This window comes from Triticum aestivum, chromosome 7D (genome assembly GCF_018294505.1).
Source record: "Triticum aestivum cultivar Chinese Spring chromosome 7D, IWGSC CS RefSeq v2.1, whole genome shotgun sequence".
NCBI lineage: Eukaryota > Viridiplantae > Streptophyta > Magnoliopsida > Poales > Poaceae > Triticum > Triticum aestivum.
In genome coordinates this window covers 596,158,055-596,230,143 of record NC_057814.1, presented here as the reverse complement: position 1 = coordinate 596,230,143, position 72,089 = coordinate 596,158,055, and the positions used below count along the sequence as shown (strand labels likewise).

Below are 72,089 nucleotides of genomic sequence, written 5' to 3'. Positions count from 1 at the left end.
AGTAATGATCCCACTATTTTGGAGGATTTTGAATCTTATAATATTTATGAAAGTGGATTTGGAGAGGTCATGACTTTATTTAGTGATGAATCCACTATTTCGGAAGAGGTTTCAATTGATTATGATGAGAACAAAGTTGCTACTTATGATGATTATTGTGATGACACTTATGCTATAAAAAGTAGTGATGATTATATTTATAAAACTTGTCATGATTATGATTACCCTTTTTTGAACAATACTCTTTTAATGTGGAAACAATTTATAGTATTCAAGTCTCTTATGATACTCCCACTATTCCGAATGAGAATAAATTTGCTTATGTGGAGAGTAGTAAAATTTCTATGCAAGTAGATCATGAAAAGAATGCTTTATGTGATAGTTATATTATTGAATTCATTCATGATGCTACTAAAAATTATTATGAGGGAGGAATATATGCTTGTAGGAATTGCAATAATACCAAGTTTCCTCTCTATGTGCTTAAAGTTTCGAAGTTATGCTTGTTTTGCCTTCCTATGCTAGTTGATTATTGTTCCCATAAGTTGTTTGCTCACAAAATCCCTATGCATAGGAAGTGGGTTAGACTTAAATGTGCTTGCCATGTGTTTCATGATGCTCTCTTTATGTTTCAATTCTTATCTCTTATGTGAGCATCATTGAAATCATCATGCCTAGCTAGGGGCGTTAAACGTTAGTGCTTGTTGGGAGGCAACCGAAATTTATTTTTGTTTCTTGCTTTTTGGTTATGTTTAGTAATAAATTTTTTATCTAGCCTCTGGTTAGATGTAGTTTTATGTTTTAATTAGTGTTTGTGCCAAGTAAGACCTATAGGATCTTCTTGGATGATAGTTATTTGATCTTGCTGAAAGACAGAAACTTTCTGCTCATGAAAACAATTGTTAAAAATCACCAGAAAGTGATAAAATACTGATTCCAATTGCAGTAGATCAATAATCAAATTATCTAGGTATTCCTATTTTGGCAGATTTTTCTGAGCTCCAAAAGTTTTCGTTTGATGCAGATTACTACAGACTATTCTGTTTTTAACAGATTCTGTTTTCTATGTGTTGTTTGCTTATTTTGATGAATCTATGAGTAGTATCGGAGGGTATGAATCATAGATAAGTTGGAATACAGTAGATATTACACCAATATGAATTTAGAATGAGTTCACAACAGTACCTAAGTGGTGATTTGTTTTCTTATGCTAACGGAGCTTACGAGTTTTCTGTTGAGTTTTGTGTTGTGAAGTTTTCAAGTTTTGGGTAAAGATTCGATGGACTATGGAATAAGGAGTGGCAAGAGCCTAAGCTTGGGGATGCCCAAGGCACCCCAAGGTAATATTCAAGGACAACCAAGAGCCTAAGCTTGGGGATGCCCCGGATGGCATCCCCCTCTTTCGTCTTCGTTCATCGGTAACTTTACTTGGAGCTATATTTTTATTCACCACATGATATGTGTTTTGCTTGGAGTGTCATTTTATTTTGTTTTGCTTGCTGTTTGAATAAAATACCAAGATCTGAAATTCTTAAATGTTAGAGAGTCTTCACATAGCTACATAATTATTTAACTACTCATTAATCTTCACTTATATCTTTTTGGAGTAGTTTGTCATTTACTCGTGTGCTCCACTTATATCCTATGAGTAAATGGTTGAATGATTTGAATTTCATAAATCTAAAATTATATATGTTTCATATGCTTATCCCGTGGGGAGTAATGACTTCACATATAAGAAGTAGAGGTGGTAAATTTATTAAAGGTTAGCAAACATTGTATTGGTCACTTGAACAATTCATGAAAGAATATTGAGGGAAGAGATATTTCAAATATAAATATACTATCTTGGACATCTTTTGTGATTGTGAGCACTCATTAAAATATGACATGTTAAAAGGTTGATGTTGGACAAGGAAGACAACGTAACGGGTTATGTTTTCTTATATTCGAAATAAAGTATATTGTCATGGATCGCCAACACGTTGAGCTTGTCTTTCCCCCTCATGCTAGCCAAAATCTTTGCACCAAGTAGAGATACTACTTGTGCTTCCGAACATCCCTTAAACCAGTATTGCCATGAGAGTCCACCATACCTACCTATGGATTGAGTAAGATCCTTCAAGTAAGTTGTCATCGGGGCATGCAATAAAAATTGCTCTCTAAATATGTATGATCTTTTAGTGTGGAGAAAATAAGCTTTATACGATCTTGTGATATGGAAGCAATAAAAGCGACGGACTGCATAATAAAGGTCCCTATCACAAGCGGCAATATCAAGTGACGTTCCCTCGCATTAAGATTTTGTGCATCCAACTATAAAAGCGCATGGCAACCTCTGCTTCCCTCTGCGAAGGGCCTATCTTTTACTTTTATGCAAGAGTCATGGTGATCTTCACCTTTCCTTTTTACATTTTATCCTTTGGCAAGCACATTGTGTTGGAAAGATTCTGATATATATATATATATATATATATATATATATATATATATATATATATATATATATCCAATTGGATGTAAGGCATCATGAGCTATTATTGTTGACATTACCCTTGAGGTAAAAGGTTGGGAGGCGAATCTATAAGCCCCTATCTTTCTCTGTGTCTGATTAAAACTTTGAACCCATAAATATCGCGTGAGTGTTAGCAATTGTGAAAGAATAAATGATAGTTGAGTATGTGGAGTTTGCTAAATCAAAGCTCTGACATAGACTCTTCCTGAAAATAAGATGAATTGTAATTGTTTGATGACTAATAACACGGTTTGTTAGTTTTCAAGAAAGTCTATGATCTATACTTTAACATGTGAATAGCTTGTTACTTGATCATGAGAAGCTTTATGAGATGAGCTACTATTATGATATATAATGATGCTAGAAAAGGTGATTGAAATTATCATTGATCAAACTTGCGCACCTGCTAGCATTCACACTTCATAAATTATCTCTTTAATCATTTACCTACTCGAGGACGAGCAGGAATTAAGCTTGGGGATGCTGATACGTCTCCAACGTATCTATAATTTATGAAGTATTCATGCTATTATATTATCCATCTTGGATGATTAATAGGCTTTACTATGCACTTTTATACTATTTTGGGACTAACCTATTAACCCAGAGCCCAGTGCCAGTTTCTGTTTTTTCCCTTGTTTCAGTGTTTCGCAGAAAAGGAATATCAAACGGAGTCCAAACGGAATGAAACCTTCGGGAGCGTGATTCTTTGAACGAACGTGATCCAAGAGACTTGGAGTTGAAGTCAGGGAAGCTTCGAGGTGGCCACGAGGCAGGGAGGCGCGCCTACCCCCCGGGCGCGCCCCCACCCTCGTGGGCCCCTCGTGGCTCCCCTGACCGACTTCTTTCGCCTATATATATCCATATACCCTAAAAACATCGGGGAGCAGAATAGATCGGCAGTTCCGCCGCCGCAAGCCTCTGTAGCCACCGAAAACCAATCGGGACCCTGTTCCGGCACCCTACCGGAGGGGGGATCCCTCACCGGTGACCATCTTCATCATCCCGGCGCTCTCCATGACGAGGAGGGAGTAGTTCACCCTCGGGGCTGAGGGTATGTACCAGTAGCTATGTGTTTGATCTCTCTCTCTCTCTCGTGTTCTTGATTTGGCACGATCTTGATGTATCGCGAGCTTTGCTATTATAGTTGGATCTTATGATGTTTCTCCCCCTCTACTCTCTTGTAATGGATTGAGTTTACCATTTGAAGTTATATTATCGGATTGAGTCTTTAAGGATTTGAGAACACTTGATGTATGTCTTGCATGTGCTTATCTGTGGTGATAATGGGATATCACGTGATTCACTTGATGTATGTTTTGGTGATAAACTTGCGGGTTCCGTGACCTCGTGAACTTATGCACAGGGGTTGGCACACGCTTTCGTCTTGACTCTCCGATAGAAACTTTGGGGCACTCTTTGAAGTACTTTGTGTTGGTTTGAATAGATGAATCTGAGATTGTGTGATGCATATCATATAATCATACCCATGGATACTTGAGCTGACATTGGAGTATCTACTTGACATTAGGGTTTTGGTTGATTTGTGTCTTAAGGTGTTATTCTAGTACGAACTCTATGATAGATCGAACGGAAAGAATAGCTTCATGTTATCTTACTACGGACTCTTGAATAGATCGATCAGAAAGGATAACTTTGAGGTGGTTTCGTACCCTACCATAATCTCTTTGTTTGTTCTCCGCTATTAGTGACTTTGGAGTGACTCTTTGTTGCATGTTGAGGGATAGTTATATGATCCAATTATGTTATTATTGTTGAGAGAACTTGCACTAGTGAAAGTATGAACCCTAGGCCTTGTTTCCTAGCATTGCAATACCGTTTACGCTCACTTTTATCATTAGTTACCTTGTTGTTTTTATATTTTCAGATTACAAAAACCTATATCTACCATCCATATTGCACTTGTATCACCATCTCCTCACCGAACTAGTGCACCTATACAATTTACCATTGTATTGGGTGTGTTGGGAACACAATAGACTCTTCGTTATTTGGTTGCAGGGTTGCTTGAGAGAGACCATCTTCATCCCAGGCCTCCCACGGATTGATAAACCTTAGGTCATCCACTTGAGGGAAATTTGCTACTGTCCTACAAACCTCTGCACTTGGAGGCCCAACAACGTCTACAAGGAGAAGGTTGCGTAGTAGACATCAATGGTGTCTAGATTGGATCTGGTGGTTCTGGACTCTGCGGCGGCTGGAATTGATTTCGTTGACTCCCCTAGGGTTTCTGGAATATTGGGGTATTTATAGAGCAAAGAGGCGGTCCGGGGGGCACCCGAGGTGGGCACAACCGACCAGGGTGCGCCTGGGCCTCCTGGCGCGCCCTGGTGGGTTGTGCTCTCCTCGGAGTACCCCCCCCCCCCGGCGCAGCCTTGGCCCATTAGGTGTCTTCTGGTCCATAAAAAATCTCCGTAAATTTTCCTTGCATTTGGACTCCGTTTGGTATTGATTTTTTGCGATGTAAAAAACATGCAGAAAACAGCAACTGGCACTTGCCACTATGTCAATAGGTTAGTACCAAAAAATGATATAAAATAACTATAAAATGATTATAAAACATCCAAGATTGATAATATAACAGCATGGAACAATTCAAAATTATAGATACGTTGGAGACGTATCAGCATCCCCAAGCTTAACTCATACTCGTTCTCGAGTAGGTAAGTGATAAAAACAGAATTTTTGATGCGGAAAATTGCCTAACATGTCATATCATATTCTTTTATTTATAGCATGGACATTTCGACTTTTATATTGTTCAAAGCAATAGTCTAGTTTTGACATGATAATTTAAGTACTCAAGCATATCAACAAGCAACCATGTCTTTCAAGATATCAATGCTAAAATAAGATAACCCTAGCCCATCATGCTCAATCATTGATCCATTCATGAAACACACTCGCATATTAACTACACCCAATACTCAAGTACGATCATATTGCCTTCTAGTTGGTGCTTTTATAAGAGAAGATAGAGACTCAAATTCAAAATAAAAATTGCATAAAGTAAAGAAAGACCCTTCGCAGAGGGAAGTAGGGATTTGTAGAGGTGCCAGAGCTCAAAGCGAAAAATTTAGAGATAAAAACATTTTGGGAGGTGTATCCTTCCCACCAACGAAAACGACTTAGAGTTCCCAACACTTTCCATGCTAGATATATCATAGGCGGTTCCCAAATAGAAAGTAAAGTTCATTTCTTTTCAATCATACTTTCACTTTCCATGGCTAGCCGTATCCACGGTTGCCCTCCATACCAACACTTTTCAAGGAATTTATTATTTGACAACATAAAGTAAATTTATTTTTTATTTCGGGACTGGGCATCCCTAATACCTTTGCCTTACTCTCGTGCAATGACAAGTGAATAAACACTCATCGTGAGAATAACACATCTAGCATGGAAAATATTAGTCACCCCTCACCGCTTCGCAAGCGGAACGAACACACAAAGGAGAAGTTTATTTTGAAAATTAGAGATGACACATACAAATTTGCTTAGAACGGCAAAAGAATACCGCATATAGGTAGATATAGTTGACTCATGTGGCAAACCTGGTTTAAAGGTTTTTGGATGCATAAATAGAGATCATACTTAGTGCAAAAATGAAGGCTAGCAAAAGATTGAGAAGCGACCAACCAAGAAACGAATAATCTCATAAGCGAGCATTAAGCATAATTAACACCGAATAATGCACCACAAGTAGGATATAATTTCATTGCATAATTATTGACTTTCGTGCTTGCATAGGGAATCACAAACCTTAACACCAATATTTTTACTAAAGCATAATTACGCATCAACATAACTCACATATCACATCATCATATCTCAAAACCATTACTAAGAATCAAGTTTATTTTGTCCAATGATCTTCATCAAAGTTTTTATTATATCCTTCTTGGATATCTATCACTTTGAAACTAATTTTCATATGTTGCTTTTGATAAGCGCAAACAAATATAAGTGAAGATTATGAGCATAATTTTTTTCTTTCTCTCAAATTAATTTAAGTGAAGCAAGAGAGAATTTCTTTAAAAAAACTAACTCTCAAACAAATGTAAGTGAAGCAAGAGAGCATTTCTTCAAAAATACTAAAGCACACCGTGCTCAAAAAGATATAAGTGAAGCACTAGTCTAAAGTTTGGTCTAGGGTAGGGTATATGTGGGGTGGGACTGGACCGGTGTGACATGGCGACCGCATTCAGACCAACCCATATCCACCGACATATGGTCTGTATTTGGGATGTGTTGGACAGCCCAAATGTTCATACCGAGAGTGAGAATATGATTCTAGTCAGGCTGGCTAAGCTAGCCACCTCAAACATTATACATGCAGTGCCAAACTTAAAGTAGAAAGTACAGCGAAAAATCCTTCTTTTTAATTAATGTTCAACATTTTTATAATATACGTTGAACAAATTTTAAAATATAGTGAAATTTTTGTAAAAAAAGTACTGAACAAATTTAAAATACTAAAATGGACATTTCATAGTATATGTTGAACAATTTCTTAATGTATGATGAGCAAAATTTAAATACACAATGAACATTTCCTAATATACGTTGAACAATTTATAATATATGATGAATGTTTTTGTAATACACGATGAACATTTTTATAGTGCAAGGTGAACTATTTCATAATATATGATGAACATTTTTTTAATACGATGAAGATTTTTGTAACACACGGGTGAAAAAACACCCACATGAATCTTCGTGTAAGATCAGTGATATAGGACTTAAATATGCAATACTTATGGCATATCTAGATGTGTTTTAGCAAAACTGTTTTACATAATGCTCAATAATAAGAAGAAGAACAGAAACATAAAATGAAAAAGGAAACATAAAAGAAAGGGACCAAAATAGAAAAATAAGAAAACCAAAACAAAATAATTGAAAACCGACAAAACAATGAAAAACTGGAAGCAAAAAACCATAGAAAAAAACCAAAAAAAAAGGCCGCAATAAACCAGCAAACAGTAGCGAACCAAATCTATACATGGGCCGGCCCAAGTGGCGACTTGCTTCAGCGAAGGCTCGTCCTTTTGACGCTTCTGGGCGTCAAATAGGATCTGCCTGGTTGGAGGGGTCTCGCTGTAGGTGCCCCAAGCCTCCAAGACTAAGCTGGCCAAACGGGCCGGGCCTGGCATGTCGGCCCGCAAGCATACTCTCAAATTGTGCTCCTCTCAAATTCTCAATCCCCAAACCAGATCGAGAACGGAGATGGAAGGGAAGAGAGCGCCGGCGGCCGCCGCAGCAGCCATCTCGGCCGTGCTCGACGACGACGACCTCCTCGGTGAGATCCTCCTCCGCCTCGCCTTCCCCACCAGCCTCGTCCGCGCCGCGCTCGTCTGCAAGCGCTGGCTCCTCCACGCCGCCGCGCCCGCCTTCCTCCGCCGCTTCCGCGGCCTCCACCAGCCCAGCCTTCTCGGCTTCTACGTCGTCAGCACAGCCATCCACCCCCCTCGGTTCGTGGCGCTCCCCCAGCCCCCTGAGCTCGCCGACGTCGTCCGCCGCGGTAGCTTCGATCTGGATTCCTTGGGCCCCGACAGGTTCGACCTGGATTGCTGGAACGGCCTCCTCCTCCTCTCAACCTTCGAGATGTACCCGGACCGCACCATGAACCCAACAAGGGTGCGTTGTCCCCTCTACCCTGCGAGGGACACGGCCATCCTCCCAACAGTCCCCATTACCAGCATCCATCACGACGGCTTCACATACCACGATCGTGAGATCCTCGTCAGTGGGAGCGGCGGCCAGTGTCTGTCCTACTTCTGTTTGGCAATAATGGATAAAGAGCAGCAGACGGTTGTGGATGTGTACGCACTACAACAAGGTACCTGGACCATCTACTCTTCCTCTGTAACTGAAATCCCTAGAATTGGACTGCTCTTGCCTTCTACTTTGATTGGTGACACTAATAAAATCTACAATGTGGCCTTTGTGAACAACAGTTATAAGTTGATCCTGCTAGACCTTGTGTCCGCATCTTTGTCATTAGTGAACTTTCCGGAAGAGGTTAAGGGCTTGAGCTTCGAGCTGTCACTCACGGATGATTCTCAGCTTCATCTGATCCATGTAAAAGGGTCTCAGCTTCGCATCTGGCTCCACAGAATGGATAGCAATGGCGTCTCCAACTGGTTGCTTGAGCGTACCATTTGTTTGCGTGAGATATGTGCTAACTATAGGATACCAACTTGCATGTTCAAGGATGGGAGTGATTCAGCATTTACCAGGATGCATGCGGTTGGGGTGAATGCCGAGTTTGTTTTCTTGGAGATGGAAGATGTCCTCTACCTGTTTGATATTAAGAGCAAGGCGGCAAAGCAGGTTTACAAGATGACGCCAGAGGATAACATTTTGAATAGTGTCATTCCTTTCATGATGGTTTGGCCTCCTAAATTCCCTGCGATGAAGGAGATGCAAGATCCAACAGAATTACCCTGTACGGTTTGCCTCCTATCAATCTTCCTAGTACCGTCATCTATTTTCCAATGTCCATTATGCTGATATTTTATCTCCTTTGCGATTTTTATCTTGTGCATATGCCTAATTCTGGTTCAAGTTTCTAATGCAAATCAACATACAAGTACAATCCCTTAGTGGCGAAATGCACTTGCTTTTTTACGCTCCCTTGTGTGGTAATAATGGTTGCAATGTTAACTAAGATATAAGGATAATAATTCATGTTCATTTCATATTTGGATATTATATTTTTGTTAGCTGCTATTGTGCAGATTTACATTTTCAAAAAATTCTATCTTTTATGTTCTAATAACTCTATATAAACACTTGGCTACAACCCCATAACTTGAGCTTTAGATCTATTCTTTTTTTGAGTTGGATTCTTGATTCTTCAGCACAAGGTGGTTTATCCTCCTCAAGTTTCAGGGTTGTTAATTATTATTATGTACATCAGGATTGCCAGCTGTTGTCTTTGATTTGAAAATTTGAATGCTTGTGTAACTTTATTGTCTAGAAAGGACAGAGTTCATAGCACAATCTAATTATTTTTTCTACTTGGTGGGAATAGGAACCGATTGTTAGAAGTGGATATACAAATCTGATAAAGGAAGACAACACAACTGCAGACTTTTCTTGTATTCTTTTTGAAATTCTGGCACTCCCAAGTTCTGCAGAAATATCACTGAAAGTTGTTTGCTGAACCAAGATAATTGCTTCAATTTCATCTATATTTTATCAGGTAACTGAAATCAATGGTATCAAACGCCATAACCAGTGGAGGGCTGGAGGCAGCAGATAATGCAGACATGGGTCTGTCCACTGATTACGAGTCGAGGGACTAGTCGACAGACTAGTCTACGAGTCGCAACTTGAGTGTCGACTACAAATCTCGTGTAGACTACTTGGTCTAGTCGAGCAGTCGACAGACTAGTCGTAGACTAGTCTGGACTAGTCGAGCTATTTGAGTCGAGCGACTCAAAATTTTGAGGGGATAAGTCCCCCAGCCTGGCCGGAGCTCGTGCTCGGGCGGCAGCCATGGCCGTGACATTTAGGCGTGCGCGGCCCTGAGACGAGAGAGAAGGAAGAGAGATAGAGGAGAGGAGAGGAGAGGAGGAGGCATGGAGGTGGTCGGCGGCAGCGGCCGGGGCCGGCTGGAGGCGCGGGTCGTGCACGCGTGCTCCCGTGTGTGATGGTGCTGGCGGCGGCAATGGGATTGATCGGGAGCTAGGGTTCCAGTGACGGGAGCTAAGTAGGCTGGCCACTTGGGCCCAAATGGGCCAGCTGGGGGGTGTTGTGTGGTGCTGGGCTGGGCCTGGCGAGGGTTGCCTAACACTTCTGGTTTTATTGCATATTGTACTGTTTATATATACTATATACTACTACTAGTTATTAACAATAGTTGAGTACTACAGTACCATGTCGACTAGTCCAGCACTAGTCTAGACTAGTCACGATTAGTCTATGAGTCTCAACCTCGGAACGACTCGTCGACACGTAAACCTTGGGTCTGTCATAGTACCAGCAGATCCGCAGCGTTCCATACTACCAGTTTTGCACATTGTTGTAAAGGTGCTACCAACTTACCATGTCGACTTATGCAACTGTTAGGCATTACATGCCTGATTTTGCATGTACGGATGATGCTTCTGCTAGACCAGTGCAACTCTTCTATATGTATGGTACTTTCTACTGCCTACTAGATGTGGGTATGTGACCAGTGCTCCCAAGGTCTAGCGTGAGGTTTTTAGGTGACGTGTTTATTGCAGTTTAGCTCAAACTTGAGTTGAATACCAGGGAGCACACTAATTTTACACTCGATCCGAGCGGGCCCTAGTGTGCTGGTCTAAATTATCAGTTCCGGATTGATATTTGCCATTCCAGATTTCATGGTTTCTGTGTTTCTGTATTGTGTGCAAATTTGATTGTTTGGGATGCTGCCATGTTGTTGATGCTTATTATGTTTGCTCTCTAGTAATGTGTACACTCAGATGGCCTGGAGGTGTGTTTCTCTGCAAATGATGAGGTAGCTATGTATGACATGGTTTTGTTTCTGTAAAGTGATGAGTATCTGAAGTGCTTAAGTATGGATGAATATCTGGTGTGCTCCAGTTTGATCCATGAATTGTTCTGCACCTTCTACTTACATTTATGGTGTAACGTTTGAGCAAAACACAATCTTATGTGACGGCCGTAACAACTGGTACATGAACCATCTGCCTACTTTATCAGCAAATTTCAACCAATCTTGTTGCCGTCGAATCAGGTAATCCCTCCATACTCCCTTCTCCAATTCTTCGTGCCCGGGCTCTGAAGCCCAAGCGTGTCTCGGCCTCTGCAACTCCAATACTTAGAAGAAAGACACGATAAATAGATTGGTGTGAAAATTTCACTTTTGACGAATTTGAAACCAATCCTGGAGTAGTTAGAAAGATTGAACGGACTATGTACGGATCAGAAGCCAGGCCTGAACCGTTCCTCAAATAAAAGAAAAACAAATAGCCCTGAACCAAGTAAACGTAAAACGCTAAACCCTTGCGTTTCTTACCCAAAATCCGTGAATCAATTGCCAATCTCCCAATAATCATCAAGCTAGATTCGAGATGGGAGGAGAGGGGGTACCGGCGCCGGCCATCTCGGCCGTGCTTCATGACGACGATCTCCTCGGCGAGATCCTCATACATGCCGCCTTCCCCACCAGCCTCGTCCGCACCGCGCTGCCTCTGTCTGACCTCCGCGCCTGGTTTCTACATCAAAACTACCGTCAACACCCCACCTCCGTGCCTGGTTTCTACATCAAAACTACCGTCAACACCCCGCGGTTTGTATCGTTTCCAACCCCCGCGCGCTGAGCTCGCCGATGTCGTTCGCCATGCTAGCTTTGATTTGGAAAGTTTGGGGTGCGACATGCTCTATGTTGAATGCTTTGATGGCCTCCTCCTCATCACCTCTGGCGTGTACCATGGGAGTGGCAGACAGGCCAGAAGGGTACGCTGCCGCTTGTACCCCGTGAGAGATATGGCTATCCTCCCACCAGTTCCGGACACCATCCATAACGGTTTCACATACTACCACCGTGAGATCCACCTCAGTCACAGCAGCGATGGCCTGTCCTGCTTCTATTTGACAATAGAGCATAAAGATCAGCAGTCCATTTTGGATGTCTATGTGCTACAGGATGGTCTCTGGGCCATCTACTCTTCGGCTGTAACTAAAACCTTTTGAATCGGACTGCTATTGAGTAGCTTGATTGTGGATGAAAGGATCTGTAATCTGACCCATGTGAATGGCATTTATAAGTTAGTCTTGCTAGATCTTGCGTCGTCACTGTTAGAGTATACGCGTATGGTGTATGTATTGTGTATACAGCGCGACTTGAGTCAGCGCTAGAGTGTGTGTAGTGGGCACGATGTAGCCCACTATCGGCCTTAGGTAGTGGCACACGATCAGCCTGTAAGCTGTATATAGCCTCAGCCGCAGTGCTAATCCAAAGTGTGTTGAATCCTACAATCCCTCTCCCTCCTTCATGGTATCAGATACCCCCGATCGGCTCAACCCCTTTGCTCCGATCGACGATCCTACTTCCGCTGCTATGGCCGACGGCCCGGGCTCTCCTCCTTCCCACGTTGCGGATGGCTCCGGCGCTCCTGTTGCTGTCGACCCACCACAACCTCCTCCACCTACTCTCCTTCCAGCCGGCCCCATCGCCCCCGTTCCCTTCGCTGGCCCTATCGCCGCTGTCCCAACCACCACCGTGCTCCCGTCGGTGCTGCAGACGATCGACATCCGCCGCCACGTCCCCGTCACTCTCGATCTGCTCGCCGGCAACTACGCGCAGTGGCGTCGTCACTTCGACACCGCGATCGGGATGTTCGGGCTCCGCGACCACGTCGACGCCGCGGCCGTTCCCCGCTTCGACGACCTCGACTGGGCTATGGCAGATCATGCCGTCGTCCACTGGTTGAACGCCACCGTCGCGCCTGATCTTCTCGACGCCGTCATGTCTGACGAGGACACCGCGCTCACTGTGTGGACGGCGATCGACGGCATCTTCCGCGACAATCAGCTCGCGCGGGCGGTCTACATCGACGTTGAGTACCACGCCGTGGTGCAGGGCGACATGCCCGTTATGCAGTACTGCACCAAGTTGAAGATGTACGCCGACCAGCTGCGCGACCTCGGCCAGCCGGTGTCAGAGTCGCGGCAAGTCTTCCATCTCCTACGCGGCCTCAACAGTCGGTACCACGGCATCATACCCCACATCACGTCTCAGTCGTCGCTGCCGTCGCTCCTCCAGACGCGCTCATTCCTTCTTCTCGTGGAACATCGTGCCGAGCAGACCGCGCGTCTGCAGGGAGCGCACGCGCTCGTCGCTGGACGTGGCGCTGCTTCATCACCTATCCCGGCCCCAGCCGCGCCCCTGGCTGCGTCTCCCGCCCCACCTGATGTCAACAATGAGGGGCGTGCGCGTGGCGGGCGCGGCCGTCGCCGCGGCCGCGGCACTGGCCCCGCGGGTGCGCCCCTGGCGCCCCAACCTCCGCGCGTCCCTGGTCTGCCCGTTCCTGCGGCGGGCGCCAACTCCTTGACTGGGCTTGTGCAAGCCAGGCGCGCCCCCGGCTCTGGTGTGCTCGGCCCACGCTCCCGCACGCCGCATCAACAGGCCATGTACGCCGCGCCTTCTCCGCTCGCGCCCGGCGCGCCTGGCTACCAGTACGGCTACGCGCCTCCGCCCGTCTACAACAACACGCCTCCCGGTGTGCCGCAGCAGCCCCTGGACATGCACTCCCTCCAGGCCGCGCTCCATAGCGCCACGGCCGGACCGTCGTCCTCGGGTGGCTCCTCAGAGTGGTACATGGACTCCGGCGCGGCTGCACACATGACTCATTCCCCTGGTACACTCCATTCCCTCCTTCCCTCTACTTCTTCCTCGCACATCATCGTCGGGAGTGGTGAGCATCTACCCATTACTCACACCGGAGCTGGCTCGCTCATCTCCGGCACCTCCCCGATCCAACTTCACAACGTTCTTGTCTCGCCGTCTCTCATCAAGAACCTCCTGATGATTTGACCTATCAGTATCATAATTGAAGGTCTGAAGCTAGGCAGAGCCCCCCCCCTTTCTCTTTCGCGACCGCGTCACCCTCCCGCGGGCGATCGGCCGCGCGTCAGGCCTCCTCCCTCCAGGATCCCCCTTCCTTCTTCCTCCTCGCCGCCGTCGCCGGCGCCCGCGGCCGGCTTGGCCCTGGGGCTGCTGGTGGCGGCGGCCTCCTGGCCCTTCCCCTCCCGGTCGCTCTCTGGCGCGGGCGGAGCGGCTCCGGGGGGTGCATCTAGGCGGCGGCGGTCTGGCGTGGCAGCGGGGCTCCGTGGCGCATGCAGCCGAGCAACTGGGCGGCGGCGCCGCCGTTGGCGGCGGGATCTGGCGTCGTCCGCTCGGCCCAGATCTGGGCCCTTCGGGCCCCATCTTGGCCTAGGCGGGCCGGCGGCGGGGATGGCTCCGGTGTGGCTTCTGGGAGGCGGGGGAGATGCGACGCGTGGCTGGGTGACGGCGGCGACGACGCCGGCCTACTGCATCGCGGCCGGTGGGGCTTAACGGGCCCGCTTCGGACCTGGCTGGGCCAGGGGTGGCCCGGCATGCCCCACTGCCGCGTCCGGACGGCTACCGCAACGGTGCCGGAGGCACGGGCCTCCCGCACGACGGCGGTGGAGGTGGTTCCCTCCCACTCGGCGTTGATGTTGCTGCTCCCGTCGTGGTGAGCTTTTCTCCGGTCCTCTTGGCCTCGTGGTGGTGTTCGTAGCGAGGCGGCGTGGGTGGCGGCGCTACTGCGTTGGCGCATGGTGATGGGCGACGGTTTTGGCGGGTCGGTTCTGTTCGGTTGGGCGGTTGGGGTTGGAATGCGGGAGAAACCCCTGCCGGCTTCGGCCCCGACGCGGTGACACCTGCGGGTGCCACCATTCCTCCCTGGAGGGTGTCGGTGGTATCCACCCCCCACCTCCCTCCGCGTGCCCGGGGAAACCTAAGGACTCGTCCGGGCAGCAGCGTCGCCGGCGTCGCATCCCTTCTTGGAGGTGCTGCTTGGTACGCGGCGGATCGGAGCCTCGGTTGGTGGTGTTTTGTTTCCGGTGGGCGCCGCGGTGGCGGGTCATCCGCGCTTTGCCAAGCTGCCGTGGTTGGCATTTGTTTCTTCTTCTTTTTCTTTTGATGTGTTGTGCTGCTCGCCACAGCGTTATTTGTACTCGGTGTTGGTTGCTTTGAAATACAAAGCAGGGGAAACCCTTTTTCGATATCAAGAACCTCCTTTCAGTCCACCAAATTTGTCGCGATAACCCTGTCTCAATTGAGTTTGACTTGTTTGGTTTCTCTGTCGAGGATCTCCAAACCCGAGCGGTGATCCTGCGCTGTGACTCCATCGGCGATCTCGACTCCGTGACGGCGTCCCGTGCCTACACTCCGCGTCCATTCGCCGGCGTCGTCACCACTGCTTGTCTGCACCAGCGGCTCGGACATCCAGGGGCTGCACAGCTCCAGCACGTTGCTAGCTGCTCTTCGTTTAGTTTCAGCAAAAACGCGCCGCATCCCTGCCATGCCTATCGCCTTGGCAAGCACACGCGTCTTCCGTTTTCAGAATCACTTAGCTGCAGTTATTTCCCTTTTCAGTTGCTTCATCTGGATGTATGGACCTCTCCTGTATCTACCATTTCCGGATATCAATTTTACTTAGTCATTCTCGATGATTACATACATTATGTCTGGACGTTTCTACTCAAACACAAATCCGAGGTCCTCCCCATCTTGCGCGATTTCTACGCCTACGCCCGCACTCAGTTTCAGCTGCTGGTGTTTTCTGTACAGACTGACAACGGGCGTGAATTCGACAGTCATGCCTCGCGCGAGTTTCTCACCTCTCACGGCACTGTCATTCGCATGTCCTGCCCCTACACTAGCCAGCAGAATGGCAAGGCCGAGCGCACTCTGCGTACGCTCAACGACAGTGTGCGCGCTCTCCTTTTTCATGCCTCGCTGCCGCCCTGTTTCTGGGCTGAAGCCCTGAACACGGCCACGTTTCTGATGAACAGATGCCCATGTCATAGCAGCTCGCCGCGCACCCCTCACGAGCTTCTCCTTGGCGTTGCTCCCGACTACAGCATGCTCCGTGTCTTCGGCTGCCTTTGCTACCCGAACACTGCTTCCACGGCACGCACAAGCTTGATTTTTGCTCCACAGCATGTGTCTTTCTCGGCTATCTTGCCGATCATCGCGGGTATCGCTGTTTCGACCTCGGGTCTAAGCGGGTTCTTACTTCACGCCATGTATATTTCCATGAGGAGATCTTTCCTTTTGCGCACGCTGCTCCACCCACTCCGCCGGCTCCGCCGCTCCTGGGCGCTCCGCCTGTTCTACAGGTTCTTCACCCGGTACTCGGCTCTCCTTCCCCCTCTGGATCTACATTGGATCGCCCTGCTGGCGCTCCGCGGTCTGCCGCGTCCCCGGCGCGTTCAAACACCGCCGTTGGATCCGCTGCGGGCGGCTCCGACGCCTCTGTCTCCAGCGCGCGCTCCACCGGTTCAAGCGCCGCCGCTGGATCTGAAGCGGGCGGCTCTGACGACTCCGCACCCGCGCGTGCTCCACTGGTTCAAGCTCCACCGCTCCTTCTGCATCGGACGGCGCTAGTTCTTCCTCAGCACCTAGCGGGGCCACCGTGCCCGCTGCCCCGACCCGCATGGTGACGCGAGCTCAGGCCGGCACCTTCCGGCCGAACCCCAAGTACTACACCGCCACTGCTTCGCCATCCATTGCGCTCTCTCCATTGCAGAGCTCCGTGCGAGTCGCTGTGCGCGATCCCAACTGGCTCGCCGCCATGCGCGACGAGTTCTCTGCGCTCGTCTCCAACCGCATTTGGGAGCTGGTCCCGCGGCCGCCCGGCGCCAACCTGATCACCGGTAAATGGGTCTTCAAGCACAAATTTGGGGCGGATGGCACCCTCGAACGCTATAAAGCACGGTGGGTCGTCTGCGGTTTTCATCAGCGCGCCGGCGTCGACTACAGCGAGACGTTCTCTCCGGTGGTCAAGCCAGCTACCATCCGCGCCGTCCTCACCGTCGCTGCATCACGCCGGTGGCCTGTACACCAACTGGACGTCAAGAATGCGTTCCTGCACGGGACGCTCGCGGAGGAGGTCTACTGTCTTCAACCCGCCGGCTTCGTCGACGAACAGCAGCCACACCACGTCTGTCGCCTGAACAAGTCTCTGTACGGGCTCAAACAGGCTCCACGGGCGTGGTTTCAGACGTTCTCTGGGTTCGTCCACACGCTGAGCTTCACGGCGACTCGGTCTGACTCGTCGCTGTTCACCTACACCCACGGCGACGACGCTGCGTTCCTGCTCCTCTACGTCAATGACATCGTCCTCACTGCTTTGTCCCCGGCACTTCTCCAACGCATCATCCTCCGGCTCACTGGCGCCTTCGCCATGAAAGACCTGGGCGCTCTTCGGTTCTTCCTCGGCATTCAGGTGACGCGCACTGCTGCTGGCTTCTTCCTCTGTCAACAGCAGTACGCCAAAGACATTCTGGAGCGCGCCGGCATGGACACGTGCAAGCCGTCCGCGACGCCGATCGACACGAAGGGCAAGCTCCCACACGCCGAGGGGCCGCGTCTCGCTGATCCATCGGCGTATCGCAGCCTCGCCGGCGCACTGCAGTACCTCACCATCACCAGGCCGGAGCTCGTGTACGCCGTGCAGCAAATTTGCCTGCATATGCATGATCCGCGGGACTGCCACCACGCTCTCATCAAACGCGTGCTGCGGTATGTGCGCGGTGCGCCGTCCCATGGCCTGCACCTTCGCGCCTCTGCTTCACTGGACCTGCGGGCGTTCACCGATGCCGACTGAGCCGGCTGCCCTGACACACGCCGTTCGACGTCCGGCTTCTGTATCTACCTCGGCGACGCGCTCATCTCCTGGTCATCAAAACGACAGGCTATGGTGTCGCAGTCCAGCGCTGAAGCTGAGTACCGCGGTGTCGCCAACGCCGTTGCTGAGTGCATTTGGCTCCGTCAGCTCCTCGGCGAGCTCCTGCTTCCAGTCCGCTCGGCGACCGTGGTCTTCTGCGACAACGTCTCGGCCTGCTACCTCTCCGCGAATCCCGTCCACCATCGCCGCACCAAACATGTGGAGCTCGACATCCATTTCGTTTGGGAGCGCGTGGCTCTGGGCGAATTCCGCGTCCTGCACATCCCCATCAAGCAGCAGCTCGCCGACATCATGACTAAAGGCCTGCCTACGGATGCTTTCCTTCAATTCCGAGACAGTCTTTGCGTCGAGCCGGCCCAAGACTGGGGGGGGGGGGGGGTGTTATACAGCACGACTTGAGTCAGCGCTAGAGTGTGGGTAGTGGGCACGATGTAGCCCACGATCGGCCTCAGGTAGTGGCACACGATCAGCCTGTAAACTGTATATAGCCTCAGTGTGTTGAATCCTACAATCCCTCTCCCTCCTTCAGTCACGCTTGTCGCTAGTTGACCTCCCAGAGGAGGCGAAGTTTCAAACCACCGGCATGCCGCTTGCAAATGATTCTGGGTTCATTTCATTCATGTGAAAGGATCCCAGCTTCGCATCTGGCTCTACACCATGGATAAGAATTTCATCCCCAACTGGTTAATTGTAGATACCATTTGTTTGCGTGAGATATGTGCTAATCATATGATACCAACTAGCATGTTCGAGGCTGTGGGTGATTCTGCTCTTGTGGTAAATGCAGTTGGGGTTCATTATGGGTTTCTTTTCTTGGAGAAGAATGATGTCCTCTACCTGTTTAATATTAAACGGAAGGCGGCAAAGAAGGTTTACGAGGTGAAACAAGAGGATAAATATATAGAGAGAGTCAGACCCTTCATGATGGTTTGGCCTCCTAAATTTCCTATTATGAAGGGAGGGTGTGATCAAAAAAATGACGTCCCTGCAAGGTTTGTTTCTTGTTGATCCGTCTAGTATTGTGGTCTTCTAGTCTCCGTTATGCTAATATTTTATCTCATCTTATGATGTTTCTCATTGTTTTTTAAATCAATACGACAGGACAATTGGTTAGTGGGTGTATGCACTTGCCATTTAGTGGTAACAAGCGCACCGTAGATTCTAGGATAATTGGTCGTCCCCTATTATATAGTACTATAAATGTTTTCTTAGCTGCCATCTTGCAAATTTACATGTTAAGAAAATTCTGTTTATACACATTCTGCCACTCAGATGTAGAAGCTTGGCTGCAACCCCATTACCCAAGCTTTTGTTGATTCTTCAGAGTCCAGCTAGTTTCCTTACTGAAACAAGGTGGTTTATCCTCATTGAGTTTTAGGGTGGTTAATTACTCTATTATGTATGCCAGGACTGCCAAACATTGTTTTCGATCAGAATACCTGTGTCCCTGTATAGTCTACAAATGAGATAATACATGTTCTCAACAGTGCATATATAGCACATCCTACTTTTTGTTTGTTTATGCTCGGTGGGAAAAGAAGTAAATTATTAGAAGACTTGAAACACTTACAGATATGAATAATGACAAAACAGTTTGGAATTTTTCTTATATACTTCTCGAAAATTCTTGCACAGACAAACTCTGCGAACACATCACCAAAAGATGCTTGCTGTTTGAAAAAAAAAATTCCTCCTGAAGCTAAGCAATGCTAAGCTAATTTCCGTATGCTTTTATCAGGTAATCTGAAACAACGGTATCAAGTGTACCACATGGCAAGCAAGATGTCATGGACCAAATTTGAGGAACTGCTCACACCATTTCATTGGACAACCGACGAAGTAGAGTGATAATAAGTGTGTGCTTACTCGATCGAGCATCCAGAGTTTCGCCTAGTTTCTTTCCCTGGCAGCCATCAATTCCCTTCTCCTTGGAGGATGAAGGACCCCTTTGAAGGCAGTGTCGAAAGACAAGCATGGCATTCTGGCAAGGCCAACAACATTAACTTTTGGTTCATTCACAGTACCTTAAACTAATCTACCAGCAAACTTTTGGTCAAACAAAGGAGAACCAATCCTAATTACTGGTCTTGATTGCACCTGATGTGTCTCCAAGCTGCATTTGATGTATGCTGCAGCACCGGCCTGCTTCCTAAGTTCCTCACCCTGAACAAAGGGGAGGATGACATATAAATCATCTCTTTGTGTCACTGATTGTTGAAAAGAAGTTGAAAGAGAGAAAACAAACATATGCATATGTTGTTGCTGAAACACCAAGATGGTCTGCGAAGTAGGCTCAGTGGTGGCTTACTTTAGCTGTATTTCAAAGAGTGTACACCAGCCATCTTCCTCGTTGGTTCCCAACATTGCCGCATGCCACCCTTCAAGAAGACAGTAGATGGGTGATTCTTCAACTGAAGATGAAGAAGTGAAGGAAGAAATGAAATTTACGTAAGGCATTGGACCCACACCATTCATGGATGGAGCCTCGAGGAACCCTCTTCTCCACTTCTCTCGGCCCGCAGCCACCATTGCTGCCTCGCGTTGTGCAACCGAGCTACATATGAAAGAACGGCCCTGGAAATAGTTAATTTAGCCAGGCCAAATTAGAGTAGTACAAAAAAACATATCCAAGTGGATACTTTTATTTTCAGCTTACTTTGTTTGTCCCTTTAATTTTCTCTGATGCCTTTTTAGCAGGGGCTGGACCTAAGGATAGTTGCAAACACGAGACACTACAAAATGGTATTACTGCACCATAAGTAACCCCCCGCCACATACAGCGCACGGCTGCAGCTGCAAGATCGAAATCCATATAAAATTATCTAACATTCTCAGGCAGTTTACTAACACATCGTATGGCAAAGATGAACCACAGCCAAAAAAGGTGATAATGGGTCCTAACAAATGTCTCTCAATACATCAAGAACACCTCCAGGATCTATAACCAAAAATCAACGAAGGAGCTTATAGGGCCCATATCAAATAGATTGATTATTCCAGCCATCATAGTCAAAATCGAGCAAGCAACATCTAACTGAGCGCAAACATCATCTCTCAGTTCAGTGAATAAAGCTACAGAACTGGTACATAGAATGAGTAAGGAGTGAGCTCGCCAGGTTATGTGGCATGAGTGTGGTGAGATGAGATGATAATGACCTGCAAGGGAAAAAGGGATGCCAAAATATTTCAGTTCATAAGCACAAAATCTTCGCCTCAGCCTGCTTGGATTTTTGTTAAACACATAGTAGGCGCAGATAAAACAAAATCCACAGAAATAAAGCTGAGAATTTGTGGGGGTCAAATCAAAAGAGAGAGAGATGACTGTGGGTACCTGCGAGGCTGCAATAGGGCATACGTTCCATGTGAGCTTAGCTGCAGCAGCCGCCTGCGCTTCTCCTGTTGCTGCGCTTACAGCAGTTAAACTAGCAGCATTTTATGGCGGCACAACTTGAATTAGGACAGCACAAAGCAGGGCTAAAAAATAAACATTCGAACTTGAATTACAATAGAACATAGCAGGTCAGCAAAAATGAATAAATGTATCTCTGGGCAAGAGAAACGGAGCAAGAGACAACGAGAACATAACGATTTTAATTGATTCCGACTCACTGCCAGCATGGTCTGGGATTAAATTAAATCGGCAATCACAGGGAGGGCAGGAGCAAACAACCTAAATCAAAGACATGAACAAGTAGCTACATGAAATAAAAATAAGTGGTAAGAGTTAAAACTGGAGCGTAGTCTTTTTTGGTTGTAGGATGCAACATTAGTTTGAATCTCCATTGTTACACCTTTGCAGATAAATCTGGATTGAAAATATGGCCCAATAAGATAATTTTAAAGGATGACAAAGTTACAATGAATTGGAAAATAGTAGATTTAGAAAAGCTGCAACTCAGCAGCAGGTTGTACTTGAATTCGTCAACTATGACCTGCAACGCGCAAGATACCTTTCAATAAGTTTGTGAAGCTCAGCTAAAGCATGTGTCAAACAAAGAGGAGGTAAAGCGTAAATAAGCCTGTCTCGGTTGGGGTAGGGATGACGGGTTACAACAATGGTTCCAAAATGCAATTATCCAAGCCGGTATCTGCAATAGTTGATAATTACCGACCAAGGATAGGGAAAACCTTCTGCAACAGTTGAGAATTACCGACCAAGGATAGAGAAAACCTAATGTCTGGGGAGTTTAATTATTGAATAAGGTCAAAAAAGTCAAGGGACTGAAAAAGAACCGCAGAGGCAAAATAGGACCACCAACAAATCTGAATCAGAGTTGTCGAGGACTTTAAAATTAAACAGTGGAGAGGAGGAAATTAAATGGAAAGAGTAATGATCTCCAAACATAGATTAGTGAGACGAAGAGTGCCCCTGCTAAGCCGTATAACCCCCAATTTCTAGAAAATCACCAATAAATGCAAATTAGAATTTTGAGATTAAAGATGAGTTGTGGAGGGGAAGAAATTAAAATACAGAAAGTAATGATCATCCAAACACAGATTGTCAAGAAGATAAGTCACCCCAGCCCCTAACCATATAATCCCATGTTTTAGAAAAACGACTAATAATAATAATCCAAATCAGAATCTTTGGAGACTAAATTATTGTACTGAGCAAGCAACGAAGTTAAATCAAGAGGGAACGAGAATTTGCGATCATCCGAAAATTCATGAGGGGCCAAAAAACTTCAGTTCAACAACGAAACATCTTCCAATAAGATTTGAGAAAAAAAAACTAATGAATTGTAACAATTGAAATTAGCAAGACCAAACCTTTGCCCTTGGATTCATCTTTGCATAGTACTATCCTACTCCTACTAGTGCATCTAAATGAGCACAAACATGATCAGCTGCCAACAAGGCACACATACCATAGAAATTTCCATCTGTGCTAATTAACCCAAATCATCCTCCCATGATAATCTTGTACTCGCAACATTCTTGGGGGAGGGCTAGCAAAATCATCAAAGTCTACCAACTACGATCCATTTGTATCATCTCCATGCTCATATCCATCATATTTTTTTCAAGATCACAATCACCTAAATCCAAATTGTTCCAAGATCTATTTGTTCACCAATATAATATCAATTCATAAGTACTACCCTCCTCCTACTACTCCATCTAAAGGAGCACAAACACATAATAAAGGCAAGATCAGCTGCTCCAACAAGGCTCATACCACTGAAATTGTCACCTATTCTAATTAATCCAAATCATTCTCCCATGATGATCTTGTACTCGTAACATTCTTGGGGAGGGCTAGCAAAATCATCAAAGTCTACCAACTACAATTCCTTTGTATCATCTCCATGCTCATATCTGTATGGGGCGCATACAAGCTATTAAGCTTAGGTCAAAATATCACAAATCCAGGTGCTCGTGTTATGTCCAACCTAGAATCCAACTAGTAATTTCCAAGATCATCTGATAGTCCACCAATACCACATTCATGATAATCATACTATACCTATATAAATCAAATACATCTCAGGTTGATCATGATACACCCTAAAGTTCTCCACTTTCAAGCTCATGTCAAAATATCACAAATCCAAGTGCCCAATCTCAGGTTTAACTCCAACCTAGAATCCAAGCAGATATATCATTGAACCTAACACAAACAACATTTCTATTACTCCAATATATTTGTTTTCTTCCTACTAATTCCATCCAATATGATGTAATAGTCCATCAATTTTCCCAATCATGTTGATCATATTACACATATAAATCCAATATATGTCTTATTGATCATACTACACCCTAAAGTTCTCTAGTTTCAATCTCTAAACGTGTGCCTCCAGTACCAATCATAACTATGATCCAGCAAAGCCCACTTTCATCTTTATCTAAGTCCAGTTTAAAGCAAGTTTCCACTGGATTACTATAGATCCAAAAATTAGAAGGTATTTATCCACCAGATTTTTCTTCAAGATCACAATCACATAAGTATATCAAAATTGTTCCAAGATTATTAAAAATCTAGTTATCCACCGATATAATATCACTTCATAAGTGATACCCTCCTCCTACTAATGCATCTAAAGGAGCAGAAACACATAATAAAAGCAAGATCAGCTGCTCCAACGAGGCTCATATCATTGAAATTGTCATATATTCTAATTAATCCAAATCATCCTCCCATGATGATCTCGTACCTGTAACATTCTTGGAGAGGGCTAGCAAAATCATCAAAGTCTACCAACTACAATCCGTTTGTATCATCTGCATGCTCATGTCCATATGGGGCACATACGAGCTACTAAGGTTAGGTTAAAATATCACAAATCCAAGTTCTCAAGTTATCTCCAACCTATAATCCAACTAATATCCAAGATGATCCAATAGTCCACCAATACCACATTCATGTTAATCATACTATACCTATATAAATCCAATATATCTCAGGTTGATCATGCTACACCCTAAAGTTCTCCAGTTTCAGGCTCATGTGAAAATATCAGAAATCCAAGTGCCCAATCTCAAGTTTAACTCCGGCCTAGAATCCAAGCAGATATATCGTTGAACCTAACACAAAAAGCATTTATATTACTCCAATATCTTTGTTTTATTTCAACTATTTCAATCCAAGATGATGTAATAGTCCATCAATTTTCACAATTCATATTATACCCATATAAATCCAATATATCTCCGATTGATCACGCTAAAGTTCTCAAGTTTTTTTTTTGAGAAAACCCAAAAGCTTTGCATTTCATTGTATTGAAAAGGAGTTTGGTACAATCCTCCTAGGAGGCCAGTTACGAGGCAAGTATAGGAACATTAGTGAACATCCCAGGTTTCTGGTAGGATGACGCGGAGGCCTAGAGCCCCGGCTCTGGCCCAAAGTGCAGCCTCAGCCTAGATTGTAGCGATCAGTGAGGTGACCGAAGGGCGAGCCCCCTCGAAGACGCAGCCATTGTGATGCTTCCAGATCATCCATGGCACGAGCAGGGCAGTGGAAGCAAGACCCTTGTGCATAGGCAAAGTTCTCCAGTTTCAATCTCTAAAGGTGTGCATCTAGTACAAATCATAACTATGATCCAACCAAGCCCACTATGATGGTTATCTAAGTCCAATATAAAGCAAGCTTCCACTAGATAACTATAGATCCAAACATAAGAATTTATTTATCCACCAGATTTTTTTCAAGATCACAATCACCTAACTAAATCCAAACTGTTCCAAACTAATTAAAGATCTATTTATCCACCTATATAATATCACTTCATAAGTACTACCATCCTCCTACAATTGCATATAAAGGAGCACAAACACATCATAAAAGCAAGATCAACTACTCCAACAAGGCTCCACCAAAATTGTCATCTATTATAATTAATCCAAATTATCCTCCCATGATGATCTTGTACTCGTAACATTCTTGGGGAGGGCTAGCAAAATCATCAAAGTCTACCAACTACAATTCGTTTGTATCATCTCCACTAGATCGGGATCGCGCCTTGGCGCGAGGGTGCCGATACCAACGTTTTGATCAGGCAGGTAATGATAAGTCAGTAGTAATCCAGGTTCAGGCGCCATATTCTTAGTTTGTTGCTGGCAGGTGGTGCCTGGCTCAACACATCACATGGACATGTAAACAAAGTACAAATTTTTGCAAGAGTAATCAAACATAAGATTGTCTTTATAGATAGCATAACTGTTGTCAACACATCTTGACGCATTGTCTGGTCCATCCCATAGGTGCAACACGCCTAATCCTAAATGACATAATGACATATCCAAAATAAAAATAGCAAAGTAGCTTCCTATGATAGATTGCTATTTGATCAGAAAGCATAAAGACACAAGCAAGGAATAGTAATCGCCTATGTCAATAGGTTCACAACTATACATTCATTACAGAGGATATATGCTTAATATACCAGAAGCAAGTCAGATTCCAAAATAACAAAGAGCAAAGTAACTGCCCTTTGATAGATTCTATTTGATGACAAAGGTATAAAGACCAAATTCATACCATACAATGGTTGTCCACGACAATAAGTTCACTACAATATACCACACTACTACAAAATCTATCTGCAACGACGGTGGCTAAAAATTGTTGGTCGTTAAAATCTTGGCAAGACTCCACGGGATGGAATCACACATCGGGGTTTACCTTTTCACAACCACCAAATTGCACGTTGCTGAGCCCTCTATGCTATTGTCTTCCGATCTCATCTAAAAGAGCGGATGGTGTCTCAAAAAAAACTAAAAGAGCGGATTGTCCATCAGATAACCATGCGAAGGAATAAATAAGTTTGTTACGGTTCCATGTATGGACCTCTTTATCCTCTCGTCCTCCCTTGTTTTCTCCCTCGTCCCGATCCGATCTTTGTGCGTAGGTGGTGACGCCATCCAGGAATCCGCCGAGATGGGAGCGAAGGGAGACACGGCATCGACCGCCGAGCACTGCCATGGGACGAATTATAGTGGGGAAGAGACACCGCCCACCGCCGGGACTCGCTGTGGGAGGAGATGCCGAGGAGAGACGCGACGTCCACCACCGAGCACCATCACCGTTCGCCGACGGGACTCGCCATGGGAAGAGCTACAGCGGGCTAGCGAGCAAGTGACGCCGTTCGCAGCCGGGACGCCCCATGGGAGGAGCTGGAGCGGGCTAGCGACACCGACTGCACTGTCACGGGCGCGCTGTTGGGGATGCGCCGAACGCCACCGGTGCCGCTGTCACCAACCCCCACCTCCCGTCCCGGTGCCCTCTCATGCCCCCATGACCGAAGCATGGAGAAAAGCGATCGGGGCACCAGTTCAACATCGGCGCACTTCAGTTCTGCCATTGTCGGCAGCTCCTCCTACAGCAGACTGCTAAATTCATGGTAATCACTTCATTGCGTTTAAATCACTCATTGCTTTGGCGTTCCTCAGTAAACATTTGGTAGCTCCTCTACACGATTGCTTTGGTTTTCGTCTGTAATTTCAGTTATGACTAGCTTGCTCTGTTTATCTTGATGCAGTCGTTCGTCGATATAGACTATATGCATAGTGTAGTGTGAAGTGAATGATCAGTTGTAATTTATTCTACATTTACATAGCCTGCCCTCGTACATTGAGCCACTGATAGAGCAGTGCAATGAGGGTAAAGGCATGGTCCAATATTACTGATGCAGCTCAGAAACATATATTTGACGCAATTAAGGTATGTCTGGTTAAAAGTTCTAACATTATAACCTGAATTTCTATGCTGCTGTATTTATGATACTCTGTTTTATGAACAACTATTTATCACTAGTTCGAAAGTATTGATGAGAACATTGCAAAAGATGTGTACAAAGATGAGATATTAGACCATGTCAAGAAACTTTGGATCAACTGGTGTGGAGACTTGCATTGGCATTCTGTGAAACCCAAGAAGACTATGCAGGAGGCTTTGAAAAAGGTACGTAAAGATATTCCAAAGGATGATTGAGAATGGCTTGTGAAGGAGCATTTCTTCAGCAAGAAGTTTTTGGTAAGTTCTCATGTTGCCTCTCAACTTTCAACCATTGTGCAGTTGACAATATAATCCTCTAACTACAGAAAAAGAGCAAGAGAAACACCCAAAACAGAGCGAACCTCAAAATGCTGCATCGACCTGGCAGTAAACCCCAGTAAACCCTTTAGATGGATAATCTAGGACATGGCTTTAACTTCTCTTGTTTTTCATTTCCAATAATATAAGATCAGTGTGACTTGTCTTGCCATTTTATTTCTACTATAATAATTGCCGCTTGCCCATGTTGGAACAGGGAGGAAAGGATAACAAGCCATCGAGTATGGATAAACTATCTTCATAGACAGACAAGAAGGGTGCATCCTTTGCTGATTCTACAACCTCCGCCAAACATGTAAGACTTAATTTAACTGTGATAACTTCCATATTGAACAACAAGTGTACAATTCCTACTTAGAGATAGAAGTTGATGCAAATAACTTACTATTGGAACTTCAAGCACAAATTAAGACCATAGTTCAGCTGAATTGGTTTCTAAACTTCAAGCTTCTGAGCAAGCGAAACAAGTACTCGAACGAAGAGGTCCATGGCATGGTGCAAGAAGTGTCAAGTAATAGTTCTCATGAAAGCTAACATGATCAAGTAAGTTGTTCTCATACATTGATTTTATATGTCATTATACTTTGAGACCATTTATTTACATGGACGGACTTTCATAAACTACTCAACATTTTGTAGGACTCATGGTCCACCATAATATATAGAAGCATAAGAAGGCATTTTAATTGTTGATGAAGAATGATACCCATTGGAATAAAGATGGTGTTCCTAATGGCGTTCCCGCATTGAAGATTAATAAATATTATCTTTTCTAGTTGTCTCATTTCCAAGATAGAGATGATCAAGTACATTGGTCATATAAGGAGTGCTTTTGACTCAAATTTCTTGAATGATATTTCTGTTTCAGAATTGTATGTCGGAATATTGGTATTTCTATTAATAAATGAGACTTTGATCCTTTCAATTCAGATTCTTTTGTTTCTATATTAATGTGGATGTTAATATTGAAATGTTAGATGCTGCATAAAGTGATCATCGCTGAACGGAAACTTATACTAAATATAAGTGGTCCTGAAGGATACCAAATTGTGTAAAGCGTGGTCGGTAATGATACTTTGGACACCATAATAACATTATTAGCGATGACAAAAGTGGTCGTTGGTACTACAATTGCGGTTGTTATTGCCTTGGAATCGACGACGACACACCATCCCGTCGTTACAAAAATAACGACCACAAAAGGTATGTGGTCGTTATACTTTTAACGACGGAGCCTACTACGACCAGCACATTGTGGTCGTTAATGGCCTTTAACGACCGCAATTCAGCCTTTAACAACCACATATACCGTCGTTAAAAACCGTTTTCCTAGTAGTGGCCAACAGTAAGAGATACATCATAATAACAAAAGTACATCGAAAGGTGTAGCGGATGCCGGAGTCTGAAGCTCGTAGCAAGCACGCAACTTCCCATGCAGAGTATATGTCCTGGCAAGAAGATAGAAGGAGGTGGAGCACCACAATACATAATTTATTAGAATAAAGAGCACTACAATATCATAATAATTTGGAGCAATTGTTGTTGGGGAACGTTACATGGAAAACAAAAAAATTCTACGCACACACAAGATCTATCCATGGAGATGTATAGCTACGAGAGTGGAAGAGCATCTTCATACCCTTGAAGATCGCTAAGTAGAAGCGTTTATCAACACGGTTGATGTAGTCGTACACCTTCACGATCCATCCCGATCAAGTACGGAACATACGACACCTCCGCGTTCAGCACACGTTCAACTCGACAAAGTCTTCGTCTTCTTGATCCAGCAAGAGGGGCGAAGTAGTAGATGAGTTCCGGCAGCATGACGGCGTGGTGACGGTGGTGATGAAGAACAATCTCTGCAAGGCTTCGCCAAGCACAACGGAAACTATGACGGAGGATAAACTAGAGGGGCGGGGTTGCCGGCACATAGCTTCGTGAATCTTGATGTGTTCCGGGTGCTAGCCCTGCTCCTCTATTTATATGTTGATCCCTCGGGTCGTAACTTGGAGAGGAGGGCCTCCCCAAAGCCGGTTTAGCATGCAAAGAAGAGTCCTTCTCGGACTTCTAGGGCCAAACGCCACAGTTCCTGGCGTTTATGTAAACGCCATGGACTACGGCGTCTGGCCCAGGGGATAGACGCCAGGAACCTTGGCATCTAGCCCCTGCCCTTCGAGAAAACCCCTTTGTGTACTGTCTTAAGGCCTTGTGGGCCTTACCCCTTGGCCCAACCATATCATCCTATATATAAATCTTTACCTCCGTACCATTTCGGAGCTCCTCGTCATGTCCGCGGTCTCATCCGGGACTCCGAACAACATTCGAGCACCAACATACATAACTCATATAATACTATATTGTCAACGGACGTTAAGCGTGCGGACCCTACGGGTTCAAGAATGATGTATACATGACCGAGACGCTTCTCCGGTCAATAGCTAATAGCGGGACCTGGATGCCCATATTGGTTCCTACATATTCTACGAAGATCTTTATCGGTCGAACCTTTATGACAACATACGTAGTTCCTTTTGTCCGTCGGTATGTTACTTGCCCGAGATTTGATCATCGGTATCTCCATACCAAGTTCAATCTCGTTACCGGCAAGTTTCTTTACTCGTTCTGTAATACATCATCCCGTAACTAACTCCTTAGTCACTTTGCTTGCAAGCTTCTTGTGATGTTGTATTACTGAGAGGGCCCAGAGATACCTCTTCATCATACGGAGTGACAAATCTCAGTCTCAATCCATGCCAACTCAACAGACACCTTCGGAGATACCTGTAGAGCACCTTTATGATCACCCAATTACGTTGTGACGTTTGATGGCACACAAGGCATTCCTCCGGAGTCTGGGAGTTGCATGATCTCATGGTCGAAGAAACATGTATTTGACATTAAGAAAGCAGTAGAAATAAACTGAACGATCATATGCTATGCTAACGGTTGGGTCTTGTCTATCACATCATTCTCCTAATGATGTGATCCCGTTATCAAATGACAACTCATGTCTATGGTTAGGAAACCTTAACCATCTTTTGATCAACGAGCTAGTCTAGTAGAGGCTCACTAGGGACACAGTATTTGTTTATTTATCCACACATGTATTTAAGTTTCCGGTCAATACAATTCTAGCATGAATAATAAACCTTTATCATGAATAAGGAAATATAATAATAACAACTGTATTATTGCCTCTAGGGCATATTTCCATCAATTGTATGCCTACTCATGATCTCAACAGATGCGACTTTGGTACATGTATTTCTTTGATCATTTTGGTGCAATTTGGTTATAGTCAAATTAAATCAATCAACCAGCTATGCAAGTATGATAGTTATCAACAAAGAGCCACGTCACGCGAGTTCTAAATTGCAGGATAGGTGCTTACTATATTTTCTATGATTGGCATGCATCTATTAGAATCAAGAAATACATGTATATGCCAACTACTAGTGCTCGGGAGGGGGGGTGAATTATGCTTATGCAACGCCATGAATATCTTTCTTTTTTTGAATATATATGATGCATTTACTTTGGTTTTTCAGTTGTCGTGCTCAGATTTAAACTTGCCTTGTATTGATCCAGTGTGTTGTTGCAAATACAAATATATATTTTTAGTCAATCAATTGTGCATCTCTAACCTATATGCTCTAACTATGCTTACTATGTAATTACGAAGTTATTAACTTTCTTGTTATCATTTATAGTTAGAACATGACACTACTTTGATATATCCCCTTCTTGACAGAGATCCTAAAAACATCTTTGAAGATATAAAGTTCAGTAGTCTATCGATTCGTTTCAAAGGATGCAAAGAAGAACTGCGAGTAGGGGGGCTCACCTACTGCTGTAGGCATTGCTTGGAGGCGCCGGCAGATGGACAGGCCGTGTTGGCCGCCAGATCCGGCGCACGTGCAAGCTCGACGGGGAGCAGCGGCGTGAGAGCTTTGATGGCGCGGCGGCTCACATCTTCCTCGCCCATTCGTGCTGGCAATCATGCTTTTCCTAAGGCTGAGGGAGAGGGGGGCAAAGCAGGTCACCAAACCAACTAGCGAGGCGAGAGAAGCATGGGGTGAGATCGAGGCATACTTGCTTGTTCGATAGTGTCGTGTGTTGCGGCAGCAAGGGCGACGACGACATCAACAGCGGTGGTGGCATCTGGTTGGCGGCAACCATGGGGGTCCCCACCGACTAAGTGGCGCGCCTTGGCGCGCATAGCCCGTCTGAGCGTCGTGACCCAGCATGTATAAATCTTGTACATCGAAAGGAAATTATGACACTCTTTCCGGACTAAGGAGTTTAGTATAGAGCGCAAACAGTAGAGATATACCAAACGCATGGTAAGCTGAGTATAGTAAGTCTATAGGATAATTTTTGCAAGCACATGACAAAATTTGTTCCAAAAAGCCAGAGTGGCAGTGGCAGATAGGACAAACTGTTTGCATCAAGTTTAGTAGAAAGAAAAAGATTAAAGATACCAAAATCCTAATGTTAATCTCCAAATTCCAGAACCATACACCATTGACAACATACTATAATTAAAATATGAGAGCTTAACATATAGGCCATTTCATTATTTATAAGACATAAACAACAGGGCCGTCTCCAGAAATTCGGGGCCCCGGGCGAAAACCAAAATGTGGCCCAAAATTTTGACAATTCACATAAAAGAAGAATTAATATGTGTAAAGAATACTCTCACTTTATTATATAATTTCAACTCTGCTTTATTTCTACCTTATTTAGGCATATTTCAACACTAATGCTAGAAGGTAAAGGGATTGCAAAGCAATGAATGGACCTCATGTCCTACCAAAAAGGAGCATCCGTCTAGTATTTCTTGAAATAAAATCTTCGATCATATCTTCGTACTATATCTTCTCCAAGACATCGTTTTCAAGTGCTATTGTCGCCAATCCATTCAGTCTTCTTGTGTCATAGTAGAACACAAGTACGACTTCAACAATTTGAGTTCAGAAAAACTCCTTTCCGCAGATGCAACAGTTACAGGAATGGTCTAAAATTATGTATGCAATAATAGCATTAGGATAGATTGTGGAGTGCTTCTTCAAATAATTTAGAATCTCAAGAGGACCCGTAGATTTCTGAAGTGAATCCTGGGTGAAAATTAACTCGTAACACAATTCAAGTCCATCAATATTTGTATGTTCTCCACTCTTAAGTGAATCTTCAAGATTAACACAAGCAGCCGTCAAACTCTTGTCATCTACTCCCTCTGTTCCCAAATATAAGTCTTTTTAAATATTTCAACAAGTGACTACACACGGAGCAAAATGAGTGAATCTACACTCTAAAATATATCTATATACATCTATATGTTGTTGTCCATTTGAAATCTCTAAAAAGACTTATATTTAGGAACGGAGGGAGTAGTGATCACAGCCTATCTAAAGTAAACAAGAAACCAAATATCTTTTCATACCCCTCGTATTGTTCAAATCTCATGGTAAGTTAAGTTATAGCTTGATCAACAACACGTATAAAATAATTGACCCTGAATGACTCCTCTGCAGATTGTGAATCAATAGATGCATCATCTTCGTCCTCATCAAATTGTTTTTTCCTTTTGATTTTACGCTTGGTGCGGAACTCTGGATGAATATCCATCTTCATTGCAAAATTTTTTTGCAACTTCCAATGCTTTTGAAAAGCCAGTTACTCTATGCTTCTTGAAAAAGGAAAGCAAGCTTTTTATGGATTCAATTACAATATCAATAATCATATCCTTTGACTGTAACTCTTTGCTTTTCAAATTAACAGCAGATAATATTTCATACCAGATGATTATTGATACTAAAAAGTCAAAGCCACCAAGTTCATTTTCTGCCAATGATTGAGCTTCACTTTGTGTCGATGAATCTTTATCACTTTCAGCCACTTGCAGTAAGGCCTCCCTTATTTCCGGTAGCTGAAACCTTATAGCCTGAACACTATCAACACGACTCTCCCAGCGAGTAGATGACAATGCCTTGAGAGTCAATCCTGGTATGTTATCTTTGAGAATTTGCCATCTCTTAGTAGAATTAGCAAATATTGTATAAATACGTTGAATAACTCCAAAAAAAATTGGTTGCTTTACAACAAGACTTTGCCATATCACATAGTGCCAAATTCAGACTATGACAACCACAAGCCGAATAAAAAGCTCTTCGGTTTACTTCCAGTACTTTGTTTTGTACCCCTTTATTTTTTTCCTTTCATGTTTGACCCATTATCATATCCCTGTCCTCTCACATTGTCCACATCAAGGCCAAGACTCTTCAATTCCTTCAGCAGAACATCAAACAATCCTTGCCCAGTGGTATCATTCACATCCAAAAAACCTAAGAAGGATTCTTCAATGCAAAAAGAACCTGAAGATGCCTCAACATACCTAATTATCAAAGAGATTTGTTCTTGGTGGCTTGCATCAGGAGTGCAGTCAAGTATAACAGAGAAGTATTTTGCTTCTTTCACCTTCTCAATGATTTTGACTTGATTGCAGCAACAAGCAAATTGATTAACTCATTTGTATGGAAGGACCAAGATAATGATCACGAATTTTATCATTGGTGATGCGATCAACATGCTCTTTGATAACTGGGTCAAATTCAGCCAACATTTGAACGAGTCCTAAGAAATTGCCATTGCTATCTTGGTACAACTTGCTATTACTACCATAGAATGCTATATTGTGTTATGCAAGAAATTTTACAATCAAGAGGATTCTGAGCAAAAGTTTTCTCCAATGTTCCTTTTCCGTCTCAAGTTCTTGCTGAGCAATTTTGTCAATTGTTTGATTCTTCTCTAACCTAAGACGCATGTCATATCATGTAGTCATATTTGTGACATGTTCTTTGCTAGTTTCATGCTCTTTAAGTCTATGACCAAGATGAGCCTAGTCACTAAAACCATCATTTGCTAACTGCCCTTTCACCAACCCTTTCTTAATAATTTGCAGCAAAAACAAAATACTTTGTCAAGATCTTTGTTGTATACAAGCCATTCTCTATCACACTTCTCTCCATGCAGAAAACCTTCTAGACAATTTGTCTTTTTCACCATGTCCAATAGACGTGTCTCTCTTAGGACCTTTTTGCACCAAAACATATATCATTTTTTAATCAAGTGCATCCCAATTTCTCGGATCAAATATATCAAACGGAAAAGGACATTTGATGTCATCGGCAATATTATCATCATCGCCGGTATTAGCATTATCACCTTCATTGGCAGTATCAACATCATCACCTCCATCGGCGATATTACCATCACCCCCTTCATTGGCAATATTGCCATCATCAATTTCTGCATCAGGAGCCTCAACCTATGTTGCATTATCATCAAGACCATCATCAACATTAAAATCTGTAGTTTAATTTTCAGAATTATGTTGGGGCCCTTTCACCAAATATCTATCAAGGGAACCCGTTAGAGATTGAGCCTCAACTTCGAGTTTTTGTTTCTTCTTACGCTTTGCAGCACCAGATTCATGCTTCCTAATTCTAGCGGACATGATGAAGATTCAGGAACACAGAACCTAACAAATTATAAAAGTGATCATTGATCAAACAAAATCTATTTAGTTTCTAATAGTAACGGTCGTTAGATGAATAGGTCATCCAAATACAAAGAAAATGAATTGAAAATAGAACCTTGCACTTGGAGATTAAAACACGGTCTGTAGTTTGCCCTGGATGTGTTCCTCGATGGCTCGGTCCTGATTGAAACAACGAACGAAACTGCGGTCCACAGCTGTTGCGGCTTCACACAGGAAGGCGACCCGATCGCCGCTCGCGAGACCTAGACGGCAGTTCGCTGTCTGTTCGTCTGCAATCGCTGGAATCAAGCAATCCGTATCCAATCTTCCGATCGACCTATTGGGCCTCCAACCTTCTTTTCTGTAAATATGTTATTTGGGCCTCTAGCACTAGCAGATTAATCAAAGACACCACTAGTCACGTACATACGCGTACGTTAGTTTCCTTTCCTGGTTTTTTTAGCGATCTTTCGGCCGAAGGGGGTGAGATTCGATCCCAGGTCTCCTGGATGGAAAGCAGTGCAGCCAACCACTGAGCTCGTGTATGACGTTTCTAATGAAATGCATGGAGCGTCCTACTTGAGGCAACACAGTCCGGTTTATTTCCTTTTTTCTCCTGCTTGAAGCGAGTCAAGCTGGTTTTTCTCCAGGTTTTTTTTCTTTTTCGTTTTCTTTTTTTATCCGGGTTATTTTATTTGTTTCTTCAGTTTTTTCATTTTATTTTTCCTTTGGTTTATTTTGTTTCTTGTTTGGTTCTAATTTTTTGTTTTTTCATTCTACATTCTAATATACTTATTCAACATTTTTCAAATATTTGTTCAACAATTTTTCAAATACTTTTTTAAATACTTGTTTAATATTTTTTTAATAGATGATCATCATTTTTTCAAATACTTGTTCAACAATTTTTCAAATACTTGTACAACACTTTTCAAATACTGGTTCAACATTTTCTTATACAAGATCAATATTTTTTTCAAATACTTGTTCAGATATTTTTCAAATACTTTTTAACATTTTTATATACACGAACAACTTTTTTTTCAAATACGTGTTCAACATCTTTCAGAAACTTGTTCAACATTCACAAATACTTGTTCAACATTTTTCAAATGCTTGTTCAGCATTTTTATAACATGATCAACATTTTTTCAAATACTTGTTCAACACTATTTAAATACTTCTTCGACATTTTTAAAATAGTTGTTCAACATTTTTTCAAATTTTTTTGAAGAGTGTGTTGTTGTTTTGCCGATATTTGCAGGTTCATTAATTTTCTTTTTACCTCATAAGGGAAACAAATATATATATTTAGAATAAAAGAAAAAAAAATAAAAGAAAAAGAAAAAGAAAACAGAAGACGTAAAAAAACAGTGAAAAGAGGCTTCGGCTTCCCGCGCTCGTGGGCCGGCCCAGTTCGCCCGCCCCTTCAGCGAGTCTGGTCGCTGAAGGCAAGAAATAGAGGCACCCTATGAGAACTACCAGTAGCATGACAAAATAAAAGGAGATTCATGTACATATCAGAACTGAGACTCCATATCCTATGTCTCAATACACCTCCACTACATCAAGCATCAACCACGGTGAGAACAAGTCCTTAATTCAACAAAAAAGAAGGATGCTTGGATTGTTATGTGGTCAGAAGCTGAAATCTGAGATCAGAAGATGGAAAAATAAGGGTTTCTACTGAAAGATAAACTTAACTAATTAATATAATGTGTGGATGTACATGCAACAATATCTTTCTCGGTAACTACTATCAAATATTGGGTTTCATATGAATGCTTGCTAACAAAAGAAAAGATATCTGATTTGGACCGCATCATTGTGAAGCAGGTCGTTACAGAAAATAATGGTTTTATAAGTAGAACATGCAGGTCATCCAAGACTCGATTAAGTAGTACGTTTTTATGGATATGATCTGGTAACAAATAATGAATGAGACATCAGCATCATTGCCTATGAGTATGGTCTTTCAGTCTAATTGCTAATTAAATCTGGCACTGCCTACCATACTTGCTCCCTGTTCTCGTACACATTCTAACACATACTACTGATTGGACAGGAATAAAATTCTCAGACTAAAGTGCAAGCATCTCTTGAAGAGAAACATCTAAAACAGGAATAAAATATACAATGATTAACGCAAGAGTAATATTTGCAGATGTTTGCAGTGTAGCTGATCATGATGCACTACACAATATCAACAGGTATTGACAATGACAAGGAGGTGCTACTGCTCTTTGATGCAACAATATTTAATGTTTACAGATACATAGCTCTCTACTGCAGATGTTTACAGATAAATAGCTCTCTACTGCCCAAACAATCAGAAAGATACATAGCATCTAAAAATGAATGCTAGCTACTACATCGATTCTTCCTTCAGAGGGAGTGAACAGTGTACCTCGGTGCCCATCTCTAATGTTGCTGCTTCCTGCACCCGCTGCCACTGGCACCATGCCTCACCTCATGGTCGCCGCCGAGCAGCCGATCAGCTCCATCTTGCCCGTCGTCACGAAGTTGGCCCACTCCAATGCCCCGGAATGGCCAACATGATCTGCAAGAACCCTACAAAATCAACAAGTTCAGGGACATGGGCAAGATCTTGGTATAAAATGACCAAAGAATACAATATATAGAGTGAGAAAGGAGGCAAACTCATTTTGAAACTTGTTAAGCTTTAGCTTCCCAGATTTATTATCTTATAGTAAAGTGAAAGATAATCAAAATAAGACTTCATAGATAATCAAAATAAGAACTCATTCTGGCGAATTTAAGGTCCTACTCTTATCATGAGCTGCAGGGACAAGTTCATGCTTACCATATGCACACAAAGGGTTTACAAAACATGAATAATTGCCTAAAATATGCAGGTGGAATTTCCAGTTTGCTCCTTTACGTTAGTAGCCCTGCCCAATGAAAATTTGAGACATGCCAGCCACTAAGATCAGGAACAGGCAAATCACAGGGGAGACAAAGTGGGGTTGGGGAAGGAGGAGCTACGGCCCGTGAAGCAAGCCAGAAAATTTCCCCTTGGGGTAACCAAAGGCCAACAGCTTCCAAAAGGCAAGCGATCAACAAAAGAGAGCCATAGTTAGCAGAATAAGGGTTGTGTACATGTAACTCCGGCATCCTTCCCTAATTCAGCTGCACATCAATAAGAAAATCCAGTCAAACAGAATCTTTAGAACTTCAGCATCATTTTCAACCTAGAACTAAAAAGCAGTTAAATTTTATTGCTGATATCAGTAGTGGTAGAGGCAAACTTATGTAACTCTATCTACTAATGTATAAAAATGAGCACACCTAAAGAAAACCTAGGGGTTCCTTTTCAATTTGTGCTTATTTACCCGTTATGTATGTGAGTTAAAATAATTATACAGCAAGCTAGTTCTACAGGTTTTTGGATAGCAGCGACTAATGTTTGCGCAGAGAATGCTTTAAATCGGCTAATCCTGCCACCCAGAGGCCGAATTTGATGAACACATATGAAAAAAATAAACTCAGAATGCAAAAGGGATAATATACAAAAGGGAGTACAAAATCAACCATCAGCCTACCAAGGTTAAGATAATGATACAAAATACTAATAAACGGAATTAGCAAGTTTGAGATGGAGAAGTGCAAAAACTAACCAGAGAATCTACTAATGATGATATAGCTAAAGTGAATCCCTAATGTTGGTGGGGCTAGTATCCATTTGGAAGACCAAATGTTAACCTAGCTTAGCTAGTTGATTGCATGAAGGAGCATCAGTATGTGTATCTCAGAACTGTTACGCATCAATTATTGGAAGCCACAACAACAATATAAGGGCTCAACTGAATCAGCTTCGATCGAACGAACGAACAGATCTCGATTGAAACCGTCTAGTTTTCCAGCACTGCACAGAGCAGATCTCGGTCGCACGCCAGAAACCAAGTCGAAATGGCCCCTGCCGTTCGGCGGCACGCTAGCTCAGGGAGAGACCGGCCGAATCCCCTCAGCATCCCGACACATATATCAATATTCAATATAGGAAGAAAAAGTTTGTTCTTGAATTCGAAATGCAACATTCAACTATTTAGTACAGTATAAGTATAACTGACAGCAATAAATGATTCCATTGAAGAAAATGCTAAGACTTAAATTTTATATAGCTCCTGCAACATTTTGCACTTTGCTAAACAGTATATGATTGCTACATCGTCCAATGAAGTTTTAGTTCCCTGAAGCTGTAGAACTTCTACCAATACACACTAACCTTTTGGTGCCTTCTTTGAACGCTACAGTCTCGACTTTGCAGTGATGCCATGTTGCCATGCTTGTCACGGAGCAACTGATCCTCTAGATGTCAGCTCTACAAAGAACAGAAAGGCAAGATTTTAGATAAATGAACTATATCAGTACAGAAGAAGCACTCGCTGAATACTGAACATGAGTAACATAAAGATACAACAGAAAATAATGACTGTTAACAGTATATCACATATCACCTGAGATGCCACCTTCATAATAATTATAGAAGATCCAGGGACTTCTTGCACTTGCTTAAACAAGGCTCTGACCTCATCATCATTGTGTACCTATAAAACCATTTGGATGAAATAAAAATCATCTTTGGTTAATATACAATATTTGGAGAAAGTTAGATTTCATTTCGTATGGACAGTGAACATTTCCATGTAACTGTTCGGAAGTACAGTATTCCATATAACTGTGGTAGAGTTCAAGTAAAAAGATTAAAAGAATATCAACCTTCTTTATTCCTTTCCCACCCACACCCCATGATAAATTTATGCCCAAAAACAAACATGTCATCATTCTGTTGTTAGTCTCAACTACGTACAGATTATTATACAAGATTTCCACTGCCCTGAACATTAGTACAAGAGCCCGAAATACAAATAAAGGACCTACATGTCCCTACAATTAAAACAAAATTACAAACCTGCACCTAGCAGCCATATATCCTACTTATCCATACACAATCTACAACTTATCCAGCAGACCAGCAAGGGCAAAAGGTACGTATTGAACTAACATTAAGATAAAAATGATCCGAAGGTACAACAGAAATCTGATTTGATCAGATTAGTATGTAAGAAATGTAAAGCATGCCTGCTCCAGTTGGATCAATGTCAAGCTAAAAAAGCTCAAATCAAATGTATGTGTTTGAAACATCAGAATTGTCTCCTAATCATGCAGAAATTGAACCGTTTCATGTAAAATTCCTAAAAGAAATCTCATTACCCTGCAATTAGTGCTGCACTTGAGTTCATTCTCGAGTCATACAGATTCCTAGTTTCCTACTGCTACAAGGCTATGATAATAATTGGATGAGTGCAAGGAACAGAAGTGTAACAATGTGAAGTGGATTCGACAAGTGGGAGGGATTTATTTTCCCACGGCCGGGTCTGATTACCTGTAGGCCTATACAGGCGTCCGTCTTGGGTGCCAAACCTGAGGCTTTCTGACAAGAATGTGTTCTCCCTGCACCAAAAATTACAGCCGACACTCAAAAGGAAAAATGAATTACAGTCGATCCTAATCAGCCAAAGTTTGAAGCCTACCCTGAAGCAAAAGTAACAGGACCAGCATCTGAAGCCGTGTTTTAATGCCCGATTTGATCTGAAGCGCCTCCTAGAAGGAAATGTAGACGGAAGAGGTGGTAGTGGTACTGTCACTTTTACTCTCAGATCCGGCCGGAACCTGCAACGCTACAAAGATCAGTAACAACAACATGGCGCCGGAGCCAAGTCCAGAGGAGGACCGAGCCTCCTAAATACACAGCATGCGTGCCCGCATGACGACGGGGAACTAGTCCCTCCCCTTCGCTGCCGCGCCCCTCCTCACGTCCGTCTCATGAGGACAACAATCTCCAGAAAAATCTCCTCCCTCACTCGAAGTCAACCAACTCGCAGGAAGCAAACCATGAACCCGACCCAGCAGAAGCACCGGCAGAGGCAGCTCACTCCTGACAGCTGAGAAGCAAGAAACGAGGGGAAGAGGAGCTGGCCGTAGCGGGTTTGTAGTCGAACCCTGGATCTCCTCCTCTGCTCCGGCCATTGACGCGCCCTATGCGGGGTCGGAGCAGGAGGGCTCGGGAGCCGACGGCGTGCCTGAGCTTGGTCGATCAAGACGGGCCTGGGGGAGGGGAATGGTAGGAGGGGAGGAAGAAGGGTGGCGGCAGCGCGCGCCTGGCGACGGGATGGGCTGCGGGAGGACGGGCAACGGCGGGAGGAGCTAGGGTTAGGGGATGGGGCTGGGATGCGAGGATGGGGAAGGAGGCGCGAGTGAGGAAGAGGCTAGGTTTCCAGTGACCACGTTGCTTCCTTTTTATGAAGGAGTACGCGAAATGACAAAAATGCCCTCGACGGGGCACAGTAATTACGCGCGGTGGCACGAACGAGAGATAACTATTCATTCCTACAGCGCCATTTCTTGATCCAGCGGCCCAGATCGTCTAGAAGCGAGATCCAACGGCCGAAAACGCATCAAGCCAATGAAACGAAAGGCCAGATCTGCCTAATCGTTGTGAGAGCATGGTTTTCCCCTAGGTTCTTGTTTCTGGATGCTCGTATCCATATGGGGCGCATACAAGCTACTAAGGTTAGGTCAAAATATCCCAAATCCAGGTGCTCATGTTATATCCAACCTAAAATCCAACTAATAATATCCAAGATCATCCAATAGTCCACCAATAGGTATTCATGCTAATCATATTATACCTATATAAATTCAATATATCTCAGGTTGATCATGCTACACCCTAAAGTTCTCCGGTTAAAAACTCATGTCAAAATAACATAAATACAAGTGCCCAATCTCAAGTTTAACTCCACCTAGAATCCAAGCGCATATATCATTAAACCTAAGACAAATAACATTTCTATTACTCGAAAATCTTTGTTTTCTTCCTACTAATGCAATCCAAGATGATGTAATAGTTCATCAATTTTCACAATCATGTTGATAATATTACATATATAAATCCAATATATCTCCGATTGATCATACTACACCCTAAAGTTCTCCGGTTTCAATCTCTAAAAGTGTGCATCTAGTATAAATCATAACTATGATCCAAACCAAGTCCACTATCATGGTTATCTAAGTCCCGTATAAAGCAAGCTTCCACCGGATGACTAGATCCAAAAATTAGAAGTTATTTATCCACCAGATTTTTTCCAAGATCACCATCTTAGCAAATCCAAACCGTTCCAAGGTTATTAAAATCTATTTATCCACCAATATAATATCACTTCATAAGTACTAGTCTCCTCCTACTACTGCATGTAAAGGAGCAAAAACAAATAATAAAAGCTAGATCAGCTGCTCCAACAAGGCTCACACCACTGAAATTGTCATCTATTCTAATTAATCCAAATCATTCTCCCATGATGATATTGTACTCGTTGGGGAGGGCTACCAAAACCATCAAAGTCTACCAACTACGATCCGTTTGTATCATCTCCATGCGCATATCCATATGGGTCACATACAAGCTACTAAGCTTAGGTTAAAATATCACAAATCCAAGTGCTCAAGTTATCTCCAACCTAGAATACAACTATCCACCAGATTTTTTTTCAAGATCACAATCATCTAGGTAAATCCAAACAGAAAAACTATTTATCCACCAATATAATATCACTTCATAAGTACTAGTCTCCTCCTACTACTGCATCTAAAGGAGCACAAACACATAATAAAAGTAAGATCAACTGCTCCAACAAGGTTCATACCACTGAAATTGTCATCTATTCTAATTAATCCAAATCATCCTCCCATGATAATCTTGTACTTGTAATATTCTTGGGGAGGGCTAGCAAAATCATCAAAGTCTACCAACTACAATCCATTTGTATCATCTCCATGCTCATATACATATCGAGCACATACAAGCTACTAAGCTTAGGTTAAAATATCACAAATCCAAGTGCTCAAGTTATATCCAACCTAAAATCCAACTAGTAATATCCAAGATCATCCAATAGTCCACCAATACCGCACTCATGCTAATCATACTATACATATACAAATCCAATACATCTCAGATTGATCATGCTACAACCTAAAGTTCTCCGGTTTCAATCTCTAAAGGTGTGAATCTAGTAATAATCATAACTATGATCCAACCATCTTTCGACCTTCCCCAATCGCCATCCCTTCGACGCTTGGCTCCAAGTACGCTCCCACCAACGTTTTCATCCCTTCCACCATACCTCATGTGCAATCCGCTCCCTGCCAGTCCGACCGCCATCCTTTTCTTGGCTTCAGGTTGCTATGTGCGATGCCTCAATCCCACATCTCGTGTTCCCCTGCTGGGTGCCGCCATAGCCACAAAGGCAGTTGGCACCGCAATGGCTAACCCACGAGACACAGCCCGAGAGCACGACGTTACCTACCGCCAAGGCCAAGGACACACGGCGGGAGAACGTGTGATGCCGGATCAAGTCAGTGGCATGGAACCCGCAAACAAGGGAAGGACACCAAGCCGAATTGGCGGGAAAGGAACAATGCATGAGAGGTGTGCGAGAGGGTGAAAACCCTATCAGCCGCATCGAGCTTTGCGCCAAGCCGTTGCGGCAATGTCGATCTTCAGGCGATCGAGTAAAGCTTCTCATGTGCTTTCTCATCGCTCCTCTGCAACTACCTCAGCCTCCGCTGGATTACTATAGATCCAACAATTAGAAGTTATTTATCCACCAAATTTGTTTTCAAGATCACAATCGTCTAAGTAAATCCAAAATGTTCCAAGGTTATTAAAGATGTATTTATCCACAATTATGATATCACATCATAACTACTACCCTCCTACTACTACTTCATCTAAAGGAGCACAAACACATAATAAAAGCAAGATCAGCTACTCCAACAAGGCTCATACCACTGAAATTATCATCTATTCTATTGAATCCAAATCATTCTCCCATGATGATTTTGTACTCGTAACATTCTTGGGGAGGGCTGGCAAAATCATCAAAGTCTACCAACTACAATCCGTTTGTATGATCTCCATACTCATATCCATATGGCGTGCATACAAGCTATTAAGTTTAGGTCAAAATATCACAAATCCAGGTGTTCATGTTATCTCCAACCTAGAATCCGATTGGTAATATCCAAGATCATCCAATGGTCCATCAATACCGCATTCATGCGTATCATACTATGCCAATATAAATCCAATATATCTCAGGTTGTTCATGCTACACCCTAAAGTTCTCCAGTTTTGAAGCTCATGTCAAAATATCACAAATTTAAGTGCCCAATCTCAAGTTTAGCTCCCACCTAGAACTAGAATCCAATCAGATATATCTTGAACCTAACACAAACAACATTTCTATTACTCCAATATCTTTGTTTTCTTCCATCAATTTTCATAATCACGCTGATCACATTATATTCATATTAAATCCAATATATCTTCGATTGATCAAACTACACCCTAAAGTTCTCTAGTTTCAATCTCTAAAAGTGTGCATCTAGTACAAATCATAACTACGATCCAACCAAGCCCACTATCATGGTTATCTAAGTCTACTATAAAGCAAGCTCCATTGCATGACTATAGATCCAAAAATTAGAATTCATTATCCACCAGATTTTTTTCAAGATCACAATCATCCAAGTAAATCCAAACTGTTTCAAGGTTAATACAGATCTATTTATCCACAAATATAATATCGCTTCATAAGTCATAACCTTCTACTACTGCATCTAAAGGAGCACAAACACATAATAAAATCAACATCAACTGCTCCAAGAAGGCTCATACCACTGAAATTGTCATCTATTCTAATTAATCCATATCATCCTCCCATGATGATCTTGTACTGGTAACATTCTTTGGGAAGGCTAGCAAAATCATCAAAGTCTACCAACTACGATCCGTTTGTATCATCTCCATGCGCATATCCATATGGATCACATACAAGCTACTAAGCTTAGGTTAAAATATCACAAATCCAAGTGCTCAAGTTATCTCCAACCTAGAATACAACTATCCATTAGATTTTTTTTCAAGATCACAATCATCTAAGTAAATCCAAACAGTTCCAAGATTATTACAGATCTATTTATCCACCAATATAATATCACTTCATAAGTACTAGTCTCCTCCTACTACTGCATCTAAAGGAGCACAAACACATAATAAAAGTAAGATCAACTGCTCCAACAAGGTTCATACCACTGAAATTGTCATCTATTCTAATTAATCCAAATCATCCTCCCATGATAATCTTGTACTCGTAATATTCTTGGGGAGGGCTAGCAAAATCATCAAAGTCTACCAACTATGATCCATTTGTATCATCTCCATGCTCATATGCATATCGAGCACATACAAGCTACTAAGCATAGGTCAAAATATCACAAATCCAAGTGCTATCTCCAACCTAGAATCCAACTAGTAATATCCAAGATCATCCAATAGTCCACCAATACCGCACTCATGCTAATCATACTGCACCTATATAAATCCAATACATCTCAGATTGATCATGCTACAACCTAAAGTTCTCCGGTTTCAATCTCTAAAGGTGTGAATCTAGTCGTAATCATAACTATGATCCAACCATCTTTCCACCTTCCCCAAACGCCATCCCTTCGACGCTTGGCTCCAAGTACGCTCCCACCAACGTTTTCATCCCTTCCACCATACCTCATGTGCAATCCGCTCCCTGCCAGTCCGACCGCCATCCTTTCCCTGGCTTCAGGTTGCTATGTGCGATGCCTCAATCCCACATCTCGTGTTCCCCTGCTGGGTGCCGCCATAGCCACAAAGGCAGTTGGCACCGCAATGGCTAACCCACGAGACACAGCCCGAGAGCACGACGTTACCTACCGCCAAGGCCAAGGACACACGGCAGGAGAACGTGTGATGCCGGATCAAGTCAGTGGAACGGAACCCGCAAACAAGGGAAGGACACCAAGCCGAATTGGCGGGAAAGGAACAATGCATGAGAGGTGTGCGAGAGGGTGAAACTCCTATCAGCCGCATCGAGCTTTGCGCCAAGCCGTTGCGGCAATGTCGACTTCAGGCGATTGAGTAAAGCTTCTCATGTGCTTTCTCATCGCTCCTCTGCAACTACCTCAGCCTCCGCAGGATTACTATAGATCCAACAACTAGAAGTTATTTATCCACCAAATTTGTTTTCAAGATCACAATCGTCTAAGTAAATCCAAAATGTTCCAAGGTTATTAAAGATGTATTTATCCACAATTATGATATCACATCACAACTACTACCCTCCTACTACTGCATCTGAAGGAGCACAAACACATAATAAAAGCAAGATCAGCTACTCCAACAAGGCTCATACCCGCACAAAAAAGGCTCATACCACTGAAATTATCATCTATTCTATTGAATCCAAATCATTCTCCCATGATCTTGTACTCGTAACATTCTTGGGGAGGGCTAGCAAAATCATCAAAGTCTACCAACTACAATCCGTTTATATGATCTTCATACTCATATCCATATGGGGTGCATACAAGCTATTAAGTTTAGGTCAAAATATCACAAATCCAGGTGCTCATGTTATCTCCAACCTAGAATCTGATTGGTAATATCCAAGATCATCCAATAGTCCATCAATACCGCATTCATGCTTATCATACTATGCCAATATAAATCCAATATATCTCAGGTTGATCATGCTACACCCTAAAGTTTTCCAGTTTTGAAGCTCATGTCAAAATATCACAAATCTAAGTGCCCAATCTCAAGTTTAGCTCCGACCTAGAACTAGACTCCAATCAAATATATCTTGAACCTAACACAAACAACATTTCTATTACTCCAATATCTTTGTTTCCTTCCATCAGTTTTCACAATCATCGTTGATCACATTATATTCATATTAAATCCAATGTCTCCGATTGATCAAACTACACCCTAAAGTTCTCCAGTTTCAATCTCTAAAAGTGTGCATCTAGTACAAATCATAACTATGATCCAACCAAGCCCACTATCATGGTTAACTAAGTCCAGTATAAAGCAAGCTCCACTAGATGACTATAGATCCAAAAATTAGAATTTATTATCCACCAATTTTTTTCAAAATCACAATAATCCAAGTAAATCCAAATTGTTCCAAGGTTAATAAAGATCTATTTATCCACCAATATAATATCACTTCATAAGTCATACCCTTCTACTACTCCATCTAAAGGAGCACAAACACATAATAAAAGCAACAACAGCTGCTCCAACAAGGCTCATACCACTAAAATTGTCATCTATTCTAATTAGACCAAATCATCATCCCATGATCTTCTACTCGTAACATTCTTTGGGAAGGCTAGCAAAATTATCAAAGTCTACCAACTATGATCTGTTTGTATCATCTTCATGCTCATATCCATATGGGTCACATACAAGCTACTAAGCTTAGGTTAAAATATCACAAATCCAAGTGCTCAAGTTATCTCCAACCTAAAATCCAACTAGTAATATCCAAAACCATTCAATAGTCCCCCCCCCCCAATACCGCATTCAAGCTAGTCATATACTATACCTATATAAATCCAATACATCTCAGGTTGATGATGCTACACCCTAAAGTTCTCCAGTTTCAGGCTCATGTGAAAATATCACAAATCCAAGTGCGTCAAGTTTAACACCAACCTAGAATCCAAGCGGAAATATCATTGAGCCAAACACAAACAAACATTTCTATTACTCTAATATCTTTGTTTTCTTCCTACTATTCAATCAGAGATGATGTAATAGGCAATCAATTTTCACAATCATGCTGATCATTATTACACTCATATAAATCCAATATATCTCCGATTGATCATACTACACCCTAAAGTTCTACAGTTTGAATCTCTAAAGGTGTGAATCTAGTAGTAATTATAACTATGATCCAACCATCTTTCCACCTTTCCCGATCACCATCCCCTCGATGCTTGGCTCTGACAGTCCGCTCCCACCAACGTTTTCATCCCTTCCACCATACCTCATGTGCAATCCGCTCCCTGCTAGTCCGACCAGCATCCTTTGCCTGGCTACGGGTTGCTATGTGTGATGCCTCAATCCCACAACATCTCGTGTTTCCCTGCTGGGTGCCTCCATAGCCACATAGGCAGTCGACACCACAATGGCTAACCCACGAGACACAGCCCGAGAGCACGACGTTGCCTACCGCCACGGCCAAGGACACATGTCGAGAGAACGTGTGATGCCGGATCAAGTCAGTGGCACAGAACCCGCAAACAATAGAAGGACACCAAGCCGAATTGGCGGGGAAGGAACAATGCACGGGAGGTGTGCGAGAGGGTGAAAACCCTATCAGCCACATCGGGCTTTGCGCCAAGCCGTTGCGGCAATGTCGATCTTCAAGCGATCGAGTAAAGCTTCCACTGGATGACTATATATCCAAAAATTAAAAGTTATCTATCCACCAGATTTGTTTTCAAGATTACAATCATCTAAGTAAATCCAAACTGTTCCAAGGTTATTATAGATGTATTTATCCACCAATATAATATCACGTCATAATTACTACCCTCCTCCTCCTACTGCATCTAAAGGAGCACAGACATATAATAAAAGCAAGATCAGCTGCTCCAACAAGGCTCATACCACTGAAATGATCATCTATTCTAATTAATCCAAACCACCTCCCATGATGATTTTGTACTCGTAACATTATAGGTGAGGGCTAGCTAAAATCATCAATGTCTACCAACTACAATCCGTTTGTATCATCTCCATGCTCATATCCATATGGGGCGCATACAAGCTACTAAGCTTAGGTCAAAATATCACAAATCCAGGTGCTCATGTTATCTCCAACCTAGAATCCAACTAGTAATATCTAAGATCATCCAATAGTCCACCAATACCGCATGCATGCTAATCATACTATACCTATGTAAATTCAATACATCACAGGTTGATCAAGCTACACCCTAAGTTCTCCGGTTTTGAACCTTATGTCAAAATATCACAAACCCAAGTGCCCAATCTCAAGTTTAACTCCGACCTAGAACTAGAATCCAAGCAGATATATCATTGGACCTAACACAAACAACATTTTTGTTACTCGAATATCTTTGTGTTCTTCCATCAATTTTCACAATCACGTTGATCATTTATATTCATATTAAATCCAATATATCTTCGACTGATCATACTACACCCTAAAGTTCTCTAGTTTCAATCTCTAAAAGTGTGCATCTAGTGCAAATCATAATTATGATCCAGCCAAGCCCACTATCATTGTTATCTAAGTCCAGTATAAAGCAAGCTTCCACTGGATGACTATAGATCCAAAAATTAGAAGTTATTTATCCAGCAGATTTTTTTCAAGATCACAATAATCTAAGTAAATCCAAACTGTTTCAAGGTTAGTAAAGATCTATTTATTCACCAATATAATATCACTTCATAAGCCGTACCCTCCTCTTACTACTGATCTAAAGAACCACAAACACATAATAAAAGCAACATCAACTGCTCCAACAAGACTCATACCACTGAAATTGTCATTTATTCTAATTCATCCAAATCATCCTCCCATGATGATCTTGTACTGGTAACATTCTTGGGGAGGGCTAGCAAAATCATCGCGGTCTACCAACTACGATCGGATCATCTGCATGCCCATATCCATTTGGGGCACCATACAAGCTACTATGCTTAGGTCAAAATATCACAAATCCAAGTGCTCAAGTTATCTCTAACCTAGAATCCAACTAGTAATATCCAAGATGATCCAAAAGTCCATCAATACCGCATTCATGCTAATCATACTATACCTATATAAATTCAATATATCTCAGGTTGATCATGTTACACCGTTCTCCAGTTTCAAGCTCATGTTTACACCCTAAATATCACAAATCCAAGTGCCCAATCTCAAGTTTAACTCCGTCCTAGAACCCAAGCAGATGTATCATTGAACCAAACAATATTTTTATTATTCCAATATTCTTGACTTTGACTCTTGTTCTGATTTAGGATCGGCACACGGGTGCTCTACTTGGTGTTGGCCCTCAACGTTGTGACTCGCACGGCCTCTGAAGCTTGCCAGGTTTCTTCTTCCTTCCGCTACCACATCCGCCAGTCTCTTCGACTCTCTTACCTTGTCTACCGACTCTTTGTGGCATCATTGTCTCAGTCACATGTGTGGCTCTCATCTCTCATCCTTAGAACGATGTGGTCTTCTAGGATCTGTCTCTCGCAATGTAACTTTAGACGGTCAAGTTTGTCGGCTAGGTAAACACGTTCAGTTACCATATCCTCATAGCGAGACTATGTCACAGTGTCCTTCCAATCTTGTTCACTCTAATGTTTGGGACCCAGCTCCCTTCGCCTCTAAAGGAGGTCATCGCCACTATATTATCTTTACAATTACTTCTCTCGACACAAGTCGATATATTTTATGTCTTCTTCTAGTGAGGTCTTATCTATCTATAAGAAGTTTGCCGCCTTGGTTCATACCCAGTTTTCCACTATTATCCATGTCTTTCGTGCAGATTCTGCTTGTGTGTAACTCTCATTTGCTGCCCAGATTCCTTGTTGAGCAAAGCACACTAGCTCAGTTCTCTTGTCCCGGGCTCATGCTTGGAATGGGGTTGTTGAGCGCAAGCATCGTCACATTCGTGAGGCGGCTAGCGCGTTGATCGTGGCCACCTATCTCATCAACATTCATCCTTCCTCGGCTCTACATGGCGACATTCCTCTCGAGCGTCTTTATGAGCACTCTCTCCTAACTACTAAACACTTCATTTGTTTGGTTGTGTTTGCTACGTTCTTCACGAACCAAACTGTTTGATCAATCTGTTGAATGTGTCTTCTTAGGTTACAGTGATGAGCACAAGGGCTATCAGTGTTGGGATCTTGTTAGTCATCGGATGGGCATTTCTTGATGTGACTTTTGATTGAGTCTCGTCCTTTCTATCCACGTCCATCCTCTCCTTCGGCCTCCCCCATTGAGGATATTTCTTCCCTCAGTTCTCCTAATACACTTATCACTCATTTATTGCCCTCGCTCACCTATCCTAGCTTATCCTCACGTACTACTGTTATAGACCCCACACGTCGCCACGTGCGGCTTCCCCACCTCGTTCATTACCTGAGGCGACCTCACCTCGCTCATCCATGAGGTTTCCCCGATGATTCCCCTTTATCATCTTCTTCACTACACTTGTGGTCCATGTGTTGTGGATCCTTCTAATGAGCCATCTCCCTCGACTACTATGGCCTTTCTTGTTGGCAATGCACCACCTAAAGCTCGGCCTACTTATGGCTTCCGAGCTTGCTCGCTTTTGCCTATTGGCCGCTATGGTTATTGGTTATTCCATCGTCGCTTTTCTCGAGACGACTTCTTAGTCTGACGCATTTGTTCATCATGAATAGCAGCATGCATTGTAGAGGAGATTGTTGCTCTTGCGCGAATAGGCATGTGGGATATCATTTATCTTCCTCCCTGTTGCATGAGGTCTACATATAGCCACCACCTAGGTATTCTCTTCCTGATGGCATGGTTTGTCGTCTTCATCGCTCTTTTATGGCCTTAAGCAAACCCTTCGTGCCTAGTTTGAGCATTTTGTCTCAGTGGTGATTGCGGCTAGTTTTCGGCGATCTCATGATCCTACAATTCTTGTCCACCTTTCAACTCGTGGTCAAACTCTTCTTCTATATGTCGATCATCTCTGCAATGACTCTAAGTACATTGCCTTTGTGAAGGCTCATCATATTGGGTTTCTTATGTCTGATCTTGGTCCTCTTCGCTACTTCCTAGGGATTGAGGTTTCTTCTACCTCTAACCGCTTCTTTATCAAGCTCGTCATCACCTGCGGCTTTCTCGCCTCGTTCATTACCTGAGACTACCTCACCTGGCTCGTCCCCTGAGGCTTCCCCAGTGATTCCCCCTCATCCTCTTCTCTACTACACTGGTCATCCGCGTGTCGTGTATTCTTCTGATGAGCCATCTCCCTCGGCCGTCTTGCTCTGCCCTCCACTATATGCTCTGTCGCATTGTCGTCACGGCTAGGATGGTGGCAAACTCACTGGTGCAGATGCCTTTCGCGCGACATCACTAGAGGCTTCATCCTCTCAAGTTGCATGAACGGCCGAAGGGGACACTGCCACCATGGCTGCTAACATTCCCTCCCTCTGATCATGAAGTGTATGGGAGTGAGACTAAGAGAAATACGGGAAAGGAGACAATTACTAGCGTATTAGAGGAATGAGGCCCAAATAACTGTTGAGATGCCCACTACCAAAATGGTTGGTGCATTCTTCCCCAAACCCAAAGTGGGCCACACTTTTGATGCAAACAAGACCGTGTGGGATATAATCATACTCTATCAAGCTCAAATAATGCATCATCTACTACCAAACATGATGGGCACATCGATCCATGTCGTGATTTTCATGACGGTTATCATCTGGATACTCAATACAACAACAATTGCCCCAGCTTGCCATCAAACATTCTCGCCGAATATGTGGCCGATGTACAGGGAAGGTTAGATCAGCGTTTTAGCAAGCATGTGGTGGCAGTAGTGTGGATGCTCCACATAGTTGCAACTTGCCGGGTTTGATCACACGCCAAAGATGCAACTAGCCTTCAGCCTACATCGATTTACAATGGTACGCCTCCTCTTAGACTAGCCACAGTGGGGAGTAACTTAGACTAGTAACATGCATATGTTACTAGTCTATGTTACTACCTCTATACTGGGGAGTAACATATATGTGGTGTCATGCAACACTTCATTTATTAGGTTGTAGACTCATCTTGCCTTGATATGTGTGATGTTACTCATACTACTAGTAATTAGCTATGTTACCACATGACTCTCTTTCTTCATTAATTACTTGCCAGAACATCTATTTTGCCTAGATATGTGTGATGTTACGACCTATGTTACTCCCACTGTGGGTAGTCTTACTACTTCATATGGAAAATTGCAGTATTGAGTTGATTTCTCTTGCCCAATCAATTGCAATTTTTATTGAAAGTACGCTTCTCTGGCCCCACACAAATAGTTCAGTTTCTTTTCGGACTAATAAAGAAAATAGCTTCAGAGTTTACCACGTTCATAATAACCATGCAGCTTATTTGGTGAGCAGATATGTAGAAGTACGACTACTCGAAATTGGTGTGGTCTGTGTGCAAAATCCTAAAGGTCGTGCTACATCTACTTCAAATAAGTTTTACTTAATTAATACACTGTAATTTTTTTAGAAAATAATTAGCACACTGCAATGTAGTTTAAAAACAGTAATATGAGGGGATGCACTGAAGCCAAGAAAAACTAACAAATTGATGCTTGAAGATAGAAGACCCAGTTGCCTTGATTTCATCTGGACCAGAGGAAGGTTAGCTTTAGTACCATGCATTTTCCTCCACACAAACAATTGCGTACTCAAAGTGGTTCCCTCGATGTCCATTAGGTTGAACGTTGCATGGGATACACAATCTACTTCTGTGAGTTCGGTAAAAAAAATCCTGCATAACAGCCAACACCAGTTATATTGCAAAAATACTAAATTTGTATTTCCTTTTAACAAAGATCTCAAGCGTAAAAGAACTTTCATCAGGTTTGGAGGAATATTATCTTAAGTACTATGTAAATGACATCGTATTGGTAATTAACTTAATATGGATCATGTGTTATTTCGAGATTCAAGCAATAGTCCACCTTATTTTTGTATTCTCTTGCATAACTGTGATTATGAAACTAATATGATATTCTTCTGACATTTTTTGCATGTTTACGTACTGCTTTGTTTATATCACCTCTCGAATTTATATATAGTACCAACTTTATAGAAATATAATGTGGATGCATGACAATAATTTTTTAGATCAATCAGGCCAGTAAAGTGTGTAAGTTTATCAAATATCCTTATTCTAGAAACATTCATATCAGCTTGCCATCAAAATATTTACCTCTATGTTCGTGCTACAATCTGATTTAACTTTTTGCAGGTTAAGTCAAACTTAGCGCCCTGCTACAAAATTAGATTTTTCTAAAATATAGCTACCATGGCAAGTTTAGTTTAATTCAAAAATAAAGATATAACTACTGTTGATCGTTGTGTTTCTTCTTCACAACTTTACCCTTCTTAGTTTACTCACAACGGAACTATAGATGAACTTATTTTTTCTCAGTTACTCGGGCATCATAAAAATGACATGCACCCATATTGCATTGCAGTCTTAAGTTTGAGATTTTTTTAAGTGAAAATCAGTAGGGAAGGCCACTACTGAGCCAATTTCAGATTTTAATGGATACTGTACAGATGGTATGGTGAAAGTTCCAGATAATTCAAGTTAGCCAATTTGATATTCACTCTTTGTGCTCTGATTAACTAGATGAGACAAAGTTAAGTCTATACGGCAGATGACATTACTAAAAGTTTTCTTAATATCTAAGACAAATATGTTGATCACTTTGTACTTAATTGATGTATAAAAGAAAAATAATTGCTCACACTATACTTCATTGTCGAGACATAATCTTGATGGTAGCTCATCTTCGAGCCTTAGTACTCAATCTTACACCAGTTTCCTTTGTTGTTGTTACCCTTGCAGATTTCGTATGGAGGTCAAAATCCTGCATGGAGCCACCATTTTTTCAGTTCACAAACCTGCACTTCTGGATTACATATATAACAAAGGAAATATGCAGCTAGTCTAATTATCTATACTTCCATTTCTTATAACAGGGTGCGCTTATGAAAAGTTTGCCACAACCCTTTTCTAAGACAAAAACGTGGTATTCTTCTTTTTCCTCACAACGTTGAGCAATAATAACCACCATAAGAGTACACTAATAAGGCATATTCCCTTAGTGATAACCCAAGAGTTAATGTTTCTTTTCAGCACTGTGCGTGTCTTTCCACAAAATTAGAACTCAAACTTTTTAGGATCATATAAAAGAATGGTGGAGCTTCTTAAGCAGGGAGCTATGCAATCAAGCAGTAGTATATCTGGTAGGTAGGAAGATGAGTTGTTCCTTAGGTAGTGTATAAAAAATAACTGATAGAAACTATGACTTTGTTAACAAGGCAACCATGTTAAGTAAACAAAAACCCTCTTTCATCTAGTAGGCAGGAAGATAGGTTGTTGAATAGCACCGCAAGAGAACTGGGAAATAATGCAAAAAACAAACTGATAATGTTGTACTATGTAATTTACAGAACTGGTCAAGCATTTCCATACCTGATGATTTCGCTTTCAGATTAGATACCTTATAACCGCAGTTCCAAATGAGAAAAATTGTGTCGCAGTTCAGGTGCACTGATTTTTAATATTGGAGCTGAGACCTGTCACGAGGGCATAATCTATTCCATTAAACAAATAACATTTTCCTTGTTTTGCTCAGTACAATTTCATTATCACAGCTGAGAACTATCTTGAACAGAGTTAGGCATCATCTATTCCATTAATCAAATGACCTTTTCCCTATTCTGCCCAATACAATTTCATGATCACAGCTGAGACCTATCTTGAACAGAGTTAAGGCATCATCTATTCCATTAATCAAATGACCTTTTCCCTATTCTGTCCAATACAATTTCATGATCACAGTGCATATACTACCAATTTTTATCAACAACAGAAAATTGCTGGAGATTAGAGTAATTATGCAAGAAGAAAAGCAATGGAAATATTAATGATTTGAAAAATAAACAAAGCAAGATCAAAAGAGACATCATACAGGCTATCACTTACGTAGCGATTGCTTCTGCTGCTAACATTTTCCGTCACAATCATCACAGCACTAGAATGCACTTGATCATAGTGTGATCCATGTGAACTTGAGATCCTCGATAGTTAATACAAATGCGCAAAAATTGCCGCTTTTGATGAACCCAAACCGAAGTACATATCCCCAATCCATGCGGCTGCACATAACAAGTGGAATTTAGAAGGAAATCGCTGGAACGCATAGCCACAGGCAGGCAGGGAATGGCTACTGAACATGTGACTTGTCCGGTCATCCCAGCGCATTGCATGCTACTGAGCTGTGCAGTTTACCCAGTAAATTAACCAACCACACACAATCGAGCAACAGATTGGTAGAAGAACAGCTGCTGCATAAACCGTGAACTACACAGCTACTGCATTGCCATTAGTTACCAAATGGCGGAGCAGAGTAGATCTATGCAGCAACAGTCTGGATTCTGAAATTCTCTAGCCACTTGCTGAATCCGCGGCTGCTCATCTATTAATCATTACTACCATATGAGTTCGCTTGTCCTAACAACGCAATGTAATGTATGGGTTGTTCATGGCAGCATGTATGGTTGTTTCTGATTCCTGAGGAGGGATGTGCGGTTGGTTTAGTACCTTTCTTGCGGAAGCAGTGGTTGTGGTCGACGGAGCAGGCGTCAAGGTCGTCGAAGGGCTCCTCCCCACCGCTGCCACCATCCACGGACGCTCAAATCAGAAACAAATGACAAATACAATCCATGGATTCGAGACAGAGGGTTGAAGGGCACGCACAGTCGTAGTTGAGGGTCGCTCACGAGCGGCTGCGCGGAGGCGGCGGCGGAGACGCCGGCAAGGAGGGGGGTCAACGGCCCCGGGGCACTCCGCCGGGGTGCTGTAGGGGAGGAGTCTCCGTGCCGTCGTGCGCCCAGCCGTCCACGGCGCCGTCGTCCTGGGCCTGGGCGGCGCCGTCCTGCTCCATCCCCGCGAGCTGAGGCGAGCAAGAACTGGGCGAGGCGGCGGAGATGCTCCATCCCCGCGGCGTCTAGGGTTTCGCCTGGACGACTTGGACTCTCCCCTCGGTGGACCGGCCGGCGGCCTGGATGGATTGGAAGCCGAACCTTACATCGATCAGTCCCCTGCTCCGCTCTGAGCCGTACACGAACCAGGCGAAGGAGGAAGATAGGTGTACGCGTGCGTGAGTGCGGGGACGGACGGCGGACGAAGAATTCTGGAACACTCAATCGGCCCACGGCGGAAGCCACGGGGTGCGGGAGAGGGAAGAAAAGATTGGGAGAGACGGGGATGAGGGGGCGGCGTCGGCGGCGGATTGGTTTTCCCCCCACCCGTGTTCTTGGAGACGGGGATGTGGAGGAAGACGGACGACTGCGTGGGCTACTGGGCCGGGCTTCTTTTTTTTCTCTTTCGTGTTGAAGAGCAAATTTGGAAGGGGAGGCCACGCACCAACGGTCAGAAAAGGAGGCGGGGACTCCCGGAAATCCCTATCTGACGCTCTGCCTCAAAATGTCGCTGTACCGCGTTTAGGCGTTTTCAGCCTTTCCAGTTTTGGGAAAGAGGTCTTTAGCCGGTTTTTCACGGTTTTAGGAAGCTTCTACAAGGTTTCTGAACCGGAATTTTTTTATTTTCTTTTTGTTATTTCATGTTTCTTCCTTTCCTTTTTCTGTTTATTTTCTTTAACTAGTTAATTGCCCGTGCGTTGCCATGGGGCAGTATCAATCGTATCACATGTACTTTTCGGATATTCTTGCACGTAAAGCAACATTGTCCATATAAATTGTGTCGTTTTTTCTTAATTTTCAACACCGGGGGCTTCTCCCTACCTGAATTGTATTCATTTTTGCCTACAAGACTTTGCAGCCTTTTGCAAGATAGGGTTCAAGTGAACCAGAAGTACAAGGGGCATAGGGGAGAAGAGATAAAGAAAAAACAACACACACTGACACACACAAGGGGGAACAAAGAGGGCAAACACAACACAAAACAAAGAGCACCGCCAGCGTAATCGAACAGCATTGGCCAGCCAATACCGAACCAGGACACTGCACCATCGACGCAATCGAAAGGCTTCGCGCATCCGAGACTACACAACGCCGCGACATCACCTGTGTCGTGGGGCACATTCGAAGGGTCACACGAGGCCAAGACGGCACCACGACACCTGTGTGCCATTGGTATAGTCAAAGAGCATCGCCAAGCAGACCAAAACCATGACACTACACTGTCGACGCAATCGAAAGGCACCGCGCAACCTAGAGTGCACAACGCCACAACACCACTTGTGTCGAGGGTACATTCGAAAGGTCACGTGAGACCGAGACGACGCCACGGCACCTGTGTGACACCGGCGTAGACACAGGGCATCGCCTAGCAAAGACACACCAAGAAGCACTCGAGCAAGAACACCGCCCAAGAAAAGCAAAAAAACCACCGCCGACCCCAAACCGGCCGCACCACCACCATCATCAGCCACACACCATCGCCAACCAACCACATGAGCCATCGGTTACCACCCACAGTCAAGGTCTCCAAGACGACGCCTCCAAGGAGGTAGCGACATACACAATGTCGTCGTCGCCCGATCTAGCAAACCAGATCATGGACTTTTGCCTGGAGACCCCAGACTCGAGGGATTTGGGTGAACTTGACTCCTCAGCAACGCGCCTATAGGAAGGAGAACGACACCAAAAAGCATCATGCGTCGCCGGCATCGACCGAGGTCTCTACAAGGTTTTCACCCGGAGCCAACACACGAACGCCTTGCCTCAAAATCTAAAGACTGGGTCACCTCTGGCCGCCGCAGCAGGCCCGGGGAGGGGAGAGAGGAGCACCCCCACTTTGCCACGAGAAGAGGCCGCAAGAGCCGTCGCCATGAAGCCTGGGACCCCCTCCACCTCCACCCTCACATGAGCTGGACCAGCTGGAGCCAGTAGCAGACACCCCCCGCGCAGAAGCGCGGGATGGCAGGAGGGAGGACGTAGGACGCGGCCGCATGCCCAGATCTGGAGCCAGGCAAACCCGCCAAATCTAGGTCAGATGCACGCGCGGCCGCACCAACCCAGGCCGAGTCCGGCCCCACCGCACGTGCCGCACAGCAGCCAACACCGGCAAACCCCGAGCCACCGCAACTCGAGAGCCCGCCTAGCCGGACAGCCGCCGCGCACTACCGCGAGATCCATCGGCCGCCAGCCGCTCCCCGCATGAAAAAAAGGTTGGTCCCGCCGCCGCCAGCGGGCTTTGCCCAGCGACGCGTGCCGGTGGCGGCGAGGGAGGAGCGGGAGGAGGGGGTGGGCTTCGGCGACGGGGGTCGGGGGTCCGCCCGAGTCGCCTGCCTCCAGAGGAGACGACGCGGGGGCGAGTCATGCTTTTTTTCATCCTATAAATTGTGTCGTTAAATCACTATTTTTCTTGTTTAGCTAGTGTCAACTTATTTCTGCAACGTTAGATCACTCTTTTTGTTATTTTGCTACTTATTCACACTTTTTACAATATACGGCACTGTTGAGGGATTGTTTGCTTAATGCCTTCCGCAATCCCCCCCTTCCAAGTGAAAAACAAAATTTATTACAAAGTATTATGGCCCAGCACATCAATAGATAACTTTCCTCTCAAGCCCAATGCAGCGATATACATCCCAACCTTTCATGCTCATTTCTTCTTTCCCCAAATACATAGATAGAAATTGTGTCTAAGACGACTCGCCTCCATGGAGATTTAATTTCTAGGTCTTGTCCCAATTCCTCAATCCAGTTTCTTCCCCAACAGTGTTCTCCCCTTTCTGGACTGCTCCATTGAAGCTTGAACTGCCAACCAATCATCGCGCCGGCTGCTTGTTGCCGCTCCTACATATGCAGGAAAGAGTTGCTTCCTTCCCGTGTTGGTGTTGTGATGTACGGCTTGGCTGACGCTCCTACATATGCAGGCAAGAGTTTCTTCCTTCCCGTGTTGATGTTGTGTTGTATGCCACGGCCGAAGCCCAAGGCGACGATGACCGATGAGCTTAAAAGTGAAATCCTGCCGAAGGACATGAGCAAGGTACATGTGAATTTTGATTGCCGTTGAAACTTGATTCACATGTTCTGACTGCTGACCCATGGGAGTTAACTTGTTGTATTTTTTTATTATTTTTGCAAAAAGGGTTACCTGTTATAAACTAAAGAAACATGATTCATACCATCATATGTTAAACCAACCACATTATGGTTATATCAATTAAAGAAACTTGAAACTGAGAAGCAACAATAATTATTGAATTATCATTTCATGTAACAATTATTATCTTTTGTAATTTTACGTTGCTAGACATGCTTGTTTTTGACTTTCCATGCATATTTCTCTTTTAGTTTGAAAATTGCCATCACGCTCCGCCACTGCTCATACGAAACATCACTTGTAAATAGGAACCAAAAACATTAGCTAGACCATCTATACAGCTACAATGGTGACAGCTAGGGGATGAGTGTGTATTAGTATCAAAATACTCGTTTCAAACCAATAATGGAACAAAACAGCCATAATGCAACATTGATTATGTATACAATAGCCAGTATAATAAATCAAACTTAGTTGCCTCTTACCAGCAACATAAATAAGCAGCAGCCCCTACTCGCACATGTGCCACAATGTCGCATGACCCAGGCAGCTTGCTTAGCAAATCCCAAGAAGCAACAAAGTCCACATCACTGCATCAGTAATGGCTATACTAACCATGAGAAACTCTCAGAATCCAATAATCAAAATGTGCAAAAGACATCATGTCACATAATATAAATTCAAGAATAAGTTAATGCAAGTTAAGTTTGTGCAAACTACAAATGATAAATCATATGAAGGAAACACCATATCATACACCCTTATGGAAATAGAGAACAAGGTAGATGGAATAAGCTCTAATATTGTATCAAAAAATGGTATGTATAGGTAGAGCAATCGGTCCTACCATCACAAGAGAAACTTGCTGGCCACGAAGCTATCAATTTCACTGGAAGGCGTTTAGTGTTTACAACCTGCTCCACTGGTCCACCCTGCACCCCTAAGGCTGTTATTTTCTGGCACTAAGATCACTCCCAATCTTTCCAGGACCTGATGAGATACATTAAGAGAAAAACGAGAAGCAGTCAATGAAGGAAGAGGAGCATCCTACATGAAGGTGACAGCTCTATTACATTAACAGTGCATTGTCGTTCAGTTTGAAGACCGAGTATAGCAAGCTAAGCCTACAAAGAACAATCTAACATCATGAAGCTCAACTACTAAAGTGGGATGGGCACCACAAGATGTGTAATTTTAGAAGAAAAACTTGGAACGGTAAGTAGTAATACTTATAAATGGAAAACAACGCCAGATGGTTTAGCTTCGAAAAGGTACCTGAATCCACTTGTAGACACACTCAAGGACTGGAATTCTGCAATCATCGCCACCTGCTTCATAAACTTTAGACTGCATGTGAGAATGAGTTAAGAAAAGGTTAGCACCTCAACTTCTAGAATATGTGTCTCTTGATCAAATTGCTACTTTCTGAAAATTATTTCTTGACCATCAATGCCCATTTTAGAATCCCAAATGGAGACGACGCTATGAGATGTGGCTCTTTTTGTTTCATTTATGTAAAATGTAATTTCTTATGCACATCTCCAGTTTTGAAATATTTGTTGCAATTAAGGCGGCAATGCAGAGGCTTCTATCTCTGCATCCACCACAAAGTATGGCAATGTTTTCAAATATTTGTTATACTCTCTCGGCTTCGGGGCAATGTTTTCAAATATTTGTTGTACACACATATAATGAGACTTGAGAGGGAAACCAAACTTGCTTTACCCCGAAGCCGAGACAGCGCATGAGCCAGCCGCTACACAAACTTCGTCATGTTCAATTGCTTCGTCCTCCACAGCTCGCGCCTGCGACCACGAATCCATGAAAGACGGGTGTGTAAGAATCCATGAGTGGATCCAAATTGTCGATATAGGAGGATCTTATAGAAGGAGATGCCCACCCATGGCGGCGGCTCCGTCTGGAGCCGACGGCGAGGGAAACTTTGGATCGCGGGATGCCACCTGTGATTGGCGAGGAGGGGCGTGGTGGGAGACGCCTGAGCCGCAACGTTGGCCGTTGGCAGTCGCCGTTGGGGAGGCGGCATATCGAAGGAAGGCCGGCAGGGGTCGGCCCTGCAGGGGAAGGCAGCTGGCATGGGGAGGCGGCATGGCGGAGGAGAGACGAGTCAGATGAGTTGAGAGACTGGGTGGGTGACTGAATGGTGTACGGGGATGAGGCGCAAATTACAAAGGAGATTATGGAGAGAAATTAAAGCCTAATTGATGGTTTTCATGGAAAAATGGTGGAAAGCTAGAAAAATCAAGTCGGGAGCAGGGAGAGTCGGATGAAGCAGAGAAGGTTAGACGAAGGGATTAACATAAGACCGGAAACGGAACCATACAGTTCTTTTAGGTAGTAGACATTTTCGTTTTTAGTTTCTTTTTTCTTTCATTTTTTCTTTTCTTTTCATTTTCACTTTTCTTTCTCATATTTCTTTTTCTTTTTCAAAAACTATTCAGATATTTTTTTCAATGTTCCAATTTTACAAATTATGTTCATTTTTTCATAAAATGTTCAGTTTTCAATTTTTTTGAAAATTTCAAAAAAAATAATTTTAAAAATTGTTTGCTTTGTTTCAGAAAATCAAAAAAATGTTCACCTTTTAAAGTTTTGTTCACAAAGCAAAAACTATTTTGTTTAAAAAAAGTTCCCATTTTCACAAAAAAACACAAATTCAACAAATGTTCACATTTTAAATTTTTCTCACAAATTAAAAAATGTTTTGGAATTTCAAAAAAATTGTCTTGTTTCCAAATTTTGTTCACAAATTTGAAGATATTCAGGAACTTAAAAAATTCTTCCTATTTTTAAAATTTGTTCACAGATTGATAAACTATTTTCGTGTTCAAAATTTGTTCACATATGCAAAAAATTGTTCCTGTTTCCAAATTTTGTTCACAAATTTGAAGATATCCAGGAATTTAAAAAATTCTTCCTATTTTTAAATTTGTACGCAAATTGAAGAACTATATTTGTATTAAAAAATCACATATGCAAAAAATGTTCGCATATTTACTTTTTGTTCACAATTCAAAAAAAATGTGAATTAAAAAAATGTTCCTTTTTCCAAATTCAAAAAGTGCTCGACTTTTGTATAACTAGTTTGTAATTTTTAAAAATATTCACTTTTTAAATTTTGATATTGTTTTTCAAAAAATGTTTTGCATTTACAATAAGTATTTCATTATTTCGAAAAATGTTCTCGTATTTAATTTTTGTATTTTTTTAACTTTTTTTAGTTTCCCAAATAAAGTTTGCATTTCAAAAAGTATTTCCTTTTAAAAAACATGTTTGGCAAAAAAAGTAAGTTTTAATATGCCATGTATTATAGTTAATATATACCGGGCTGCCATTTGACACACTAAACCTCAGGTACTACAGTGCTATGGACGCGCTTTCCTTGCGGAGGACTTGATCCCTCGTCCACAAGTTTTATGGAATTTTGTGAACTTGTTTTATTTTGTGCCGGTTATGCTTGGTTCTTTGATATTCGCGTTGCCAATCTTTCACACATAGCTCGCCAGGTGGAGTGGCTAGCGCATCGCGTGTACCTGTAGAGGTCGCGGGTTTGAATCCATCGCTAGCGCGCTCTTATTTTTGCATCTTTCATTCCGCGAAGGACAATGAATGGGTCGGCCCAGCCTCCTGTGCGAAACCGCGACCTCCTGCCGCAATAAGCGGCATATAGGATGTCCCGGGATGCCTTGTATGACGCATTGTGCGTCGTATAGCTCAGGACGCACAGCCGGGCAGCAAACTGGGCGGGCCCATTGGCAGCCAAGCCAACTAATACGCGCTGCATTGGTTGCACGAACCTTATTTATCGCATTAAGCAATCGCGCAGGGATGTCTCGCTGAAGGTTGTAGAGTAGTTGGGCCGACCCATTTTCGCGCAGCGATCGAATGAGAAGGGGAATGGAACACCGGGAGAGAGTTCGCAATGCTAGCCACTGCACCCGTGTCCTTGCACAAGATAAATTGTTTGCGCGTTTTGTACTTGAGGCGAATGAAGCCGGATTTTTCCATTGTTTTTCATGGGGGATTTTACCCTTTTTCTTTTTTGGTAGTTTTTTTCATTTTTATATGGTTTTTTATTCTCCATTTTTTGTTTGGTTTTCTTTGTTTCTTCTCCATTTTTTTTTGGTTTTTCTTATGTTTGTTTTTGTTTTCACTCTATATTTTCATATATGTCAGAAACACTTTTTAATAACTGATCAACATGTTTTGTACACACATTCAACATTGTCTGAACGCTTTTTCAGCATTTTTCAAATACTTGTTCAATATATTTAATACTTATTCATCATTTTCATATACTTGTTCAACATATTCTATATACTCCTTCAACATTTTTACTAATTATTCAATATTTTTAAAATACTTGTTCAACATTTTAATACTTATTCAACATTTTCTGAATTCTTGTTCAACATTTTAATACTTATTTCAACATTTTTCAAATACTCGTTCAATATTTTTAATATTTATTCAACATTTTTAAATAATTCTTCAACATTTTTCATATACTTGTTCAACATTTCTTAATAATTATTCAACACTTTTAGAATACTTATTCAACATTTTAATAGTTATTTAACATTTTGCAAATACTTGTTCAACATTTTTTAATAATTATTTCAACATTTTTCAAATACTTTTTTAACATTTTTCAGATACTTGTTCAACATTTTCAAATACATGTTCAACATTTTTCATATAGTCGTTTAACATTTTTAATAATTATTCAACATTTTTTAAATACTTATTCAACATTTTCAAATATCTGTTCAACATTTTTTAATACTTATTCAAAAACATTCATATACTTGTTCAATAGTTTTTCAAATGTGTTTTAAAGAGTGTTTTTTTATAATACATATCTCTATTCCCAAAAGGGGAGTTGGTAGTCTCGCCTCACTCCAGTTAATTCGTCCCCGCCATTTTTTATCCCACCAACATATTTATACCGGATTTTACCCATGATCTATTTAAAGCAATTTTATTTACCAATAAGTGCAATTTTCGGTATATTTGACAACTTTTCTATGAAAAGAATGAATCATGATCAATCTTTAATCAATTTCTGAAGACCACATTTACATAAATCATTACTATTTCATGGGAATTGGTTCGTTCGATTCCTCTATCGATAAAAAAATGGTACGCCGCCAACTCCTCTCTCGATCATATCCTCCCTCAATCTTTTTCCTAGGTTGTGGCTGTGGGATGGCACCGCCGCCAACGCGGAACCAGGGTTCCCTGCCTCCGCCGTCAAACGTCTTGCCCCTTCCAGTTCAAGGGCTTCCACACGCCGCGGTCGCACCTCCTCCCCACCCGAGAACAAGCAGCAGTAGGAGCAAAGAGGAATCAGAGGCAGAGGTCGACGGAAGCACCTCGCTGGGACAATCCCCATGGTGACTAGGCGCATAACCAGCATGCAGTTGTCGCTCCACGGCCGACCAACAGAGGTGAGTTACCCGACCGCCCATCAACGGAATCTCTCTTTCTCGCCGCGCTGCATGGTAAACGACTGCCCTAGGGATTCTCGATTTGGTCCCGGCTGCGCCGTTCGGTTTCTCGCGGCTTTGTTTCGTTTGAGTTCTGCTGTTCATACGAATCTAATTCATCATGATCGGATTTTCATTAATAATATTTCCAACCAGGACAGTTTGATATGAGCGAGTTTCTTGCCGGATTCATGTGTCAACGAGCAATACCTTGATCTTTACTCATGTTCCGGCGCCAACGCCGACCCCCACACCACCCCCACCCCTGGGTGTGGGAGGAAACGGGCGGGTGCTCGGGGACATCGACAACGTTGTCCATATGAACGTCCTTGACGGGTAAGAAAATCAGTGCAAGGATCGAATAACGTTCTATTTTTTATGTTCTTTTGTTCTTTGGATTGAACTAAATCTGGTCTTGTTCACTGCAAGAACAAGATCCAGCTGCCGGTGGGGATCAATCGCCTAATCGCCAGGAACTTTGGCGCCCAGCTCCTGAAGAAGGCTCAGGCTGATCCATCTAAAGTATGAACAGAACCCTCTTTTCCGCTTATACATGCCTACGAAAGCATTTTCCTATAGAAGACTTGTTGAAACATGGGGTTCCAGGGACTTTATAGATGACATCATCATCATTTTGATCCTACACTTGGAGGAGTTCTTAGGCTCTTCTTAATTTACCATTGCTGGAGGAACTAGACCAACACTCCGCGAAGTATCGTGGTGCGTCAAGGGGATGAGCATGATAGGTAGATACCTTACTTTGCAAGAAAAATTATAGGTGTGAATGCACTGCTTTGTTGGGGTTTTCGCATTCAACGTTTTCATATTACCATACATTATGTACTTAGATAGATATCTCAATACGATTCATTCCTTGACTATAATGGCGGGGTTAGTATGTTTCCTCTGCAACCAATGCAAGGACTGTGCTGACCATACTTTATGTACTTTATAGATATCTCAATACTAATGCAATGCATCTACTCGAGGCAGTTTTGGCACCGCTGCCTTGAGGCTGTCCGATTGGAGAACACCATCATCCTCCAACACAACTACCTGAAAAATAGTCATCCATGATAACAATGTCATACTAATCAGCACAGCAAGGGTGCCTATGATGAAATCACGTACCAAAACAATAATTGAATGAAATAACACAAGTCAATAAGGTTCTAAGTTGTTCAAAAAATGTGGAGCACCGAATGTGAGAAGGGCTACACTTCAGTTGACAAAGTTGACAGAAAAAACTGACCTTAAACTAGCCTTTTATGGGAAGCATAACCAAGTAAGCTTATGTATCTACCTCTCTCTCCTTTTTAAAACATTTCCTTTTTGTTTCTGAAATGCATGCAATCTTTTTCTTTCTCTCGCAGATTTTCAAGTGTTCTAAACCAGATATTAATAATCCATTTTGTCAGAGCTAAGTCCGACAGATCCTTCGGTAGGTATCCTAGCTAGGCAACTTGGCATGATGGTAACAAGGACAAGGATTTTACCCAGGTTCGGGTTCTCAAGGAGGAGATAATACCCTATGCCATGCTCTACGTTTATTAAGTTGGAGTGTAGGATCGAAAGTATGTCTAGAGGGGGGTGATTAGACTACTTGACCAAATAAAAATCTATCATTTTCTCAATTTTAGTTGTGGTCGGATTTTAGCAATTAGCACAAGTCAAGCAATTGACCTACACATGCAATTCTAAGAGTATAGCAGCGGAAAGTAAAACATTGTACATGAAGATAAAGGGAAGGGTTTGGAGAAGGCAAATGCAATACAGGCACGGAGATTTTTGGTGTGGTTCCGATAGGTTGTGCTATGGTACATCCACGTTGATGGAGACTTTAACCCACGAAGGGTAACGACTGCACGAGTCCACGGAGGGCTCCACCCACGAAGGGTCCACGAAGAAGCAACCTTGTCTATCCCACCATGACCATCGCCCACGAAGGACTTGCCTCACTCGGGTAGATCTTCACGAAGTAGGCGATCTCCTTGCCCTTACAAACTTCTTGGTTGAACTCCACATCTTGACGAAGGCTCCCAAGCAACACCTAACCAATCTAGGAGACACCACTCTCCAAAAGATAATAGATGGTGTGTTGATGATGAACTCCTTGCTCTTGTGCTTCAAATGATAGTCTCCCTGACATTCAACTCTCTCTCACAAATTTGGCTATGGTGGAAAGAAGATTTGCGTGGAAAGCAACTTGGGAAGGCTAGAAATCAAGAATCTTGTGGTAGGATTGGGATATCTTGATCTCAACACATGAGTAGGTGATTCTCTCTCAGAAAATGTATGGTGGAAGTGTAGGCACGTTCTGATGGCTCTCTCCACGAATGAAGAGGGGGTGGAGGGGTATATATAGCCTCCACACAAAATCCAACCGTTACACACATTTGACCCAACTCGGTGAGACCGGATGGTTAAACTCGGTGGCACCGATTAGTTCAAAATGTGAACATTAGGAATCTCGGTGGGACCGACGGGAACAACTCGATGAGACCGATGTGCTAGGGCTTAGGGAAACATAATTTCGGTGGCGCCGATTGCGTCAACTCGGTGAGATCAAAGTGAAGCAATAAGCAATAGAGAATCTGTCAAGCCAACTCGGTGAGACCGATTGCATAAACTTGGTGAGACCGAAATAAATGCAACAAGTCACAGAGCGCTGGCATGGCCATCTCGGTGAGACCGAGATCCGTATCGGTGAAACCGAACTGTTAGGTTTTCTGGCTGTGGCTATGTCATATGAACTCGGTGGCGCCGGATAGAAAGAATCGGTGGGGCCAAGTTGGAGTTTAGGTTTTGGACATATTTGGATGGAGAAAGTGGTTGAGGGTTTTGGAGCAATATCACTAAGCATTTGAGCAAGCAAGCCATTAAGCAACACCTCATCCCCTTTTAATATTATTGGCTTTCATATGGACTCAATGTGATCTTGGATCACTAAAATAAGAAAGAAGAGTCTTGAGCTTTTGCCAATATTTTTCCTTAGCATATTGAGGGGCCCATATCTCTAGTCCATGCCATGCCATTCATTGAACTTCCTGAAATATGTATCCTGAAGGATATTAGTTCAATGAGCTATATGTTGTTATGAATTACCAAAACCACCCGGGGATTAGTTGCACTTTCATGGAGTGTATACAAAGTAAAAACTATCAAGGGACTGTAATGTGTCCATCTATGAGTCTGCCCCCCGCCCCCCAGCTTATTCAACCTATCGGGGGCCCTAGGGTTACACAACTAGGCTGACTAAGTTGGTGGAACCAGACTCCTCCACGGCTCCAGTATCTCCGGATCATATTTCATGCATGTCTCGTGGAATCTCCCTGAAATCCGCCATGGGTCACCCGAAGGTGGCCAAGATAGCACCGACCTAGGGGGTCGATAGCCCGACCGACCAGGTCGGGAGTCGACGTGGTGACGACCCCCTCGATCGAGACACCAAGCCCATCAACCGGTCTTCAAGCTTGGTTGTGCCTAGAGTTGTTCCAGCAGCACGATGTCTTCGATCACCGACCTGAAACTGGTTCAACAACAAAAACTCTGAACACTGTCTACACGCAGTCGACCTCCATCTATTGAGCTGCTTTCCTAGGAAGTGTAGATCACCTTGGCCTTGTAAATATCGAAGAAGAAACTGACCTGTGATTGCTTGTATCTGCGTTGGTATTTCCTCGAAGAGGAAGGGATGATGCAGCACAACAAAGGTAAGTATTTCCCTCAGTTATGAAACCAAGGTTATCAATCCAGTAGGAGAACCAAGCAACACTATGTAAACAACACCTGCACACAAATAACAAATACTTGCAACCCAACACGTAAAGGGGTTGTCAATCCCTCAACGGTATTGAGATAGGTTAAATTGTATGAGATTTGATAAAAAGATCTAACTAAAACACAAAATAAAATAATAAAAGAAAATTGCAGCAAGGTATTTTTGGTTTTAATATGATAGGAAATAGACCCGGTGGCCATAGTTTTCACTAGAGGCTTCTCTCGAGAAAACAACATATAGTGGGTAAACAAATTACTGTTGGGCAATTGATAGAAAAGCAAATAATTATGATGATATACAAGGCAATGATCATGTATATAGGCATCACGTCCAAGATTAGTAGACCGAAACGATTCTGCATCTACTACTATTACTCCACACACTGACTGCTATCCAACATGCATCTAGTGTATTAAGTTCATGGAAAAACGGAATAATGCATTAAGAACGATGACATAGACAAGATAAACTCACGTATGAATAAACCCAATATTGTTACCCTTAATAGCAATGATACATGCGTGTCATGTCTCTTTCTGTTACTGAGATTGAGCACCGCAAGATTGAACTCATCACAAAGCACCTCTTCCAATGGCAAGATAAACCAATCTAGTTGGCCAAACCAAACCAATAAATCGGAGAAGAAATACGAAGATATAACAATCATGATAAAAGAGTTCAAAGAAGACTCAAATAATATTCATGGATAGATCTGATCATAAACTCACAATTCATCGGATCCCAACAAATACATCGCAAAAGAGTTACATCAAATAGATCTCCAAGAACATCGAGGAGAACATTGTATTGAAGATCAAAAAGAGAGAAGAAGTCATCTAGCTACTAACTCGGACCCGTAGGTCTATTGTAAACTACGCACGCATCATCGAAGGGGCAGCAAGGATGATGAAGAACCCCTCCGTGATCGTTGGCCCCTCCGACAGAGTGCTGGAAAAGGCCTCTAGATTGGAGCTCGTGGTTCTGGAACTTGCGGCAGCGAAAAAAGTATTATGTCCACTCCTCTAGGGTTTTTGGGATTTTTGAGTATTCATAGAGGTGGATGTAGGTCAAGGGGGTTCCCGTGGGCTCAACTACCCACCAAGGCGCACCGGAGGCCCCTGGCACGCCCTGGTGCCCAGTGGGCCCCATAGGCCTCCTCTCGTGTGCTCCAGAAGCTTCCAGGGTCTCTTATCACCAGAAAAAAATCTCCAAAAAGCTTCATGGCAATTGGACTTTGTTTGGTATTGATATTCTACGAAGTAAAAAAACAAGCAAAAAAACAGCAACTGGCACTGGGCACTAGGTTAATAGGTTAGTCTCAAAAAAAAATATAAAGTTGCTACTAAATGTATATAAAACATCCAAGATTGATACTTTAATAGCATGGAACAATAAAAAATTATAGAAAGTTTGGAGACGTATCAAGTATCCCCAAGCTTAATTCATGCTCGTCCTCGAGTAGGTAAATGATAAAAAAAGAATTTTTGATGTGGAATGCTACCCATCATATTCATCACGTATTCCTTTCTTTTGTAGCATGGACATTTGGACTTTAAGTGATTCAAAGCAATAGTCTATAATTTGACACGAAGACATCAATACTCAAGCATATCAACAAGCAATCATGTCTTGCAAAATATCAACTCTAAAGAAATATACCCCTAGCCCATTATGCTCAATCATTGATCCATTCATGAAACACACTCCAATATTAGCTACATCCAATGCACACATATGATAATAGTGTTCCATAGTTGGTGCTTTATAAGAGAGGATGGAGACTCAACAAAATTAAAAATTGCATAAAAGTAAATAGATAGGCCCTTCGCAGAGGGAAGCCGAGATTTGTAGAGGTGGCAGAGCTCATAGCTTAAATTGAGAGATAAAATTGTTTTGAGAGGCATGCTTTTCCTGTCAACGAAAACGACCGAGAATTCCCAATATCTTCCATGCTAGATAAATCATAGGCGGTTCCCAAACATAAAATAAAGTTTATTTCCTTCTCGACCATTCTTTCACAATCCATGGCTAGCCGTATCCACAGGTGCCTTCCATACCAACACTTCGCAAGGAATTTATTATTAAACAACATAAAAAATTCATTTCAGAACTGGGCATCCCTATTACCTGCCACACTCTCGTGCAATGACAAGTGAATAAACACTCATCTTGAGAATAACCTACCTAGCATGGAAAATATTGGCCACCCCCTGCCGCTTCATGAGCGGTACGGGCATGCAAAAAGGAAATTCATTTTGAAAATTAGAGTTGGCACATACAAATTTACTTGGAACGACATGGAAATACCGCATATAGGTAGGTACTGTGAACTCATTTGGCACAACTTTGGGTTTAAGGAGTTGGATGTACAAGCAGTATTCCCGCTTAGTACAAATGGAGGCTAGCATATAGATTGAGAAGCGACCAACCAAGAAACAAAAACGATCATTGAACATAACTAACACTGAATAATGCACCACAAGTAGGATGTTACTTCGTTGCATAACTATTGACTTTCGTGCTTGCATAGGGAATCACAAACCTTAACACCAATATTTTTACTAAAGCAAAATTACTCACCAACATGACTCACATATTACTATCTCTATATCACAAAACTATTGCAAGCAATCATGTTTATAATATCCAATGATCTTCATGAAAGTTTTTATCATATCCCTCTTGAATATCTATCACTTTGGGACCAATTTCATATCCTAAGCAAATTACCAATGCTAATAACAAGCTCCCAAAAAATTTAAGTGAACTAAGAGAATAAATATGTCTTAATCTCTCAAAATAATATAAGTGAAGCATGAGAGGATATTTCTTCAAAAAAATCTAACTCTTGAAATGATCTAAGTGAAGCATGAGTGTATTTCTTAAAAAAAATTCTAACTCTCAAAATGATCTAAGTGAAGCATGAGAGTAT

General features: G+C 42.9%; 1 protein-coding gene and 2 long non-coding RNA genes across 16 annotated transcripts; 2 read left to right on the top strand and 1 right to left on the bottom strand.

The window, feature by feature from the left end:
- Positions 1-7,738: 7,738 nt before the first annotated feature.
- Positions 7,739-10,696, top strand: LOC123168122 (uncharacterized). Of its 2 annotated transcripts, none has more exons than XM_044585989.1 (2): positions 7,739-8,990; positions 9,579-10,696. In XM_044585989.1, coding segments are annotated over exons 1-2 (1,224 nt in total). In that variant the 5' UTR covers positions 7,739-7,768; the 3' UTR covers positions 9,581-10,696. The 2 variants fall into 2 exon arrangements, with proteins under 2 accessions (XP_044441924.1, XP_044441925.1); XM_044585990.1 differs by lacking the exon at positions 9,579-10,696 and having other exon boundaries at positions 7,739-8,381; positions 8,500-8,638.
- Positions 10,697-26,285: 15,589 nt separating this feature from the next.
- Positions 26,286-28,464, top strand: LOC123167952 (uncharacterized). 4 transcript variants are annotated; one of them, XR_006484150.1, is made up of 4 exons: positions 26,286-26,822; positions 26,961-27,830; positions 27,983-28,078; positions 28,175-28,464. It is a non-coding gene; the product is annotated as an uncharacterized lncRNA (long non-coding RNA). The 4 variants fall into 4 exon arrangements; XR_006484149.1 differs by having other exon boundaries at positions 26,286-27,142; positions 27,236-27,830; XR_006484151.1 differs by having other exon boundaries at positions 26,286-27,454; positions 27,732-27,830.
- An 8,754-nt stretch (positions 28,465-37,218) lies between these two features.
- Positions 37,219-57,177, bottom strand: LOC123166453 (uncharacterized). Of its 10 annotated transcripts, none has more exons than XR_006483547.1 (10): positions 56,555-57,177; positions 56,399-56,469; positions 55,781-55,953; positions 55,268-55,371; positions 54,538-54,659; positions 40,634-53,548; positions 40,486-40,553; positions 39,557-39,646; positions 39,325-39,420; positions 37,219-38,228 (listed from the first exon to the last, which is right to left on the bottom strand). It is a non-coding gene; the product is annotated as an uncharacterized lncRNA (long non-coding RNA). The 10 variants fall into 10 exon arrangements; XR_006483552.1 differs by having other exon boundaries at positions 37,219-39,420; positions 40,634-40,772; positions 53,360-53,548; positions 56,555-57,173; XR_006483549.1 differs by having other exon boundaries at positions 37,219-37,649; positions 37,903-39,420; positions 40,486-53,548.
- Positions 57,178-72,089: the final 14,912 nt, after the last annotated feature.

Excerpts from the sequence above, each read along its gene's own strand:
- LOC123168122 (XM_044585989.1), top strand. The coding sequence starts at position 7,769 with ATGGAAGGGAAGAGAGCGCCGGCGGCCGCCGCAGCAGCCATCTCGGCC.